Below are 52,333 nucleotides of genomic sequence, written 5' to 3'. Positions count from 1 at the left end.
AACAGATGCTCTTTTTGAAATCTACAAGCATTAGTGTCAGGCTCACTTGAATAATAAATTCGTAGTTTGGCATGCAACGTTCTGGTGATCTGTAGTGTCCTTAATTGTAGAACAAGCCTGGGATTAGTTTACTCTTAGATCTTTCATGGTGCAGACATTCAACTGATAGAGGCTTAGAGTAAAGCAATGTAGGCTCTACATTTAAGCATTTATTGTTGTATGAGTTATTTTGTAGCGGTGCTTTCAATAATTGCAGTTGCACAAACTTTATACGAAATAAATGTTTAACACATTGCAGGTGCTAATACAGAAAATATTTTTTTAACTATATTTTACTTGTGTAATTCATCATGCGATCAAATATTATTACTATAAACATATGATTGTTTGTTTATGTCATGGACCATGCATGGTTAATTAATTTATCCGATTAAATTATTTTGAGACATTCCCTGCATGAAAATATGTAAAAGTATAAAAAAACAATTCTACATGGATCTCAGTATATGCACACACTGGTCATATTAACTAATACGGTTTAGTATTGACTTTATGTTTTAATAACTTAGAAAGTCCAGAATAATTTTTTTGCGAACAAAGACTCAACTCTTGGTCATCCGGCTTCCACCAGTTTCATACTTTTCTATGTATTCATCCTACATATATTTGCAGATGCAGAAACATTCAGTGTCATATATGAGTCATGCTTGAATTCCAGTGGATATTTTATATCTTTATAAAAAGCACACATCAAACACAACTATTTCCCGTGTAGCCTTTAATAGACTGTTGGTGCAAGTGCTGTTAGCGAGCGCTGACAAAGGCCGGCACGGCACACAAGGGGGTGGGTGGCCAACACCACGCCCGGCCGCCTTTGTCTCCCAAAGGTAATGCTTTACACGCCGTACCAGGTACTCATTTGAGGCTGAGTCGACCTAGGGGAGGCAAAGGACCGGTTTAGATAATCGTCACCGTGTTGCCCGTGAGCGGGATTCGAACTCGGATCGCCGGGTTCGTAGCGCAGTGCACAAACCGCTACACGACCGCTCCGCACACATTTCGGTGTATATATTATATCTGTATTAAAAAAGCGCACATTACCCACACACATATACATTTACACAGAGCATACCAATGTTTAGTCTACAAAATGTGTGCAGGCAGACCACTTAGCACCGGATTGTTATGCCTTGCATTCTGCGAGATACACGGATTCCAAGCCCCAGAGGGGCAAGGCATGGGGGCTGGGCAGTGGATTCAACTCTACCTGCCGGCCCACACAGCACGGTAAGCACATCCACCCACGAGGTGCATCACCGTCCATAGGGGCTGTCCCTGTGGAAGCAAGTGTGCAACGTTTCCATCAGCACCCAGGATTTGATGAGGCGCCTTGCTCCTGCACTCTCGTTCGTGAGTGCCCTCTTTACAGCAGGGAGCAAAACAAACTCTTGCCACGATGGTGCACCCACTGGCTATCATTGGAGGCACTGCCATTGATAGCGACGCAAAGCTTACAATTGAAATTTCTGTCTCTTAAGTGCAGTGGTATACATTAGAGGTTCTCCGATCTGTGGATCGTGGATAACTGTTGGTCTGCAAGACCGTGCGAAATGGTCTTGCCAAACTGTTGTAGATGCTAAAATTTAGAGGAGTTAAAATTTTTAATTATAAGTTATTGATGAATGGCGGTCTGCAAAAAAAACTTTTTGACGGTGGTGCACGGGTCCAGAAATGTGTGGGAACCACTGCTCTGCGTTTTGGAGTCAAAATCGGCACGAGGTGCGTGCTCATTGAGGGTGTAATAATGCATCGAGTCTCCACTATTGATAATTAACCTCGTTACACTTCCCCGACAGTGGCCGAATGGTTAAGCACTAGACTTCGAGCCCAGTCACGTGAGGTGAATTCCCAGGCATGGCGAATATCAGTAATGAACGAGATCTGATCCAGTCCTGCCGCCTTGCCTTCATCAACCCGCATTGACCAGTGTGGTAAAGTATGGTCACACAACCACCTACAACATGAGGGTAACTTCATTCTTGACAAAGGGCTGTCATTTTACGATTATGAGCATGGGGAGGACACGTCATAAGAAAGGATGATCACTGATAGTCAGGAATATAATAGCACATAGGTTTCTTTTTTTCTAGCCAGGAGATTAAATAAGGCACGTGACAAAAGAGTGCCGCTTTTGAAAGGACGACCTGGGTTACATCAAAAACAACTTAAGGACACAATATATATATTTTTATAAATTCTAATTGCACAAAATGTGATCAAAGTAGTTGAAACAATGGTGCAAGTTAACCTCCAACCCATCTGTATGCATGGACACGCCACAGGTTGTGTGCGTTGGAAAACTGTGTAGGTACTCTCGTCTCTTCCAAGACGTTTGTCCAGTGTGAAGGAGTAGGCCACATACCCTCGACTGCTCTCTTTAAAGGGGCTCTCTAGCACTCTCTGTAGTGGGATGCCCTTCCACCTACAGTGATGTGAGCACGAAATTGCAGGGCTGCCCCTTTACATTTTACTGTATATATTCAATAAATCGGTTATACCAAATTCCTGTTTCATGATTTACATATCAGTGTGTTTCTGCTGTGCGCTGTTTGAAAAGGTGATTTAGTCTAAGTCTCAGCGCCTGAGCTCTTAACACAGAATTCTCAGAATCATAACACTCCCCAGCACAAGGCTTTCACTGTGATGTGAAATCCATATTGTTTATAACTCTGGCAAAGGTTCTTTGCTCGGTCTCAAATCTGCCAAAACACACGTGAATAATGACGACCTGTGGCAATCACTGGGATTAAACAAAGGAAGAAAACCTTGTTACACAACTGGACAACAAGAGTAACATTTTCACTGTGGAAGATGGATAAGTGCATGATTCATTTGCTTAAAATAAACCGCATGCCTATAAAATGGTACAAAAATAGAGATTTCCTAAATCGGTAGTGAACCCTTTCATTTTCAGAATTTGTGGGTAGCTTTCCTCATTCCAGGGTTTTAGGTGAAAGTTAAGGAATTGAACATCTATAGGGACGAGACTCATGTAATAACGATCGACCCAGGTGGCTACTGCCAATATCAATGAAGGCAACGGTGCAGCCCCCTGCCAATGCGTTGTCACATCACCGCTGGTGGAAAGGGATTCCACTCAATTGAGCTCAAAAGAGCTCCTCCAGTGGGGATCTGGTCTCCTTTTCTACGCTCGCCAGACAACTTGGAACAATTGGAAGTAACCACGCCTTACCGCACCGTACACAACCTGTCGATCAACTCACTGTGGTGTACCCATTTGTAATGCTGGGTAGACAGAGGAAGGTGGGGGGGGCATTTTATGAATCTTGCCTATCAGTTTCACTGCCATGGCAGGAGTACGAACCAACGGACCTGTGGATTTGTAATACAGCAATGTGTGGCTCAGTGGTCATCGCACTGCACCGTGCACCCTGAAGTCGATTCTTAACCACAGCCACCATCAGTAGTGGTCGCCAATGGAACCAGTCCTGGGTGTCCTCGCTCCACCAGCCTGCACTGGCCAGAATAGTGAAGTATGGTCAAAGCAACCCCCTTAGCCAACAAGGCGTGGGGGGCCTTTACCTGCCATTGTATTTATAAAGGGTTGTTCTCGACCAGTATTCATCATTTATGAGCCATAATGACAAGTCAATTAAGTTAATAATTTGCTGTAGAATCCTTAACAATGGCCATTTGAATGTTTTCAATTGGCACACTTTTTTAACTTACATACAGCTTTGTTTACAAGGAAAGTGTCATTAAGCTGCACAGGTTTTTTTTTACAAGAAAGAGGAACCCTGCTTCACCTTTTACCCTGCACTGCAGCTCTTCATTACTGGCGGTTAATTTGCCAGCAAACGACATGTTTACGGGTCACGCCATGGGTGCATGTGTTGGTGAATGTAAGCCACGAAGCCCGGCGACCCGAGTTCGATTCACGCTCACGGCCAACACCAGTGACGATTATCTAAACCGGTCCTGGGGCCTCCCCTAGCTCGACTCAGCCTCAAATGTGTTCTTGGTGTGGGTTGTAAATATCGCTACTAGGGAGACAAAGGCGGCCGGGCGTGGTGCTGACCACCCACTCCCTCGGGTGCCGTGCCATCCTCCGTAGGTGCTCGCGAACAGCACTTGCCCCAATAGTCTGTTAAGGCTATTCGGGTGATATTTGTTTTGTGCGTGTGTGTTTGTTATATTACTAACGCCTCATATCCATCTCACTTATATATGCTTTTTATTAACTATGCATTGCATTGGTTTCTTTTGCACTGAAGTGTATGCATGTGTGTGTGCGGTCCTTTGGGATGCTTCCCATGATGAAAAACCTACTCTTCGTGTGCACACATGCCCATCGGTGTGGGTCTCCCGGCCTTTGCAAAGCATAAACAAACGGTGGGATGTTGATGCTTTTGGCATAGCCAGAGAGGGCCTTTTGGCAGAAAGCATTCGGTCTGCAGGGAAGCGAGGTTACCAGGCAACATGACCTCGGCGCAGACAGAAAGAACTTGCTTCAGGCAACATTTCTGCGGTCCCTTGCTGGGGCTTCTACAGTGCATTGTTCATCAATGGAATGCACAAGTAGTGTAGACATAATCATGTATATATTCCAATATGCATGAACATCTGCATATCACCAATGATAGGTAAAGGATTGAGAGTGTTGTTGCCTAATAATGTGTTGATTCATAATGGACCTAAACAGGTGTATACCTCTAAAACTTTCAATGATATATGTTATGCCTGGCAGCACCACGTAAAATAATTTGACTATTTGGAATGTTTTAGGTTCATTATGCAATCTCACTGTCTTGGAATAGTGGCTTCTTTTTTCATCCATGGGCTCACATTTTTTTATTATATCCGGCGACTCAGATAACAGAATTAAAATTAATTCACAAAAAAAATGTGAAAAGATGTGAAACAGTGTTTTATAGCTGTCATTGTTAATAGGTTGACAACAGGCTGAGGGTAGTAGTACTTGAGAAGGCACTAGCTTGTGTTTGAGTCTCAGGACCCAAACAGTGAAAGGTTTACTAAGGTGTTGGCAACTGTTCACGATGCTATTGCCTGTTACAAGTTGATTTCACGAAGAGAAGAAGAAGAGAGCTACTTTGCAGACATCTCTTGGTACGTTTTTCAAGAGAGTAGAGAGGAAACACGAGCACCAAAGGGAATTAGCATCTACATCTATAGAACATAAAGACACCATGGCACATCTACATCTGCAGAACATGGATAACCAGTGGCATCTACAGTATATCTACAAAACATGAAAAACCAGTGGCATCTACATCTGCAGAGCATGAAGAACCAGTGGCATATATATACAGGAGATTATACAACTTTTACAGCCATTCCACGTGTTTAGTGTACACGCCGTACAACATGTTTGGAATTGACAGTAGTAAAGTTGTACTTACGAACAAATCGACATACGAACAGGCCTCTGGAACCTAACTCGTTCGTCAGTAGAGGAGTCCCTGTATAAACTATTACTTTCGCACCATATGTGGCGTATATCCAATCTCTCCAAATGGGCACAATTTTGTGCCTAGATAACGCTTTTGTGTGTGACCAACATGCACAAAAGACAAGTCAATTGAAATCGTTTTTTTGGGCAGCGCAACAAGTTCCACTGTTGTTCTTCATCCCCCCCCACCTCTATCAGCTTGCACTGACCAGCGTGGTGAGCGGAATGGTCAGATGTCGCTCTTGGCTCACAAACAGGAGGGAGTTCCTCATCCAGCAGTGGATTGACACACTGGCTGTACATGTACTGTAGATATGTTGTGTGTGGCCTCTGTCCATATATTTACGAGACCTGCTATTCAGAAAGGTTATATTGGGCGGTTTGGAATTGTGTACAATTATGCAGCGTGGGTGTCTTCAAGGCCGTGCCATACTGTCTTTTGAACTCGTCTTGTTATATCTGACAACAGTACGGGTTTTATGTCATTGTGAATGTGATATAATTATGCTAAGCTGGGTATAGAAACGGAGTGCTTCAAGTAATCCCTAGCTCAGTTACATTCGAATGAGAAAAAGATGGGTGGATGGAAAGATGTATGTGCTAAGGGTCACATGGATGGTTCGACAGAGGGGGGGGGGGTGGATTTGTTTAATGATTAAATGACGATACAGTATAAATACATGTATTGCTTATTAATAACAATCTAGGCACCAACAACACTTCCTCATGCTGACATCATGATTCCCATCCAGCGCTCGACATTAGTACTGTAACCATCTGATTCATTTTCGTTGCGATCTTTAAGTGATGTATTTGCATTGCTTATTTTCCTTTTAGCTATCTACTATATATATTTTCTCAGTGCATGAAAACCCCGGATTTTTTTTACTGCCGGACAGCGTCCATAATAAACTTTTGTAATAATTGTGTGCTCTATGAAAAGGCCATTTATTTGTGATAGTCCACAATGCACAGTGTCAGCCAGCTGTTCATGCACAATGGAATTTGATGATTTTCTTCGATTTAGTTTTATGGCTGAGGCAGTGTCCTCTAACTTGGTGAAAGTGCAATGGCCCCACCTTTATTTGGTAGCCGGGTCAGGGTTAGAGGTGGTGACTTTGGCTACGCGCTTTAGGCTCGTCTTTAATGGCTTGGTGTCGAGTTTGCATTGGTTACGTACGAGCAAGCAGCAAGCAGCAAGATCCGGCCACCCGCAATTATAATTAACATCAGAGCAGCTGGAGAGAATACCAGCAGTGTGTCCCGGTCAGCAACTCTAGCTCCTCGTGTGTAGGATTCACAGCATAGCAACACATATTCTAGTTGCAGGAATGTTGTATTACAACTTAGAGGCACGTCAGCTGGTTCCCTATACTGTATACTTAAATTACGATGATTATTTTGTGTTAAAGATTATACTTAAGCACATAATTATGCACCCCTCCTCCACCAAGGCAATTCGATTATCACCATTCAGAGTTGTGATCTGATTGAACTGTAGTGGCCTCTGGTGTCTGTCGGGGTCACATAAATCCGCTACAATATATACGAAGAAAATGTGATTCTTGCTTTTCCATACCTGTATCATGAGCTTAATAATACAGTAGATGAATCGACGCATTGTTTCACCCCCAGTGATAATCGTGAAAAGTAAACTCTTCATTATATATCTCCCTAGTTTATTAATGGCATTTGCTAAACAGCTTTATGCAGGATCCTCCTGAAAGAGTCATAAATATGTGCAAACAAAATATGCGCAACCTGAAATGCCTCTTCATGTGTGCAATGTGAATAAATGAGGTTACATTTTTTGTTAAAACACAGCAAGGGATAAAGGTGAATAATATGCAACATGTCATTGGGGATCTTATTGGCAATCAGCAACTGATAACGCAAATGAGTTCCGCACAAATAGCAATACATTTCCCGGACAATTGTAAGCATCTGATGATAATATATGTTGTCATGTGTTGTAATTACCACACTTTTTGCCTAACGTTAACTTGGACGACTAACCACTGTGCATGGAGCTGGGGGACCTCGGGGGCCTGTGATTGGCTCGTTGGGCCTTCTGTGACCCATGACCCTTTGAGGAAGCGGCGTTCGGGGCAGCACGGCGTGTGGGCCCTCCCTCGACTTTCACAACAAAAGCCCCTCAAGTCGTTTGCCTGTTTATTCAAATACTAAAAAAACATCATATACTGTGTGTATATATAACTATACATGCATTGCTGTACAAGTGGTTGCCTCTTTTTGTAAACATCCCCAACGGAGGGGATATGGTAATGCAGGCTCGTATTCGGCTGAAGACAGCGAAGCAAAGGTTTGTAATGACAACTCCACTGTGGACATTTGCATACACAAAAAATAATTTCACTACGTTGTTATTACTTAAAGACATTATTTTGTTTAAAGATTTTGCATACTGGTTTAAAAGGCGATTTTTGCATGTCCAGTTTAGACTTGCCTATACGTACTGGAATGATAATTATGGTAATGCAGAGACCGTTGTCAATCCACTGCTGGATGAGTCTCCTCCACACGTATCAGTCACGAGGATTGTTTGACCATACTTCACCACGCTGGTCAGTGCGGGTTGGTGATGGGGGTGGTTGGAGGGGTGGGAGATGTCTGGTTTGGATATCACTCGCCACTGGTGTTAGCCGTGCCCCGAAATTGGATTCCGTGTGTGAAGCAGTCACCCACCACTAAGAGATCGTAATTATCCCTAATTGTGTGTGTGGGTTGCAGACATTCTATGACATTGCGTGCACACGCAATAGGCGTTCGAGCACTGTGTGTGTGTTGCGTACAACGATGAGCGAGGCTTGCGGATCGAGCAGAACCGCCGAGGAAGCAGGAGCCCCTGCACAGATGCTTGATGATCCTGGGGGAGGAAAGGGCCCTGTGGATGTGGTGGGTGAAGGCCACTCTACTTGCATATCCGCCGTGTGTAAGGCTCATCGTAGCCTCAGGAGCAGTGGTTTTATTAACCTTCATTGCAGCCCTGCACCTCTCTGGTTCTTTCGGTAAAGTCACGTAGAAGGGAAATAATAGAATAATAAAAAGAAAACATTAAACCGCTGTGGTTTTCACACCTGATGATGATTGCTTGTGTTGCAATCGAAACGTCGTGAGAATGTTATTGTTTTATTTTTAGTATTTCCCTTCCACGTGACGTTACCTAAAGAACCAATAATATGAATCCCTGCAGTCACGAAAGCTTTAAATGCATAGTGTTTGATGAAACAAAGTAGTTGTAATTACGTGGCCGTACTTAATTTGTTTTCGATTATTTGCCTTCTAGAAAAATCTGGCCATGCCTCGCATCCGCCTGGCATCTGGCACCCCAGGTTAAGAACCACAGGTCTGAAGCTATGCACTTTTAAATCTAGATTGGAAACTAATTTCGTTAGAACTGCTTGTTGTGTGCGTTAGTTTGTCCTTCCCCCGCACATCGCCGATTCGCACGGTTGGCTACGTATGGTGCGAAAGAAGTTCAATATACAAAAGTATGTTTGATTCACCGCGTGCACGCATCCACATTACGCTGTGTAATCCCTCAACAGTCGTACTCCGAGTGTCCTTCAAGCGAATTCTGAACCACACAGGAGACGAGAATAATGTTTGTCGCAGGACAGTAAAACCGATATGTATTTCTCAGAGTCTATAATTGTATCGAATTCGAGTGCAGAAACAATCGTAATCTTTTGTGCAGTCTTTGCTTATTTTATTGAGAAATCGTATGACTATCGGATACTTTCATCAAGCCCTTTTCCTATTATCCACGACCACAAATAAAGCTTACGATCTATTTGAGAAACCGCATGCATCTCTCCGTGTTTCACTGTTCTTCATCAGTGTCCATGATACTGATCCATGTGTCATAGCTGGTAATACACATTAACATCTCCCTGTTGTTGACAAATGATTGAGTTCAGCGTCCCAAAAGCGATCCAATGCACTATAACGTGATCGTCTATTTTGCCCTCGCTGCCTTTTCAAGTTGTATCCTTCCGGAAAGTTATCTCCAATTGTTTGCCTAACTTGTTTTACACAAATATAGTTTTGCTCATCTTTACCTATATGTAATGTCGTAACTCGGCGGGAGACGACTTCACGGGTAACACACTCTTTATTTTATCAAACTCGTTCACAGGTGACTAACACCTACTTTGTATCTCGGGTGACAAACACCCACTTAGTATCTCGGGTGACAAACACCCACTTAGTATCTCGGGTGACAAACACCCACTTAGCTACTTGGCGACTAACGCCCACTGAGCTACTCGGATGACCAACATCCACTTAGTATCTCGGGTGACAAACACCCACTTAGCTACTCGGCGACTAACGCCACTGAGCTACTCGGATGACCAACATCCACTTAGCTACTCGGCGACTAACGCCACTGAGCTACTCGGATGACCAACATCCACTTAGCTACTCGGCGACTAACGCCACTGAGCTACTCGGGACACTCCCTGCCCGGGGTATCCGTCTCGACTGTGGGTCCCCAGCCCGACCCACGGGGGCGTCGGACCCCGGGTCCCACAGCCTCGCCTCCGAGCCACACAGGGCCCCGGTCCCCACAAGGACGGCGGGACTAGGGGTCTCGTGGCACTAGGTCTTCAGCTCCGTCTTCGGGTCTTCAACTGGGTAACTCTCCCCGAGTGCTCTCGCGCGTCCCCCTTTATACCCCACCTGCGGACGTCGCTGCGAGCACCCACTTATTCGACCAATCGCCGGGCGCTGGCTACGATCCTCTTTTCCCACATCTCATCGTGCCTCACCACTCACGCCGCGCCGCCCCGTCATCTGTCACTCCCGGCGCGCGCGTCCACACCACGCCCACAACGCGTGCCCAACCCCGCACCCCGCGCCGCCCCGTGATCCATCACTGTCACAGTCGGCGTACGTCAATACCACCACTACATCACCCCCTACCACATAGCTCGCAGCCGACCCGGCTGCTATAAAAATATACAAACCGCCCTGTGTGCCCCGTAACACAACACAACAACTAACGTAACAACACAACACGACACGAACACTACCATCCGCAACCATCAACCAATGCCACCGCGACAATAGAACAATATATACACACCGGCGAGTGACAATAGCAATGTGTATGCCGAAAGGAAAATAAATGGAAATTTTTTTTTTTTTCTTTCGACTCGTGCAGTGTCCCATCCTTTCCGAGCGTCCCTACAACGGGACATTACCCCGGCAGAGGGGAACACCGGGCGAGCTCGGTGTTGAGAAAAAAAACGTCTTCATGAAAATTGTTGTGCCCTAGCCCGAGTCCGCCTTGCCGGTCCGTCGTACGGCACCAGACGCGGTTGAACGTCCGGTGGTGCCAGCGGTTCAGAAAGACATCGGCCAGGCACCGAGGACCCGTGCGTGCCGCGGGGTTCAGGCTCCCGACGGTTAGCAGCCGTCAAGCCCGAGGCACCTGGGGGTGGGTCAGGTGGAAACACGTGAGGAGCAGCCTGCGACACCTCCCTCCCCGAGTCGACGGTCACATCACACGCCCGGTCGTTACGGCACAGAACGGGGTCACACGGTGCCGTATAGGGCTTCAGTCGGGAGGGGTGCACGTACCAACGGCGTTTTTCCCATTTAATCTGTATACTCTGGGGTCGTGCAACCCGCACAATTTCCACCGGTCCCCTCCAAGGTCTCAACAACTTGGGGGACGTAGCCAACGGTGCATGTGGACAATGCAGCCAGGCCTTATCGCCTGGTTTCCAATCATGCGTATGCACCCTCCGCTCATGCAATCTCTCGTTCGCAATTTGCCGCGACCGCGAATTCAACCTCGCCGCCTCCCGTGCTTCAGTCAATTTTGCGATATTAAATTTGATGTGGTCTGCCAATTTAGATTTTGCACGTGGCTGGGAAATCCCCAGTTGGACGTCCATGGCCGGATCGGCCTCCCGCCCATACATAAGAAAAAATGGGGAAAACCCCGTCGCCGCATGAGGGGCCATTCGATAGGCCGCGAGTACCCCCGGCACCTGTAAGTCCCAATCAACCTGATCGTCGCAGACCTGTTGGCACAACATAGACGTAATCGTCCTGTTCAGACGCTCAACCATCCCGTCAGTCTGCGGGTGGTAGGGGGAAGTACGCACTTTCATTGTACCCAACAGGTCGCACACCTCGAGTGGCTTCCTCAACCGACGGGGTACCAACATTTTCGATCCCGGGGGCACCCTTACAGTCTGAGTTGCCAGCGCCTGCACCGTCGCACAAACCGTGCGTATTTTGGTAGGGCTCGTCAAGAACGCAAGCCGCCGACCTGACGGAAGCTCAATGCAGGCCTGATCTATGAGAATTTTGATGGGCATTTTGGACAAAAAGTCCGTACCTAGCAAACAGGGAACGGCCAGCGATGATGATACAAAAATAGGGCCCGCCAATTTGATGTCACCAATGCAAATAGTCGCCCGAATCTGGCCGATGATCCCCAGGGATCCCCCATTCGCCGCATTAAATGGCACGTCTACTGGCAGAAGGGGTCTACTTTGGACGGGAAGAATGTTATAAATAAGGTCCGAGATGATGGTGGCCGACGCACCCGTGTCAACAAGCACCCGGACCTCAACCCCGTCAATGAAGCCCGTTACCACGGACGACCCGGCCGACGCAGCCACGATCCTGTGGGCCAATTCGGACCACTCGACTGCTTGCGGGCCGCGTACGGACCCCCCTCGCCGAAATGAACCCCCGGCACCCAGCCGCGAACCCCCCACCGCCAAGCGGCGACCCGAATGTGCCGTGTTTGTGGACCGAACGTGTGAGGTGCCGCGACTTGCCGGGTTTTGTTGGGATGACTTGTGGGCCTGGTCGTCGTCCCGACGTGGCCCTGTGGCGCGCTGACGCGGGGCCCGGCACCCGGCTGCGACGTGACCCCGAAGGCCGCAGTTGTAGCAGACGACGGACGTCGTTGGTTTCGGTTGCTCCAGCTTGCGGGGTGAACGTGTGGGCGAACGACCTCCCGTTCTCCACTCCCCCGGACGCGATGCAGCGAAGGCCTGCTCCTGATCCGCAGCTGGCTGAGGTTCGGCGATCGTGGCTGCCAGTACCGCGTTCCCCGCCAAATTGCAGACGACCCCCGGCCTGCGTTTGAGGACCTCGTACGCGTGAATGCTCGTGGCGATCGCCAGGGAGCAGATATCCATCTCGTCCGCCACGTTGATGGGGACCCCCAACTCGTGGGCCAACACCAGCAGCTGCTCCGTCACCATGGCGTCCTTCCCCTCCTTATCCATGCGGGGAAAAGCTGCGTCCGCCAAGGCGAGTAGTGCCGTGCGATAGGCGAGCGTCGTTTCTCCAGCCACCTTCCGCCGATCGTAGAACTGGTGGCGACACGTGGAGGGCGGCCCGAACACCTTCGCCATCAGGTGTAGTGCGGCCTGGAGCGTAGAGCGGGACGACCTTGCAGCAGATGTGAAGGCTGCAAGCGCGTCGTCGTCGAGCATCGCTGGCAACGCACGCAGGGCAGTGGTGTCGGACCACCCCGACATCTCCTGATGAGCGAGGAACCTTCGTTGGAAGGCTCCCCAGTCGCCCCCATCCGCCTTGAACGCCGACAGCGCGGGCAATCTTTGCTGGAGGACCCGATCGTCGTCGACGTCGGAGAGATTTTCCCGCGCTCCGCTGTAGTTGTGTAAAATGTCGGCTCGGTTGTCAGGCGCAAAATGGAGAGCTCCGGTGCGCGCTGATGATGTGGGCTGCGCTGAGCGGAGGTCTCCGGTCACGTGGTGTCCGTGTTTCCCGCCAATCAATGGCGGCCCCTCAAAAACGGCGGGAACTTCCAGACTTTTGGCGCGAAGCGCCTTTTGGCGGGATCCCGCCAGCCTCGCTCCTTCCTCCAACCCCGCAGCCGTTTTCTCGCCCGCTGGAACGGAGATCTCCGCCAAGATTGCAGCGGCGGCGAGCAGCAACTCCGCCAACCGGGAGTGTGCGTCTTGGAGGCTGGTGTTGGAGGCAAGCAGAGCGTCGGCCATCACCGCGAGGTGCTGCATCGGCGGCCACTCCTCGTCCTCTCCTCCCGAGGTTGGTGTCCCCGGTACGCCGTCGTCGTCCCGACCTCGCTCGTGGGTACGGGTAGTCTTCCTCGTGTCCATACTTCTTGAAGACAGGTTTACTTCTGACGCCAGTTGTAATGTAGTAACTCGGCGGGAGACGACTTCACGGGTAACACACTCTTTATTTTATCAAACTCGTTCACAGGTGACTAACACCTACTTTGTATCTCGGGTGACAAACACCCACTTAGTATCTCGGGTGACAAACACCCACTTAGTATCTCGGGTGACAAACACCCACTTAGCTACTTGGCGACTAACGCCCACTGAGCTACTCGGATGACCAACATCCACTTAGTATCTCGGGTGACAAACACCCACTTAGCTACTCGGCGACTAACGCCACTGAGCTACTCGGATGACCAACATCCACTTAGCTACTCGGCGACTAACGCCACTGAGCTACTCGGATGACCAACATCCACTTAGCTACTCGGCGACTAACGCCACTGAGCTACTCGGGACACTCCCTGCCCGGGGTATCCGTCTCGACTGTGGGTCCCCAGCCCGACCCACGGGGGCGTCGGACCCCGGGTCCCACAGCCTCGCCTCCGAGCCACACAGGGCCCCGGTCCCCACAAGGACGGCGGGACTAGGGGTCTCGTGGCACTAGGTCTTCAGCTCCGTCTTCGGGTCTTCAACTGGGTAACTCTCCCCGAGTGCTCTCGCGCGTCCCCCTTTATACCCCACCTGCGGACGTCGCTGCGAGCACCCACTTATTCGACCAATCGCCGGGCGCTGGCTACTATCCTCTTTTCCCACATCTCATCGTGCCTCACCACTCACGCCGCGCCGCCCCGTCATCTGTCACTCCCGGCGCGCGCGTCCACACCACGCCCACAACGCGTGCCCAACCCCGCACCCCGCGCCGCCCCGTGATCCATCACTGTCACAGTCGGCGTACGTCAATACCACCACTACATATACATCAGTACATTCTAACGTTTCCTGTAGTTAATTCCCTGTGGCAGTTATAATGACTGTTTTCAGGAAATCTGAGCTGGTTAAGGTTTATTTCCCATTTATATTTATGCAATTGTTTTTTCATTCCACCTTCTCAAACGTCTTCCATTTTGTTACTCTAAATAACTTTGGTCAAAGCGTGCCATCTTATCTAATTCCCAGTTTAAAATGCATTTTGGTACTTCTTTATAATTGACTTATAAGTATTGAAAATGCACAGTATTACGATGTAGATTAATTAATTGACAATGATAGTAACAAACGGATAAAAATTATTGTGGTTACAACAGCAGCAGGATTTGAGGCTTGTATCACTGTGGTGTGTTTGTGTTTGCAGTCGGTGATATTACCAGTGCATAATGCAGCTTGCTGGCTCGATGATTGTCTGCAAGGTCTAGTGGCCCAGGACTTTGAAGGAAGCATGGAGCTCTCCGCATTTGATGATGCCAGCACGGTGAAGTATTTTAATCCTTGGTTAAAACTCGGATCCCACATTTTTCTTGTAATGTACAGCAAATCCTTCCCTCTCGCGGGTTTAGCCATCACGTTTTTTGTGGTTTCCCGCCAAGTTTACTGAGGTACAGTTTGCCGATCTCGATCCTGTTGCTAGACCGTTTGCAGTTAACTGAGATTCCTGTACGCATTGTAACTACTGCTTGCGATGATGCTGGCGCGGAAGAACACACGCCATCTTTCCTCGATCTGGTCTCAGTCTCGTCTCCCAAGTGGGCCATTTCGGGTCCCAGGTCACGCGGTGTTCCCAGCCTCCAGTGGGGTTTAGCCACACGATTTTTCTTCCTGTAGTGTACCATACCGTACACATATCCATGTACAATGCCAAGCAGTATTTTTCATCCAATGCATTTACCCCACAAGTTTTATTTAACACTGGAAAATATGATATTTTGCATTCAAAATACTTCCTGTTTAATGTTTGGGTTGATGTAGGGTAACATAAAATAAAAGGAGGGGCTGTCATTATGAACCGTGAACCAATCCTCGAGTTTTCCCATGTACCTTGAGTTGCAGATCATGGATTTGCCAATTGCGGTGATTTTCAAGACTAACCCCCGCGATGGGCATGGGCTTGCTGTATATTCAATTGCACGTTATGTTGGCAAGTTCTTATTTGGTCCAGCAAGTAAATCAATGTAACAGTTTATTTGAACAATGTTTTTGCGTTATTCATAACAATCATGATTTGTATGTATATTATCAATTTCGTTCATATATATCAATGCAAATCAGAGTGCTTGTCTTTTGATGAAATGTGTAACATTGGTAGATTGAGTAATGAGATGACTTGATGTGTATGAAGAGGATCATGGTGGCAATTGTTTTCATATTAATTGTATTGACATTTAGTTTTGGCAAAAATGCCTTTGTTATTGCAAGCAACTGTCATTTCAGTTTAACAAATTTAACTCACTAAAAAGCCTTCATTCTTTTGCTCTCTCCTGTTAAACGAATCAGCACTGGAATACTGCTCACATGAATAGACATTGAAATTGATTTTTCTATTAAATAAAATGAAAAAATTTGATTTTTTTTAATATACTGTTTTGGTCAGACATATGCAATAAACAAAATAAAAATTTACACGATCAAACGGTCAGTAAATCAATTTATTGGCTTTTCATCTTTCCATTAACTCATTATACATTTTGCTGCAACTAATTTTCCTGTATATGCCAAGCAGTATTAAGTGGAAATATTGCAATGTGTACTTTATTATTATTTTAGACCGGCTGGTAATAATATCTTTCTTTTTTATGGCTGAAATTTAGGACATCTCTCTGTGTATTTTGGAAAGCTGGCGTGAAAAGCTAAAAAAGAGAGGCATATTGGTGGTGGTCAGAGGCCACAAATCTTCCCAACCAAAGGGCGGTAAGTGCTGTGCTTTGGCAAGAATCTTAGACTTTTCTGGAACAAAATAAACTCACTTATGTTACATGGTGGTAACCGGCAGCCTAGAGTGAGGATAACAACAAAACCAATCTGAACAAATATTGAGAAGCAAATGCAAGAAATACTGTCAAGGCCAAACTTTCTTGGATACACCAACTCGCCTAGATTTGCCAAAGCACCCTTGCATATTATTCTTGGCAGGTACATTTCAATATTGTCATCTTGAATGGTAGATAGATTCATGTCACGTGTCATTCATGTGGATGTCTTGCCACCACATTTTGCATTATCTGCTTGTGTGATGCTTTGGCCTTGGTAAAAATGTGGCATAACAAATCGCAAACGCCTTGTCCAACACTCCAAAAACATTCCAAAGGATATTTGACGGTGTTGTTAGGACACTGAAAGTTACTTTTCAAGCCGCAGCTTTGAAAATGTAATTATTAATATAGATTTTTAAAGTATCATGAATGTATCAGCAGTGTTCTGTCCCATTGTGCCAAACTAATGTGTCCCACAATTCCACACTGATGTGCATCGTTTAACATTGTGTGGCAACTGATCAATTGGCATGAATTCTATTTTTTTTAATTGCAAGGACTTTTATAATCAATGTTTTCATCTTTACTCATACAAAGTCACGCAATTTACTGTCATCAGCCATGATCAATCCACTTCTGAATGAAGGGTTACCTAAGTCCTTGCAATCTCTAATGGTTCTCTTATGTAACAATCCACCAAGCTCCTGCACATGATTTCATTGCTCCTAATTTTACATGGTTTTGTTAATCACTTTAAAATTACCTTTAAACTTTTTTTGGTTAATTTATTTTCAATGACTTTTGGTTCTTTCGGTAAAGTCACGTAGAAATAAAATAAAATAATTAATAGAATACGACGTTTCGATTGCAACACAAGCAATCGTCATCAGGTAGAACTAAATTTGAGAGAGACAAAACACAGACACGGAGACACACAGACAGACACACAAGCAGAGAGAGACAACACAGAGAGACCCAATGCCTCTGTGTCGAGGCCTTAAATAGAGAGAGAGGGGGGCTGGGCAGAGAGAGAGGTGAGTCTGCTGGGGCAGCTGCTGGGGCAGAGAAATTAGCATGTCAATGAAAGACCCAACAAGATTGGTACATTTTAGATAAGAGTTGTGTGGAAATCCACCCCGAAGCGACCGAAGGAAAGAAAGATCGAATGGCCCTATGAGAGCCTGGTAAATTTTAGAGAGAGAAATAGGCAGTTTGAGAAAACAAAATGTAGCAATTTTTTTGGGAAATGTAATGCAATGTTACACAGAGAGTCGGCTAACACAGTTAACGCAACAACAAAAAGGTATTTTATTTTCAATTGTTTCTCACATTCTTCAGTGGGATTTTCCAAGAACCAGGCCATTGCACAGAGTTCGGGCTGTCATCTGTGCTTTCAGGATGCAGTAAGTTTTGCAATGACACCATTGCACACACGGAGCAATAGAATGCAAATATTCAGTAGAAATGTATGGGTGCGACAGAAAGAAATGGTTGTGCATTGTTTGTGCAGTCTCGGGTCATGCTTAGAATGTGGAGTTTTAATTTAGACCCTGAGCTTTGGCGCACGCTGAAGAGACTGCCCTTCAGCTTGACTGTGTTACATGAGCAACCAACTGATGATTTTGAAGTCTCATTGTGGTGATGGGAAACAACCACCCAATGTGTATCTTTATGGATCAGCACAGAGGCCCTTTATTCATTTTTCCTTACTCAACCAAAACTGTAAACTGTAAAAATAAATGGATCACATGTGCACATCTTTATTTGAATTATCCTGGAGAACACATGAAATGCAACAACAACAGGCATTTTTATTACACGCTTTTTATTAACTCACTCTGTTGTATCCTCAAATCTTGTAACTCAAATTTTACCCACTTCCCAACGTGGTATCGACTGCAAACTTGGTATACTTATGTCATACTGATGACAATACTATATTCTATCATTAAAAATTTAAGATATATATTTTTAAACATTATTTTTTATATGTTATGTTTCGGTTTGGGTCTAATTGTCCACGCTCAACTAGCGTTGGCTGTAAATCACCACGGTCCCTTATGTTATGGCAAGCTTCTGGGCCACTTCCTGGAGTCGTGGAGTTCTTCCATTACTAGTACGGCACATTTCAATAAAGCGTGTTTTTTAAAAAAGTTAAAAAAAAATATTACTTATTATTTTTGCCTAATTTAGAAAATCGTAATTATATGAAAATGTAACCATCTTCCTGTATGATAGTTCATTGACATTAGCCATGGTCAGTCCACTGCTGGATTAAGGTCTCCCCAAACTCGTGATCCTGTGATATAAGGAATCCACCTGGCACCTGCACACCAGCTGATTTGGTGGTTATTTGGTTATGTGGCTAAAAGCTGCATTCCTACCTGTATATGTGGCTCACCTTGAAGCAAATTAAATGTATTTGTCAGGCAAAACAATTGTATTTATATATATTTACAGGAAAATGTATATATATATTGTTCAAGTAAGAAATATATTTTCAACTTCTGTAATGATCTCTTAAGTTTTAGACTTGACCACCAGTTCCTGGGGGCAGTAATTGTAAGAAGTTGAATATTACATACTATAGAGTTATATATTACATATCCATTTAATTAATGGTCAAATAAAACAGGTAATATATTGTTTTGCTTTTTCGATTTACATCCATATTAGGTTCATTATGCGTGTAAGCAAGGAGCGGAATTTAAGGGGACTCATAATTATTTTGTCCTCTGACTCACCCCGCAGTCAATTATTAGCAGGAGTTCAAGAGTGGCAATTTTCACACGGCTTACATGCATGCCGCGCCATTAATTGTTCATATTTCCAGAAAGAGCCAGCCAGCTTGTAATCGTGTGTGCACAACATCCTTGCCCTGTTTAACTGGCGCGTTTTATTTGGAAAGTCTTGAGTAAATGCTATAAAAGTCGTGCTATGGCAAATTATTTTACAACACAAATTATTCATCTTTTCCACAACACGGGTACGAATGGAGCTTTGTGCGGTGACGATTACCAGTAGGAATAGAACTGGATCCTTGGATTTGAGGGTTTGGCGGAATTGAGAAAGTACAGGCGAAGGGAGTGATTAAGTGGAGCACATTAGGAGAGAACAATGCACTCTTGTCAGTATTGTATACATAAGCAGTGCAGAACAGAGGTGCAAAGCAGTAATTATAGCATTTACGCTTACATAATACATGGCGTGGGGTGGGGCAGTGGCGTATTGGTTAGCGCACTGGTATTAACCCAGCATCAATGGTAAGTGATGTTGAACTGGTTATTGAGCCCCATAACATCAACCCACACTGACCAGTTTGGTGCGGTATGGTCAAGTGACCCCGTGACCGAAATGGTGTGGGCAAGCTTTCATCCAGCAGTGGATTGAAAAAGTCCTTTAAATACACTTGTTTTAATATTATTGCTTACACGAACGTTACTATAACCAAATGAGAGTTCATTGAGACTCAACAATTTTTTTTAATGAAGACATGGGGTACAGAGTTATATTTAGATTATTTTTGTTTAATATACGTGTTTATAAACTCATCATAACGGTGTAAAAATTAAACCGTGTACATTTTTTGAAACGCGTAAAATCTCTGTTGTTTTTTGGCTTAATTTTCGACTTCACTTCTGTGCTTCAACTGTCTATTTTAAAATGCGTGCATTTTTTACTTTAGGATGACGTCATGATGCCAGAAAGGATAAGACTCCAGTACGAGGCTGCTCAAAATCACCCCGGGGCAGTGAGTGTTCTGTGTGTGCACCCAGCTTTCATAGCTTTGTATATCCGTTAGCTAAATATTTAAAGCGAAGCACTAATGCACTCTTGCAGAAGGTCAACATTTAAGTTAAAATGCCTGACTCACATTTAGAAAGTTGTGGGTTCAATTCCCTGAGTCGACTCGATCATCATCTCTACATGGTTGATAAAAAAAAATACGACAATTTTTACATTAAATTAATAATGATTATCCTGTGACTAAATATATCCCTGAATTGGCAATGTGGAATTTTGACAGCTGGCTAAGGCCAGCACTGAAGGTGATTGGCATACCAGCAACCGCTGGGAGATGCTATGACTTGATTTTTCACGATGAAATTTGTACGAGGTTGGGTTGGAGTAATGATTTTATTATCGTCTGTTTTCTAAATTATTGTTATGTTATGATAATTATCGTTGCTCGTTTTATATAAAAAAATATTTTATCTCATGACAAAATATTAATAAAGTTAAATTAAAAGGTGTTAATCAATGTTGTAGCCATTGTCATTTCAATTAGTGCTTTACAAACAAAACGTGTTTCAGAGTTGTTGAAGTCTTGGCGTTCATACTATTCCATAATAGTCCTTGAACATTTTATAAATTAAATCTTGACTTAACGCTTTCGTGACTGCAGGAATTCATACTCTTTGGGTCTTTCGGTAAAGTCGCATAGATAGAAGAAAAATAAAATAAAAATCACGATGTTTCGATCGCAACACAAGCAATCACCTTCAGGTGAAAAAATACAGCAGTCAGTCTGCTGTTGTGATTTTTTATTATTTTATTATTTTTCTTTCTACATGACTTTACCCAACCCAAAGACCCAAAGAGTATTTTATGAATTAGTTACATAGCGTGTGACTACATTTGCTTTGATCAGAAAATGCATGGCAGGTTTATATTGAGTGAACTGCAGTTGGAGGATCTTTCAGCGAGCTTATTTTTCCTGGAGATAAAGAAAAGTGCAGAGCAAGGCCATAATAATACAAATACATACTCTTTGGTTCTTTCGGTAAAGTCACGTAGAAAATAATAATAAATCACGACGTTTCGGGAGCAACACAAGCGGCCGTCCTCTTTCCCACCTGAGTACGACCGCTTGTGTGGCGATAGAAACGTCGTGATTTATTATTTTTTTTTTCTACTTGACTTTACCGAAAGAACCAATGAGTATGGATTCCTGCAGTCACGAAAGCTTCAAATCAAGAATGCAAAATACAATTACAGAGTTATGGGAAAGTGATAATGCCATAAATTGTCATGTCGCGAAAAAAATCCAATTAAATCAGTATCGCATCGTATCATGAAAAATACTATTGCGGCAACCCTACCATGAGCGTACGGTTTATTCGAAGGTTGTTTTTTGCCCAGGTGATAGGCTGCCAAGTAAGGAGGGAGCCAGAAGACTCGACAGAGCGGTACACGCGGTGGATTAACGGCCTCTCTCAAGAACAGCTGCTCACTCAGGTAAGGGCACGGTCCACTACGTGCTGACACCACCCACCCATTGTCCTACCAACAGGCCTTTGGAGAAACATTCATTATTTTCCAATCATAAAATATTACATTTTTTGCACGTGCACGTTTATGGCTGTGCTTTATTTTGGCTTGAGCACAATAAAATTAAGGCAGGTGCCGCCGGAGGCAGGGATGTAAAATTTGCGGTCGCATGTGCACACACGTACACGCTTATACATACCTTGGCAAGTGACTCAATAAACTTACACAACTTTGCTTACTCTCTTAATGTACATGCAAATATACACACATAATTGTCCAGGGCAATGGTGCTGTGGTGTAATGGTTGAAGTCTAATCATTTAGCAAGGTCCTTAAATCCTACCAACTATGTTCACCTCGCAGTATAGATGCATAAACCGCAGTCGAATGGTAGCTTACGTATTGTGGGGGTAAAGTGTGTGGAAGAGTAGGCCAAAATATAATCTAGAGGCGCTTTCTAGGGCCCCCTCTAATTGAGACACTTCCGCCAGTACTAACACGTGCAAGCACACACACTAATGTTTGCGGGGTGGTAGCTTCAGTGGGAAGTTCTACTCAGCCACAATTTGAGGGAAACATGAGAAACCTGTCCCACTCTAATGTCTGCTGTGTTTAACACTGTATACCGAACTGCAGAAGGAATTCATTTTGAATGTGCGTGCTGCCAGCACCGCACGTTTTCCCCCCTTTCCTTTCACAATTGCAGTGTATACATACAAAGGGCGCTGTGCTCTTAATGTGTTTGCATTCAAGAGTTAAAAAATAACTCTTTTGAATTACGGTGATAAATAGGCACTTTGAGGTGTGTTACTGAAGCATTGAAAACAGGATCCAAACAGTGCCTGGAGTGTGTGTTTTGAAGAGGTCATGGGGCAGTGATTTTCCCTGCTTTCCTCAATCAATGGAAGCAGTTCTCGGGAATTCTTACAAATCGTCATGACGAGCCGGTTGTTTTTGATTATATGTTTATTGAAAATTATATTTCCAAATACTTCAAAAGGCATCCTTGTTTTTTGGTGCTTGTGCTGTGCATAGGTTATTCATAGAACACGTAACTATATGCTTGTGAATGCAATTTAGTACCACTACATTTTAGAGGTGGAGATACGATGCAGTGGTTAGTGCACTGTGCTATGAACTTGGTGACCTGACTTCGATTCCTGGTCACAGCTAGCATCAGTAGTGACTGTTATCTAATCCGCTCCTGGGCCTTCCTCCGTCCAGCAACCAGCAGTGACCAGCATGGCCAAGTAGGGTTTAACCAACCCCGGGACTGACGTGATGAAATGGTAATGCCTTCATCCAGCAGTGGATTGACAGCAGGCTGTAAATTATGAATACTTTTAATGTCCACGTAAATAGGTCAATACATCTTCCTGGTTTTTTCGGTAAAGTCACGTAGAAGGGAAGTAATAAAATAATTGTTTAATTTTATTATGTTTTATTTTTATTATTTTATTACTTCCCTTCTACGTGACTTTACCGAAAAAACCAAGAAGATGAATCCCTGCAGTCACGAAAGCTTTAAATCGAAATTTAGGTCAATACAGTCAAAAATAAATCAGCATTTTTCTTTTTTTAAAAATGTGTTATTGGCATTCAAATCCACAAACTGCATAAACAAAGTACTTGTTTACAAATTGTAGCAGTGACTGCATTATATATTCTTGAACCAAGATGACCTGCTTGGGCACAGTGAAACCAATTTGGTGTGTGAAGCAGCTCGGCAGCTGCCCTGTGGTTTGTTTCGGGAAACTGAAGTCAGAACCTGCCGTAATGTATTTATTGTATCTGTGTGGTAACACATTAAATTATTGCAATACATACACCCGTGTGCGATTTGCAGGCATTCACCTCACATGGCCCGACCGTTATCATGCCCACTTGGTTCTGTCACAGAGACCTCTTCAATGCCATCGGCAATTTCGACGAAGGGGGAAAGGTAAGGTCTTGTTGCTTGCCGGTTTATCTATTTAATGTTTAAAAAAAAAGGATCCACTGTTAAAATTCTAGTTTCCGAAATGGTGATGTTGGAACCTTTTGTTGCGATAAAAAAATGAACGGACGGCTCACTCCGTGTCGGTTGTGTCTACTGCAAACAAGCCAGATAATGTGGTACGCTGTTTATTCAGGAGAATTCATTTACCCCCCGCAGTGTGATTTTAGCCCTGAATTGGAACCGTTGCATTGCCTGGCAGAAGAGGATGTGGCCCACTGATTTGTAATGGCATTGTCGGCTTATGGACTGCCGGACTGAAGCGAGTGGGCTGAAACATTTAGCGTGGCGAGGCCTCAAAGGGAGTTTGGGTGCTTGAGCGCGGCTACTTGTTTGCGTCTAGGGCGTTCCCGAGGACCTGCTGTTTTTCTACCAGCTCCTCCGCCTCGGGAACCGACCCCTTCGCGTGGACCAGTGCCTTCTCACGTACCGTTACCACCGGACGGCCGCCACCCACTCGGTCCTCGAGTGAGTTGGGGCAACCAAACAACACCCTTCTCGAGTGAAATGACGGGTCGCTGTCATCATCACGAGCAACGGCGGGGGCATCGTCATCATCGTCGTCATCATAATTACGATCCAGAAACACGATTACAATTACACACGTCACAAGCCAGTGATGTTCCACTTTACAAGACAAAGGCGTAAAACAATTGAAAGTAAATACTGTAAAACTATGAAAAGAGAGAATATAAAAGTGATATATTTATATAAGAATATTTCAATCTTCAGTTGCTGCAGAAACAGCAGCAGCAATAAAATTATCACCATCATGGGACCTCCTGTGCCAGTACCAAAATATGAGAATAGGTTTTCCCCTTTTATCTGGCAACACAACAGGTGTTAAGTTGTTAAAACACCAAACTGAAACCTTTTACAAGGAATCATGTCTGCATTAACCACGGTGGCGAGATGTTAAGTACCTCGCCTCGTATGCAGGTCGTGGGTTCCAACCCAACATTGACGCCTGTTGTATTTTTTGCCGTTTTCATGTTCTCCCCGTGGTCATGTGGATTTTTCTCCTAGTCTCTGGTTTTTCCCTCCACATTTAGAAACATGCATTTCGAGTATTTGGATGCTATACATTTCCACACGATAAGCCATTTTGTTGAGCTATCATTTCTGAAAAAAAGCTATGTAGCTCAGTGAGCCTTACCCGGTTAAATAAAATAAATAGTTTAGTTTAAAGTATTACACATTGCTGTTGGTGTAATGTATAGAGGTGCATTCTGTGTTGTGATGATGCAGTATGCCGTACTCCCAGGGGCACCATATGGGATCTGCGTGTGCGCTTCCTGGAGGAGCGTGTGCTGGCGCAGTGGCAGCGTTTCACCATCTGGAATGCGGGCAAGCAGGGCAGGAAGCTGTACAGGAGCCTCGGCGTCCACAGCCGGCACAAGGTGCTGCGAGGCATCGCGCACAGCTTAACAGTGCTAATGTATAGGGGTAAAACGACGATGCATCTATAAATCCATGAAACTCATCACCCATCATCAGCCATGAGCAATCCAATGCTGGAGGAAGGTTTGCTACAGCCGTAAACATCTTTCAAGGGCTTGCGGTGCAATAAGGGGTCAAGACAGTCGGTTTGAGGAGGCTTTTTTGCTGCGAGTGGACTCATTCTGGCTGAAGATGATTTGTTGTACATAACACCTTCACGTCACACTTGTAGCCGCTACAAGGGTGAGACTGAAAGCAATGTGTAAAACATAAGAATAGATTATTTCTATGCCGTGCGGATCATGGGTGTTGCTTTGCCGTACTTCACTACGCTGGTCTGTGCGTGTTGGTGAAGCGTATACATGGGAGCGTGGCATGAGATAGCCAAACATCTAAACATAGGCCCATAGAGCTTGGGCAATTGTTGGCAAAGCTTCTGGCTACCTTCTGTTTGCCTGTGCATGCCTCTGAATCATTCTCTGAGAGTGGACACCAACTGCGTGTTACAGATTTGTAACTACGACACTATTGCATTACAACAGATATTTCTGCACTGCTCTGTCACTCACAATGTAGCCCCAAGCACTATCTAGGTTTGCATCGTTGAGATTCTGAGATCTGATAGCACTGAGCAAATTATGGGTGAGGTGGCCATTGGCACACTGATGTATGGTTCATTCTACAGACTGTAACTACATTATACATTAAGAAAGCATGTGATGTGTGAGTGATGTTAGCAACCGACTCCATGCTTTGCCCACTCTCTGATCAATGTTAGTGTCACGTGGCATGGGAGGCAAATTACTTGGTTCACTAATTATTAGGATTCTATATTTTACATTGCTTTAAATATTATGTCTCACAAATAAACAACGTAGCATTTTAGGATGACCCTGCCTATGATTAGAACCAATCCATTTCTTGGGGGAAGATACATTAAAAGTATATCTGAGTTACGGCCACTACGTCTGCAAATTTGCGCGCGTTACAAATTGAACTATTATTATAATTATATATTTATTTAGTTATAAAAACAGACTAAAAGCATATTTGTGGAAAATTTCAGCTTTCTGGTGCTTTTAGAGAATCATTAAAATATACCTCAGTGGGTTATAGTCGTCTGAATATATGATAAGTGTGTGTGTTTTATTAGTGTATTATTGATATATGATAAGTGTGTGTGTTTTATTAGTGTATTATTTACATATGGATATGAATGCTCTCACATAAAGTCCAAAGTAGGAGCTCAGGGAATGCAAGTGAATAATTACCACGTCCTGGCTTTTACGTTCCTAACGCTGATATGTTTTTATACCATATTTAGCTCTGCTTAAATATGAACATATGTAAATAAAGTTTGCCAAACTACTTTTTTTTTATTTGCAGGTGGAGGCATTTTGTGATGTGGACATTAAGAAAATAAAGAAAGGGTTTTATACATATGAAGAATCGCAGGTAAATATAACTAATTTTGGAATGTTCTTATGGAAACTTTATTCAAATAACATTTCTATCCACGCCCAAAGTGCGGAGAACAGTCTCCATCGATTACCCACTCAATCTGTCTGGCCTCTTTTCTCTGCTGTTAAGAAGGGCCATTGCTCAAATTGTTGCATATCATTTCTTTATTTTTCTTTCTTTCTTTTAGAGCACTGCTATTGACTGATGTATGGAGTTTTCGTTAATAGTGGAATGCCGTCTTTTTCTGTGCTCAGCGCTCCCCACAACACATGTGGAATCTGACCAAGTCCCATATAATACCTGCATTCCTTCCTGTGCAGCTAAGCTATCTATGATCTCCAATAATCCTCTTTCTAATGTGTATAATCATGCAGAGGGGTAGGGGGCTGGGGAGCAGTGGTACAGTCAGGAGCACACTGTGCTAAGAACCCACACATTTCTGTTTGATTAATGTCCATGGCTAGCATGGGGCGGTGATGTGGTTGTTAACATGGGGTGGTGATGTGCCCTGCGCGGTAGTGTGTTTTCCCGCTCGTTTTTGAGGTTCCATGGTTTGATTCTGGTTACGTATGCATGTTGAACTTCTTTTGCGCCGTACGTAGCTAACAGTGCTAATCGGAGGTACACATGGTGGTGGGTGGGGGGTTAATCCTTGCACGACCCCGGTCTCTCGTTACAAACGGATAGACAAACAAAGGATCATTTTTCACTCATGATGACAAAAACAAGGATCTTCAAATACATGAATGGTGGTATGATTTATTTAAAGTGCAGTACTCTATTGCATTTCAGCAATCCATCAGGAGCAAATGATCATAGCCAATCAGTCATCCAATTACATTTGTTTTGCCCACTCTCCATATTAGGTTTCTCCCAATCTGTTGTGTCCCGAGTATAGAGACGGAAGCGTAGACGACATGAATGTTTTTAATACTCGCAATAAGTCACATCATGTATGAGGAAGCCTCCTCTAGCAGGAACCCTTAATTCGCATACCTGATCATGTGACCATCTTAATAAGCTAATGCACACATATGCATGGCAATACACCTTGCACTACTTTTGGTTCATGATAGTAATATGATGTATGTGCGTATGAAGCTGGATGTTGCAGAATTAAAATATTAATAAAGGTTATTTTTTTCTTTAGGAACTCAAGAAACCAAATATTCCAATAAAGCATTTTTCAGCAGCAACTCCACCATTCATAATCTGCGTGAAAATGGTAAGCTTATTGCTGTATGGAGTGTCAGAAACCTCACGTATTTGCTTATGTATCAATCTTGCTTCATTCTTTTAGATTACTGGACAACTTAGAAGTCGCGATTCGTTTAATGCTGCAAGGTCGATCTCTATGACTGTGCTGCTTTGGGCTCTCCCGTTGTGTAGCTTTCAATGGTTTGTATATGCAATTCCAAGTTAAAAAAACACAGAGTCCTTTGAAGTAGTTCAAATAAATGCTGGTGGTTGTGTGTGTGTTTTTACGAGAGCTTGTGCTGACCATTTAATTTTTCAGCTCGCAAAGAAAGTATTTTGGAATGCAACTTATTTAGTGCAAAGAGTCTGGCCTCTGGGCATTGTTGCCCATTGCAGGTGGCCAGGAGTGAGGTCTGGTGGAGAAGCCGACCGGGGTCAGGGCAGATTGCTATCGCTTTAACAAACAGCCCAGAGCTGGCAAGTGGGGTCGTGTGTTTATTCTTTGAATCTCTGACTTTACGAAGCCATAGCCGAGGTGATTTTATTATAGAGATGGGCATAATTATTTTAGGTTCAGCATTTGTCAAGGTCAGATTTACAACTGCATGCACAATGGAGTTTTTGGTTACCTTTTAATTGTAATATACGGGATAACTAGTGAATTCGCAGGCTCATTTTTTTAAACTAGTCATGGGTTCAAAAACATCTGTAGTTGTATTTATTAACTCGTCATTCTATGGTGTAGATTAACTGAATCAGCAGCTTGATAACCCAAACAAAATGTTTAATTTTGGTGAAAATATCGAGCCTCTTAAGGTTTTTGCTGCAGGTAAAGTTCCATGTAAAACGTTATAATGAGTAGTCCGTAATGCTGCAGTAGGTCGTTGTACACATTTACTTTATGCAACACTGGCTACTGGGCAGTTGCAAAAGGCTTTAATTAAAGAATATATATTAGCCTGCCTTCCTCTGTATGAATGTATACAATCAAAGTCATCGTCATGACCCCATTGTTAATTCACGTAGCCATGCTGGTCTATAGAATTAATAATGATTGTGTTTTTGAAATTTAGTAATGATTTTTTGTTCCTTTTTACAGGATCTCACAAGTGGGGCGTTTGAGAAAAACTTGGAGTCATTACATTTGACCGAAGGAGTCCATTTCTACCACTTCAATTGAATTAAAAGGGAACCTCATCAAGAGCTTTGTAGCGGGAAAACATCACGTCGAACACAACATCACGCTGCTCTGATTATTTGCGACTTCTCTCTCTTTGTATACCAAGAGTATGTTTGCCATTGCCACTTGCACGTTAGATGCTATTTAACCACCAAAGTACAACATTTTGTTATACTTTGAATATTTGTTGCAGTTCATTTTTGCTTGACAATCAATTATCCCTTGTTTAGTCTATTTGGTGAGCGCTTAGTAACATGTGAGCAATGTTAATTTTAGAACTTTCCTGACTGCAGGAATTATTATTTGGTTCTTTCGGTTAAGTCACGTCTAAAGATAAAATAATAAATTAAATTAAATAATAGAATAATTTAATTTATTATTTTATCTTTAGACGTGACTTAACCGAAAGAACCAAATAATAATGTGAGCAATGCTTTGTTTTCCCGTGGGCGCAAGCCACGACTCCACACGGATGCTAATGCACACGTGATATGTTTAAATTATAATTTTTGACCACTACAAACAGCCGTGGAATACCCCGTGGACTTTGTGAGGCGAGCAAATGTTTCTCATTTCTGAATTTTCGTCCTGCCTAATCCTCGTGCAAAATACTGGAGTAAGGTTTCGAGATCTTGGCATGAAGACCTCAACGCCTGAGCGATGGCAGGATTCTAATAAAGAAAGGATTTTCTTAACTTCAGTGAATGCTAAGCTTCTTAACGCAACGCTACAATCTCAGCCCCACGACTTCTCTTTCATAACAGATTGTGCAGCCCAAATGAGATCCGTCAGGTGGAAACCGGAACTTCACCCACCGTGAAGTGCGGTCAGCGCAATTGGTGCTGGTGTCTTGGTAATGTTCAGGCCTCGGGAAGCGGTCTTCCGTCCTCGTTTTCCTGAAGCGACGTCCTTTGTGTAGTTTTAAGGAAGTTCCCCCTGCCCCGTGGGTCACTCATCACACCAGCGGAGATCACGGTTGCCCACTGATCCGCCCCAACCAACCCTCACGAAACCCGTCTTGTTAAACAGGCTTTTAATGCTCCACGTGCGTGTGTCCACTCAGTGGCCTGTAACGTTATCCCTTTTAAGGAACAAAGCGCAACATGAGTGTTGATGAACCATGAAACGGTGACTTTAAAGGCATATTATACTCATATCAATGTCTTTCTGTCCTCGCAAAACGTGGGAGTAGTGGCGCACGCATGTGGTCCTGTACTTTGGAGGTAGGCTTGGTGGATCATACCGGTGTTATGTTTGCATAACACCCACCAGCAGGACTGGAGATGCCTGGTTGAAGGCAGTCCAGAAACGAGGTTGTTGACTTATCAACGATACTTTTTCGAGTGTACATTTTTCTTCAGTGAATGTTGTACCTTTTTATTTTTCCCGCATGTGCTCACACGTTTGTCACATGCAACATTTTTTTCAAGAATGACAAGTTTACAATAAAAAAAGTCACCACTCACCCGACTAAAAGTATTTTTTATACTCATTGAAGCTTTCCTGGACAAATTCAATGTAAGGATTCTTTTTGTTGAACAATCCACTGTTGGATTAAGGCCTCATCCCATGTTTGTAGTGATTGACCATACTTCACCATGCAAGTCAGTGCAGGTTGGTGATTATTAGCAATCATTGCATAGCTGAAATGGGCATGTCGAATAGTAACATTCTTTTTTTCAGTTATTTTTACTGTCGTAAAAATGTATTGAGAACTATGAACAGCATCCTGCACCGTTGTGATTATATTTGTTCAAAGCGGTAAAAATATCAGATTCCAAAGATTCTACAAAAGTGTGATTGAACCGCCATTTTTTAAAGCATCTTTTTTTTCTATCCACATGCTACCCTTAGCTTTGTTGTCAAGCGAATGATAGGGCATTCATTATTATTTCAAGCAGAGCCAGGTTTTAGTGAAGCAGTGCGCACCGCGTGGCATGCATTCGAGAGCAGACCCGTGCTCGTGCACGGCTGCCATTAACCCCATCCAGCCCATTTGCCACGGACCTCCCCTGTGGAGCCCTGTGATTGATGTGCATTCATTCAGGGCGGACACCTGTGGTTCCAAATGAGTGTATAGGCAGATTGATTTGGATACAATAACCTCCGCCCGCCTTCTTTGTTCAGAGGGAATAAATGAAGGCGACGCTCGTTGGGTTTGTAACCCGTGTCAAATAAGTAACGTGTAACAATTTATTATTCATCATCGTTAACAACAACAACATCGCCTATTGTGAGGACAGTTAACTATTGCCATACAAAAGCTTTGGTCGAAATTAATTATGCATTACTTGACAGGTCTTCTGCTTTTCCGCAACTGGCATTCAAAAACGGTGAACCTAGAAATGTCGTGTGTAGTGAGTGATTCTATATATTTGGTCCCGGTGCCTGTAAAATGACCGTCCCTTGTGAGCAATGTCTTGTAATTTAATGACTGCTGATTATCAGGCAGTGTGCACGTTTGATAATAATTACACTTCGTTTCAGAGGGTTGGATTACATCTCACGCCTCCTGGACTTGGCCAATTTAATTCTCTACGAGGTAATTCAAGCACCACAATATCATAAATCTATCGGAAACATGTACAGTACAAATCAAATAATCACTGCATTTAGAAGGTGCGCCGTTCTTATTGGGCGATGCTGTCAAAAAGTCGCGCTCCATAAATTAGTGTATCCAATCGGGTAATTTGCAAGTACATTTTAAATGACAAGTTTGAACCATGATGCCAGTAACACCTGCCTTACTCTCGAATACAGTTGTGTCACGGGACATGTAATGTCCGCTGTGAAGCAGACTCCGCATTCGTCGTTGGTCCACCCGCAGCATTAATCAGGTCAGCCGCTGAGTTCCAATCGCGAACCCACTGCAACAAGCGGCCAAACGCGTGGCCGCAGTCGGAGTGGATTGATTGGAGATCGCACATCAGGTCCATTAAAACAGAGGGGAGACGTGATATTGAGTGGAGTTATCACACACCAGGTACATTGAAAGAGGGTAGATGTGATATGGAGTGGAGTAAGTCTCTCAAACTTCATATCTTTTAACGATTAATCTTGTGCACAACTTATAAATGCTCGTATTTTGTATATAGTGCCATCTGCTGGCCCTTCGGAGTTTTCGCGTAATTCATGATTATGTGTTAAGAACTCACTCTGGTACATTATTGGAAATCGTAATACTTAAAGTGCGGATATTGAGAGCGAGTCTTATTTGGGTGTCACTTGAATCTGTTCGTAAAATACTCTACCCCTTTGCAATGTAATTTATGTTTCAATGTAGGATTGTGGAGATTGTCTCCATCCATATGTATTAGCTGAATGGCAATATCTGTTTATGATTGCTTCTATTCCCAGCGCTCTTTAAAAAAATTGTGAATTTACAATCAGTTTCTGCTAGAGTGATCAGATTGCTAGCAATAAGCATCAGGCCAATTTGCTTTAATTAAATGTCTCATATTCTTGGTTCTTTCGGTAAAGTCACGTAGAAGGGAAATCATAAAATAATACAAATTTAACAATTCAATTCTCACGACGTTTCGGCCACAACGCAAGCAGCCGTCCTCAGGTGAAGAACAGAGCTTTAGGAAAGATAGCATCTTGTTCTTCACCTGAGGACGGCTGCTTGCGTTGTGGCCGTAACGTCGTGAGAATTTTGTTTTATTTTTATGATTTTATTATTTCCCTTCTACGTGACTTTACCGAAAGAACCAAGAATATGAATCCCTGCAGTCACGAAAGCTATAAATCTAAATTTAAATGTCTTTGTTGCCATTGTTTTTTTTTTCACAGCTTTAATTGTCAGTAATTGTTTCTAGCAAATACACAATAATGCCCCGTTTCTTTCTCTATTGCCGGTTCACACGTGACTCACCCACAAGCCAGCTGTGACTTTTTAGACAGCGCATGTCAGAGACGCGTCCAATACAGTTAGCGATGGGCTCGTGCGGGGAACTTTGATTTAATTAACTGTATTGCCTGCCTCTGATATGGATCATATAAGCCGGGCAGGCTTTCCTATTTGGTTTCACAGTAATGTAAACCTTCATATTGCACACCGTGCCCTGGCCAACTGGATATCGGACTGGAGGTTCTTTGTGGTTGTAAGGTGAAACCATATCACCGCCGTCATGTTTTGAATTACACTCAAGAGATCGAGTCCGTTGATAAAATAGCGTCTCGCGGTCAGGTAAGTCAATATTTTATTTGTTCAGCGATACATTGCCAATGTTTTGTTGATGCTACACTGTATTGGTTGCGATGCGGCCACGGGGTAATGATGATCACGCTGGACTTGAAATCAATCCACGGGTCACCGGTTCGCGAATTTATCTCCCGTGCCGCGCAGTAGGTGAAACAACGGTGAAAGTTGTATGAAGTCTCCCCCCAACCTCTGTCCACCCAGCAGTAAACATTGCAGTCGATTGATTGGCAGGTCGTATGTGGTGGTGGTGGTGGGTAAAGTCTGGGTAGCCCCATCGAATTGGAAGATCGCCACAGTTAGGTTGCCAGCAGTGGCATCAGAAAGTAATTTCATGGCTGCATCGTCACCTCATTTACTGTATTTGTCGTCATCTCTTTGTCATCAAGTTAAAAAAACAAGCCTCCACCAACATATATTTTGTTAGCGTGTGTCATTGCTCCTGCTGCGTTCTGCGAATGCATTTCCTCTTCAGATGTGTTTGGATACAATAAAAAAGCAAGCTTCCTTCTCGAAGCCAAGGCAAGTGTCATTGCATAGCTTGCATCATCGCACGAGGCGATCAGTCTCCCATTAAACAAAAGGAATCATCTCTGTGGGATCTTTGAACTTCTTGATGCAGACATTTCATTGGAAGCGCGACATGAGACGAATGCGTTGACGACGATTAAAAGCTGGCACGTCGGCTTTAAAGCGATATTACTCATCTCTTCAATCTCAGGATACCCCCAACTCGCATGGGAAGCTTTCACTTGAGAATGGCCACAACCCAAATCACATACAGCTGTGAAGGGCACATGAGGGGCAAGCACTATTTCAGACTGCTATATCAATGTTTGGAAACTGGCGATGTCGAGACGACATGTTGGGCCTTCAGCCGGAAAATTAGCTGTGCATTCCCTCTTTTTCGTGTGCTACGGCTTGAGCACTCCACTCGCAACCAGAAGGGGACAAGTTGTAATCCTGGCCAGGGGTCAACTAGCCCCATTTTTCCTTCTGGTGTATGAGAGCCACTTTGTAGGCAGTCACATTATAATCTACTGACCTCAGTCATGGGAATGTGGAATTTCCACCGTTGGCTCAGTGCTTCCAATGGAGTAGAGTGCTGCCACTCTACTCCAGGCACTGATACCTTTTTTCATTATCTCCTGAGAGGGGTGTTCCTTCGTAACGTGAAAACTCGCCTGCAGGCTCTCGACGACGGGAATTCTCCATATCCATGCTAATGCGTTATCTTGCCGGTTGTGCAAATTCATTCTCAAGAGCTTTGGTCAGACTTGATCACAATATATTTCGGGAAACTGTTGCTTAATGCATGAAATATTTTTAGCCTGAAACGACATTCGGGTCTACAATGTCAATTATTTGATCGGTGAACATCATTTAGGTGGGAATTTGTACTTTTGGCTTAAGGAAATCCTCACGGTGTTACTGGTCATATGCTACTGCAGGAACTCCTGCAGACTCTCTTACAGGGTTGTTATTAAATAATTCAGCGATGCATTATGGGTTTTTTTTCATTTCCTCATATATTTCCCTGGACGACAGAGCTAAATTTGGTGAATTGTAAATACTTCTTAGATGGCAACTGGCACTGCGTTGTTTTATTCCTGTGTGCTAATGCAGTACTCCTAATCCTCGTGTGTGTGTGTACATACATTGTTTAACATCTATTTTTTATAGATTCTCGCATAAAAATAAAATATCCCAGCTTGGCAGTTGAAACAATGGTGCAAGTTTGTTTAAATCCCCCCCGCCTCCGTCTACCCTTAAGGATAAATGTGTACACCAGTTAGTCGATCGACTGGTCGCGTGCGGCAGGATAAAGTCCGGCTACTGCTACCTCTTGGAAGAGTAGCCCAAATAACCTTCAGAGCTGGCTCTCTAATGGAGGCCCTTCTACGAGGAGTGGCGTGAGCGAATCATTTCAGGGCTTCACCTTTGGGGCCGTCCATAAATGACAGACCCCCCCTCAAATATGACGTCACAAAGCTCTGCACCCCCCCCCCCAAAACCATATTTCCATTTTGAAAATAAAACATGCTTCAAATCGCTTTCAACTATTGTCATTGTAGTGCGCATTTAATGTGGCGCTGCACTCTGATGTTGTAGGAGTGTTGTTATAACAAGTAGTGTTGTTATAACAATTTGTGTTGTTATAACAATTCTATATTTATTTAAATTTGCGCATTTTTACGTGACGTCACATTTCTTAACCCCCCCATCCTCGTCACACATCGTCACAAATCTCTGACCCCCCCCCAGGTGCGTGACGTCATTTATGGACGGCCCCTTTACGTTTTAAGTGAGACACGAGGGTAAAATGTACCTTGGTCCACTGACGCCTGCCCGCTGGTCCCTTGCGATGGCTCCCGCTGACCAATTAAGAGTCGCACGTGCCATGCGGAGAAGAAAGAGATCATTAGGAATCAGAGGGGCTTCTGTATTATTCATAGGCTTGTTTACCCAGGACATCCTCACTGAGTCAATAGGGGTCTTGCCAAGTGTATGCAATTAAGGGCAATGTTGCTGTGTGTAATCCCAATTGAGTAGTTATGCAGGTGCTAGAATTTGTATCATTGGAATGTTCTACCCGCGCCAGTTACACTGTGTGTGTGGTTTTAGCTCTGGGAAGAAAGTGGAGCACCTCGAGGAAACCCACGCAGAGCAGGGGGGGAACGTAGAAAGGCACACACAGAAAGGCACCCCAGTCAAGAATCGGACCCACGTCCTTCTCGCTGTGAGGCACACGTGTTACCATTGATATCCTACAAATGGATCACCCCGTAGAGTATAATCATGCTGCTTTACACAAATACCTATTCATTTATTTTACTTATAATGCTCTTTTTGATGAGCTATTTATTTCTGCTCTGAAAGTGTACAGTAGAAGCTGCACATTGAAACAGGAGCTTGGCACTAAAACATATAAATGTAAAACATGTGAACTGTACACAATTCCGTGTTACCAGACACACGCGCGCGCTGAGCCTTACACAACAAATTACATTTGTGGTGTGCGCCTGTTGTCCTTGGGGTCTGGTCGTTGGGATGCTGCAACGACAAGGGATGGTTCCTGCAGAGACCAAACTGTCCTCTTAAATATTTGAGCACCTGCAAGCTGTACATATCCAGCTTATGAAATGTTAACATTTCCATGACTTATTTTTTTATACGTAGCAGATGCAACTCCCAGATGATTTATCTGCTTGGCCAGATTGAATTTTTTTTTCAAATGCATAAAACCCACAATATACTGAACCGTTTTGTTGTTGTGTTCTTTTGAAGAGTGGTGACAAATGCTGTCATTGAAAGATAACGTTCGTATGAACTTTGCATGTGGAATGGTTAGCTGTGAAACGTCTGAGTTATTTGAGGCTTTTATAAATACATTCATCGATAATTTAATTATGTGCCTTTACAATACTTGCTCACCTTCAGGTTTAATATATATATATTTACCTACGTGACTTTACCGAAAAAACCTAAGAATATGAATCCTTGCAGTCACGAAAGCTTCAAATCTAGAAATAATTTACACTCTGTGCCTCTGTTACTGCCTGTGGTGTAATGTACGGAGTATCGGCACTTTGGCAACATTCGTTTCTATATTTGCACGTTGCTGCATTCCAATCAATGCATGTCCACACTACTTCCCTATTTCACAAAGATTAATCATTCATTACAATGTTGCCATTTAAATAACAGACACCATCACAAGACAGCCTTGTGATGAAACTCATTATCTCATATGCTCCGTGAATTAGGATCAGTTTTCGGAGTATTATTTAGCCATTTTGATACATGTAGAGTATTGTGCGCTGCTCTTGTGTGTGGATCCGTGACTACGCATGCTTGGCTTAAATTAACCATAATGACTGCTGTTTTGCTGTGGTGATGGTCTCGCAATCCTGATAAGTGGCCAGTTAAGTTAATACGAGGGCCTTGTTTGAACTCTGGGAGCTATTTTTTCTCAAAGTGGCGTTTGCACATGCCACGATTCCGTGGTGTATGGGTGAGCACACTGGACTGATGGAGGGATGTTCACTACCTCGCTTGGTATGCAGGAGGCCGTGGGTTCGATCCTGACCCTGACTTCTGCATATTTTGAGTTTGCATGTTCTCCCCGTGGCCACGTGGATTTTTCTCCGGGTCTTCTGGTTGCTCCCCTCCACATTTAGAAAAAATGCGTTTCGAGTATTTGGCTGATGCAAATACCCACGTGATGAGCCATTGAGTGGAGCTATCATTTGTGGCCAGGTCGCTTCTAAAAAAAAATTGCTGTTTGGCTCAGTGGGCCTTACCTGGTAAAGTAAAAAAAATTGTGTAGTTTAGTCTCCTCGCGCGGCAGTTGAAACAATGGACAAGCTTAGCAGTGTATATATCGATACAGGTTGTGTGTGGTGAGGTAAAGTGTGGGTACTCCCAATGCTGCCAATGTGGAATTTTAAATTGTCTCCATAACATTCATAGTCTAAATACACGTTTCATAATACAGTACAATGTAATCATTAACAATTTGCACGTTTCATAATGAAGCAATGCATTGCATTGTCTATGTTGAAGTGTTGAAATTTCTTTCAAGAATCACGATGTATTACATTTAGTTTGAGCCTTCAGATTGAGCTACCGTGATTTTGGACAGCCCGGGCGATTTCCGCTCTTGGCACAGCAGAAGTGAAACAAATGGCTCATTGTCTTTGGCATGCATTCACTGCCGACCTGTGAATGTAATCGCGCTCACTTACTTGGAGGTGACTTGAGGAACAAATATTTACCTTTAGCAAACTCAACCCAAAACAGCATACAATCTGGTGATGCAAGTGTGAGTTTTGTGGCAGGGGCTTTTGGAGATGCCCAGTGGGGCCACTCTGCCTGGTGTGCTGTTGGGTCTGGTTGGCAGAATGTGCGATGTGTGGAATAAGTAAGTGTCTTTACCCAACGTTAATAAATGTGCACTCATCTTCATGATAATGAAACACCCCTTACCGCCTCCCACAATCTATTCTGCTCACAACATCAAGTAATAATTTCACTGTAAATAACTTAATGGTGGAATTACTTCGGAGTTTCGGGTTCAGTAATGCAATATTCAAGGTGACAAGTCGTTTGCAAGTGGTTACATGGGACATGGCGTCTATGTGGAGGCTCTGATCCAAATGGTGGTATTTTTTTTCTCGTATGGAATTTAGAGATCAAATGTGTAGTTGCTCTTCTGTCTGAGCTATTAAAGCCCATCAATGTCATATTGTCGAGTCAATGTCGTCTTGTCTAGCGTCTCCTTTCAGGCTGTTGTAGACTTCCACCCAATAAGTGTTATACAATACGTACGTCAACCCATCACTCCCATATGCTTGCTGTATCCTACAACCTAATTTAAATGTGTATTATCGACGGGGTTATCTCATTATTGGTCTTCCAGGACATAATCGAGTTATGTGCAATTTATATAAAAACATATATATATACTACAGTCACACACAAGCGGACATCCACCACGCAGGTCGACCGAGGCAATCAGCTCTTGTGCACAAGCCAGATCGATTGTTTAGACCTCGAGAGATAGGTGTCAGTTCAGAGACAGGCCTTCATCCAGCAGTGTAGTCATCATGGCTGTTAAACTATGTTCACAAAAATCTACTTCACATGTGCACCCCTGCGAGAGGAGTGAGAGAGCGCGCATCGAATTTAAAACTAGCTTTCCGTGTTTCAGACACGCTCCCCCCCCCCGCTGCATGCCGTACCCATATAAAAATTAAATAAGCGCGAACAAAAAAAAATCAATTAAGGATGAAATCAAAGCGATCCGTCTCGTAACGGCGGGCGCTGCACGCACGCGTTTCTCGTCCGGTGCGCTGTGCCCTGGGCCCCCTCTTGGCAGTAAACGACCCCCCCCCCCCACCGCGTGCGCTTTGGCCGCTTCGTATCGCCTCTCGGTCGGTCCCGTCCATTTGGCAAAGAACGCGACGACGGCCTCTTTCTGCTACCGACTTCGCCTCGTAGCCCTCCCTGGACTGCGAGCGCCTACAATGCCACCCTGTGAGTAAGTGCCACGACTGCATTTGCAGTCTCTCCGCACATGTTCGTACACACGGCGCAAACAAGCTGCGGTGATCGAGTGAAGGGACAGAATGTGTGTTTGCTTGTTCCCATTTGCGATGCTGTATTGAAACAGGCAAAAAAAAACACGTTTCGTTTAAAGAAAACAACTATGTGCTGTGTTGAGTGGTATTCGATTTTGTGCCAAATATATCGATTATTATATATTTATAAATCGGCGTGTGCTCATAATGAAATTGGCGAAAATGAAATTTTACTAAAAAATATTTAATTCTCTGTTGGATTTTCAGTGTACCGCTGTGCGAATGAAGAACACGCTGAGCTGTACGTCCATGCTCAAATTATTTCTCATTCACTCTATACGCATCAGTAACGTTGGGGAAAAAAATTATGTGCTTATCTTCAAAGTGCCAGGGATAAAAATGATGATTTAAATAATGCACTGTATACAAAACACCCACTGCTGTATAGGGATGCTCAAATAATCGCCCTTCCAGACTTCTTTTTAACCACTGATTAATTTAATTATACGTTAGATTCCATTCTATTTCATGGTATGCTCTCATGAATCTCAAACATTATCACAGTCCTGCGGTTTGGCCCTTTTTCTTTTATAAATGTAAAAATACCCACCACCAGTGGAAAACCCACATAGACATCCCACGACAGTCAGTTCCCACCCACTGATGTTAATATTGGGAGGATTCTGCATGTGTGGACGAACCCGGTACACAATGTGCGCCATGAAAAATGTTAAGTGTGAGGTCGGCCAGCTCGTGCAGTGGTGTGCCGGCCTTTCAGATGAGGTCAGAATGCAATCGTGACTTGGAGGGCTCTGGCTTCCAACACAGGCTGCAGATGCGTACTTGTGGTGAATACTTTGCGCGCCGGCAGCCGGAGGCAAGTGCTGTCCACCTGGTTGATATCCACGGTGCCGATTGTTTCCGCGCTGATTGTTTCACTGGGGGTAAGCTTGACACGTTGATTTTCACCTTGACCGCATGCTATTTATTTGTGCTTGCATACAAGGGTTATTGTCGAATATTGCTACGAGATGTTGTGCGGAGAGAGAGAGTTTCAACTCAATTGTATTGTGGAGCCTATGCAATGTTATTGTGGTGTGTTTATCGTGTCGCTGCATTTGGTAAATGTTCAACTGTGAAATACCACTCGTTACACACGCATTTGTAGTTTAGTGTGAAGTTTTTCACGTGCAAATGGAAGTCTTAATGGATGTATGCATTTTTTGAAAGACATAAATGCATACAGCTTCACTTAACTAATGAGGCTGTTTTTGAAGGAATGGCCATATCCATGATTGTCGTATGACGCTCTCTTGATGCAGCTTCGGACAATTCAGTCGCCACCTGCACTCGTTTCCAAACAAGCATGTCGTTGGAGTGCTCTGAAATGCCACACTTATTGAACAACAGAGGCACGCAAATGTATACAATTATGAGTCGCAGTACATCACTAAACTAATCTGTGCCTTCAAGTGGCCATTCCCTAAATCTGTTTTTAAATACGGCACACGCTCCAGTGCTTGGCCTTCAGATGTTATATTTATACGCTCGTCTATTCATTCTAAATGGGAGTTTCCGTTAATTGTGTAAGCATGCGTATGGAAATTGGAGCCTACCTGTATCCCACTAATTGCATAATTTGACGTTCATGATTGGGTTATTTTTTGGTGTGAAATTTAATGCACATTTTCCCGCACTACAATATAACTCTTATCCGTGGTGATGTGGCGAACAAGCATTGCTTATCCTAGAATGTAATCTGTAAATTTACTTCCACATCCTCTAAAACAATGCGAGGATAGTACAGACTGACTGGAAGAATAGGGCCGCGGATAATAGTGCATTGAATGGACCCTACAGCTGGTGAAGGTGTAATAGGAGTCCTGAGTAATAGGGTCACAGATGAGAGGAGTTATCCTGTAATCCGAGTACCGTGTGTTTGAAGATGTTGTATTGTGGCACTGGGTTTCATGTCTCAGGACAGAACTGCTCATCTTAAGTACATTTGACCAAACATGCGTCATCAGCTTTAATTGACGCTGGTACAATTTCAACGTGATTTGTGGGTCCTGGTGCAAAGACCTGGTGGCTGGCTCTCATGTTCATCACAACAACTGTCCCTTTCTCTCAATGGCTCTTCAGGCGGGCACAGCAATGTATTAAACTCACAAGGGGTAGGTCTCTACTGTTGTTGTTGCTACTCGATATGCAGAGCTGACATTTACTTTTAACGACTGAGATACGACATACGATGACATTGACATGACTGTTAATGATGCAGAATATGGACATCCAGGGTGGCTTTTGTAAATCGACTGGAATCAAAATGATGGAATAAGAAAGTCTTCGAAGCGCAAGTTGGAGTGCTTTTGGGAAACTGAACTTGATCTAATCAAAAGCAACATGCCAAGAACACAAGCTGAAGAGTGCACGTAGAAGCGTGGAGAGTTGCTTGCTTGCAATTATGTCGAGGGACATGATGGGGGGCACGTGGAATAAGGAACATCGGCAGGTTAAATGCATCACGAGAGGGTAAATAACCGACGGTCAGGAATCATGACGGAGTGGCAGCGAAGTGGTGGAACATCCCAGCGTGTCCACCGAGGAGAATGAGAGACGGCATCAGCCCGTGTGCAGGTGCCACGTGGCGAAAGCTTGGAGAGGCCTGATCCAGCAGTGAGACCCATCATGGCTTATAATGTACTGTACGTATGTTGAACTTATTTCGCACCGTACGTAGCCAACCGTGCTAATGCTGACGATGGTGACATAGTCACTATAACAACCGATCGTAATGAAGTACGGGAAATTAATAAATAACTTGACAAACAAAACTGCAAAGTGGTGGGAGCTAAGGATAAATACGGGAAAGAACTAAATGTATGTATTCTGAACAACAGGAAATCATTGTTTGAAGGGCACACCTGGAAAACACAACAGTGTATTATATACCTAACCCAGTTACTAAAGGCGTATCACGATCAACATTATAAAATAAAAAGAGGCAATTGAGAGCAGGATAAAGTGTATTTAAAATAATAATTTGATGATTAAAAATCTTAATATCACTGTATCCAGAGAAGAAAGTGTTTTAAATCAGTGCATATGAATGAAAACATCAACATTGAACAAAAGCTGAAAAGTGCACGGAGAAGCGTGGAGAGGTCCATGCTCGGAATTAAACTTAGAGACAGGCAGGGGGACACGTGCATCAGATAATTAAGCTGAGAGAGAGGAACACGTGGATCAGAGGCCACATGAACGCGATATACCTCGCCTTGACTTCAAAAAGTATATGGGCTTGGGCAAGACACACCACGTGAAGGCATAATATCTGGCGGAAGAGATTGGTGATGGAATGAAGCCAGAGGATAAAACGCGCACAGGAGGATGACCACCACGGAGATGGATCAATGAGATCAGCTCACGAACAGCGGTGGGATGGATTGTAACATTGCAGGACGATAAGGGATGGTGATGGAGTGGGGAGACCTTAATCCACCAAGTGAATAGAACATGCTATTGATTAATAACATTTGCAGTTGCTGTGGTATTAATATGGGCCACAGCGTTTTTTTTATTTCACAATTCATAAGTAATCAGGAGGGTGTAACATTTCAATGAGCATGGTTTTTTTCTTTGGAGTGCTGCTAGGGAACGTAATAATGTTTTGGCAATGCAAGTGAAATTCTGGGAGGTTCAAATGTCGGGGTTAATGGGTGACTTATGGATGGACAGTCTGGGACAGCTCGATTGAATGTGTCACGAGGCAGACCCCGGCGTTGCCGTCTGCGTGGGCTGGCGAGCGTTGGTGTGAAACCAAATGCTCGCCATGCACCCGCTAGCACACGTGTGCGCATCATATGCATGCGGTATTATTGAAGTGCCTTGAATCCGTTTAAAATTCCATATTTTACCCTGTTGTTCTGTAAGGGATCAATACCGTAAATTAGAGGCATTATTCAAATTATTGCCGCATGAATTAGGTTGCATACTTTTCCATATGTTTGTTGGTTGGTCAATGCTGGAAGCTGTAGCTTTGACACCTGGGTGGGGCATTGGAAACCACGAATCGAGACAGAGCGAGCACAACACCTCTCGATGCTGAAAGCAGATGCTCTGAGAGGTCATTCTGCTGGCTGGCAGAGCAATGAACACCACATTAAACCATCAACCTGACGCATCTGTGTAGAATTGGTGGAAATGTGGTGAATAAGCAAGCGTTTAAAAATACAAGTGCTAGTTTGCATCTCTGCTTACAACCATGATGATTACACATGACTGAATGTACTTGTGCTTTCATATATTATATTTTGTACGTGTTGCATTTATTTCTAATACAGAAACATTTATTATTTTAAAGCTCAATATAACACTATTTCCTAAGAAGCTATCTTACCATCTGCAAAACGGATGTCATTATCTCCCTACTCACGCAAGAATAGGGCAGTGCTTACAGCAAAACCTTGACTTTCGTCCACTTGACTTTCGTTGCTTCACTTTTTCGGCCGTTTTTCATTATAAACACATTTCAAATGTCGCCTACGCCTGTTCCTCTTTTGTCTGATTTCATGCAACCTTCCATGACGTTCGCGCCACGCGCCATCTTTTTCGTTCAGTCTTTGAATTGAAGTCGTTCAATGAGCATTACGACTATAATGAGTCAAGAATGTCTGTTTGTGTGTAACGCGCGTGACGTCACTCCACATGCCGCACCCCCCGTCATTAATATTCATGAGCGGGTGGATTTTTACACTCATGCAGAAGGTCGAGCGAAAATATTTTTTTTCCCAAATTCGCTTTAAGTTTGACATTTCTTTATGGAAAGTGAATCTAATAAATAATTATACGCAGCAACAAAGTGGATTTGGTGTCTTTTATTTATTTCTTCAGCACTTGAGACACAAGGTTAGTCTAATTTATACTTTTATATTATGGTAAAATAGACATTTCTCGGTGATTTTCCAGATATTCTATCGAATTCCAATTTAATTCAACCCCAGCGACCGAAAGCAGAAGAGAATAAAGTATCAGAGCAATGAATTTTAACAAATTGAAGGACAGTTATATACAGTGCTACAGTGAACTGCAGTGAAGTGCAGTGAAGTGTTTTATGACTTCGTTTTGTGCAAGATTCACTGCCATTAAATTTACACAAGATACAATGAAACTCTGCAAAAGAAATTCGTAAATATTACAGCTTCCGTCCTAGGATGGGCAAACCAGCTAGTCTTATATTTGTGTTTATTCATCTATTATTAATACTGTACTCATTTCTGTGATTATACTGTAAACAATTCATAGTTATTTTATGACAACATAATACTACAGTGTTCATAGTTAGTTTCGTGATTATTAAACACGTGTAGAGTATTCATATTGTGCTTATTTTTGTGATTAAAGTAAAATATTTATTTTTGTGCTTTAATATATTCAAAATGGGTCCTAAGTGTGGTGATGGTAAAGCTAAAAGAACACATGAGGTTCTCAATTTGCAACAAAAGCTTGACATAGTCAAACGTAATGAGCAAGGCTAAATAAAGGCTCTGCTGTGACATTGGTCCATGCTCTGGCCCACCAACCAGAAGAAAGTGTGAGGTGTTCCTGTGTCTGCATTGGAGGCTCTGAGGCAGTGGGGACAATTGCCACTTTCCAATACTGTAAGACGGGGTCGGTTCATCCGTAGAAAGACCACTGTAGGTTTCCAACAAAGTGCGACTGATTTTACTGACATTGGAGCAATACTCGGCTGAAGTGGAGTTTCTGGTTGTCCTGGTTTGCTCCCAGGATCGTCCTTTTGTGCGTGGTTTTTTTTGGAGGCAGCTGTCCAAACCTGTAAGTTTTCCAGGACATTTAAAGCTGTAGTTTTTGTCAGTTGAGTAATAATACATTGATCAAGGCAGTTACATGTAGTTCTCTGCTGATATTGTGAGATATTCTTCTTCCCATGATATATATTTTCATTTAACCACAGAGGTGGCAACCGTAGGCTGAACGGACCCTTGAACAGGATATACATTTGCAACCCTCCAATTGTGAGTTGAGAACTGTAACCACAGCACGATCTGTCAAGGTTTATCATACTGACTTCACTTTCATCGTGTATCTTATTCAACCGTTTCTGGAAGTTGCTTCTGATTTTTTTGATGTAACCTTTGCAAATGCTTAGCTGTTAGTGCCCTCTTGTGGCTCAGATACGTATCAGGCGATCTAATTAGCAGAGGAAATGTAATTTAAATAACCTGCATTTAATATATCCTCATTTGCATGCAGTGCTGTGTATTCCAGTCTAAACAGCAATACATAATTTTTTCTACCAAAATGTTTTAATTATTTCTAAGAAAACAGTTTTTAGCTTTTTTATTAATGTTTAAATAATTCAGGCTTATTTGGTAATGAATGTTATATCTTTGTTGTTAGGTGTAGGGTTTAAGAATTTGGAATAGGCATCAATATGAATATGGGTCCGTGTAAGCCTACCTTCCATAATAGAGGTTTTTTTTGTTGGGTTAGATCGCGTAAATATATAAATGTGTCGTTAAAACCCGCCACCACCCGACACAGCCAACTAGTAAGGGTTGTCACGCAAACAGAACGTGCCAATTCGTCACTAGTACAGCACACCGGTGTGTTGGAGAGCCAAGCCACAACATTTACAATCTGAGTACGACATTTCGCCAGTAATTACAACTATCTTTATCGCCTGATGAAGCTGTCGCCTGATGAAGCTAGTTGTAATTACTGGCGAAACGTCGTACTCGGATTGTAAATGTTGTGGCTTAGCTCTCCAACACACCGGTGTGCTGTACTAGTGACGAATTGGCCACGTTCTGTTTACGTGACAACCCTTACTAGTTGGCTGTGTCGGGTGGTGGCGGGTTTGACGACACATTTATATATTTATGCGATTTCACCCCATAAAAACCTCTTATGGATGATATTGGTCGCGAAAGTCTGCCACGTGTTAAGCCTACCTTGTAGGTTCTACACCACTTTTATTTGTATAACCAATGGAACATTATATATTGTACGTTTATAACATCAATTATTCAAATAGAGCACTGTGGCTACATTGTTGTTTTAGAAATGCTGCTGAATAAAAATAACGAACCAATTACATTTGATGTCATCAATTAAATAATGTCCATGGAAGACCAGGAACAGAGCTTTTCTAAGGAATCTTTCCCATGAATAAATAATGCAAACTTAAGAATGCCCCTTCACCCAAGGGTATTGAGCAGTGATATTGCTTTGCTCAGCGTGGAACAGAAAGCATACACACATTCATTTCATCACCAGAGGACGCGTTCCTGCTCTACATCAGATCATCAGGGCAAGGGTAGCTCTTGTTATTGGGAGACAAATTTACACCACTCCAATCAGAATGTGAAGATTGGCGTGAGGGTCAAAATAATCTCGTCACTAATATATATACTTGTATATGAATCACAACACTTCATCACCGCACGTCATGTCTAATAGAGAAACAAGACGATGTGTCAGACGTAGGTGTTAAGGGTTAGAGTGAGTGACGAAAGCTTATCTTGTCATTGTTTCATTATGGACATCAGGTTCCTTAATATCCACGCTTCATGCGGCTGGGATGGTTTTCGTCTGTTCGTGAAATTGCGCGCATTGCGAACAGTCTTATTATTCATACTTTAAGTATTTCTGTGCTGCTGCTGTTAGATAAACATAATTATACGTCAAATAATTTGATGGCATGCGTAGATAATATGAAACATTGCAGTTTAAAGATTATGCACATAGTAACACACACAAATAGATATTTTTTAGGATAATTATAACACATTTGAAGCCTTATCTTTATACGTGGGATGCTGCCGTGGTGTAATGATTATCACATTGTGTCAATGCACACTCTTTTATCGGTTATTGTTCTGGAATATAAAGTGAATGATTTCTGTCAACATTTTTGCATACATTGTATACAGCATAGACATGTTTATTAGGTTTACACGGAAAAAAAATATCTCACGGGACCTTTTTAATTGGAGCAGATGATGGAAAGATATGACAGTGCGGTGTGCCTAATCTCAACAGATAAAACAACAACAGCAACAACAAAACAAAGTCCCAGTTGTTTAAGTTGTTACAAGCTACATCAACAGGGGCTGTCATCTGCCAGGGGTGCGTGCAGAAGAGGGGGGCGGGAGGGTGGCTTAATGACATTTGAAAACCACAAGAGGTTGGACCTTTATCTATAATTGTACCATGATCAGTAAAGGTAAAAGCGCTGCCCTGCAATTCCTTGCTCATGCCACTGCTGACGGAAGTGCCCCCCACTAGAGGGAGCCCCTCTGAAAAGGGATATTTGGCCTACTCCTCCACGCTGACCAGATGCCTTTGGTTGAGGCGGGAATTACAACACATTACCCCACAACATGTCCCCTGCCGATAGACTAACTGGCAAACTCATTTTTAATGCTGGGTGGACAGAGGTGACGGGGGGGGTGAACATAAAATGTATATTGAACGGAACATTCTGGAAGGCAAGTCCTGTGTGCTAACCATCACACACCGCAGCAGCGTCTGTGGCATAAAACTATATTCCATAGTATTTGCACACAGCGTATGCATTTGTGTTCATGTATTATGTGTAATTATTATACGTCGCACCTCCGATTAGCGTGGTCGGCTACGTACGGTGTAAAATAAACACATAATACGTTTGTGCCGAAGTAAAAACGTACGTGTTTTCGCATGTGGTTGTGTACACAATACACAAAACACACATAGACACATGTAAGTTCATACTGGATGTGTGTGGATTGCATACAGTGCGACACAGGTGTTGTGTTTGTGGTGCAGCAGGCTGTGTATGAGTGTATTTGTCGTCCGGCAAAAGCAACTCCCTACCTCCTCGTGGTGCCGGACGGCAGCGCTGTGGTGGGCAGTGCCGTTGGGGGAGAGCCAATTTAGATTGACCATTCCCCTCATGGCGCTTGTAACCACCACAGTGGCTAAATGGAGGCTCTGGACGGGTGTGAGGGGCTGGTAACCCCTCCACCTTCAATTAATTACCACAAAACCACGTATAAAATATCTAGTTAATAAGCTTGTGCCGGAGGCCCCGGGGGGACAGGTGTCTATGACGTCTTGTGGCTAAACTCCATTTGGCAGAGCCAGGAGAATGAATCTTTACCCTCGGGGCTCCTCCAGAAACAACAAAAAACCACTACGAATGGCGACGTGGAATGTTCGAACGCTCACTGCGGAGGAGAGGCTGCCACTCCTCTGTCGGGAGCTTGACCGGTACCGCCTGGATCTCTGTGGTATTCAGGAGGTCCGGTGGACCGGCTCTGGCTCCTGCCAACATGAGGGGTGGATAGTCCTCTACTCGGGGCAAGAGACTGCCAAACAACAGGGAGTGGCTCTTCTGAACAAAAGAAGCCTTCCCATCAACCGGAGGCGAGGAGTGGTGGTCGTGGTTACTTATGCCCCCACCAAAGATGAACATCCGTGGAGGGATGCAGGCAAGGCCGATGAGTCCAATGGCTTCTATAACCTCCTGTCACAGGTGCGAGCTAAAGTGGCCCCTCGGGATAGAGTCATCTTGTTGCGCTTACTTCAATGCCCGAGTTGGTCATGATGCTTGCATCTGGTCTCGAGTGATTGGAAGGCATTGGCCAGATCAGCTCAATAACAATGGTAGGAGGCTGCTAAAGTTTTTGTGCAGCCCATGGGCTTGTAATTACCAACACGCTGTTTTGACATCGGCGCATCCTCACAACATCATGGATGCATGCCGGGTCCAAGCCCGAACATCTGCTGAACTACGTAGTGATGGAAAAGCGGATGCTGGCCCATGTCCTTGACACCAGGACCTACCGTGGAGCTGATCTGCCCACTGACCATCGCCTTGTCATCTGTAAGATGTGCCTGCCATTCTTCCACTCAGGTGGTGGGTGTACAACTAGGACCCCATTCAAACCCAAGGTGGCCTGGTCTCAGCTAGCTGATGAAAGTTGCAAGCAAGATTTTAATCATAGCTTGCAGCTGGGGTTGGCATCGTCCCCCACTCCTCCAGATGTCGAGGGGAAATGGGCGAGGTTTAGGACTGTGGCTCAAGCAGCTGCAATTGCTGCTTTTGGTATACGGTCCAGACCTCCCCAGAGACCCTGGCTGACAGAGGAGGTGTTCAGGCAGGCTGAAAAAGCGACAGGCTCACTCATCGTCTACAGCATCCCACGTCAGAGAATGGGGAGGCTTACCGCAGCCTTCGCTCGAAGGTTCGGAGAGCCTTGAGGTGCTGCAAGAATGGGTGGTGGTCGCGGGTTGCTGAGGAGATGGAGTCTGCCTCAATGGCCCGCGATCACAAATCACTATTTAACTCCATCAAAAAAGTAACCTGCAGTGCCACACCTATTACCATCATTAGGGAAAAAAACGGTGATCCAATCTCCGACCCCCAGGAACATGTTTGCAGATTTGCTGAGCATTTCTGTGAAGTCCTGGGGGAGGAGAAATCCCTAGGCATAAAAAAAAACATTTTGGGACAAAGTGTGGATGACCCTGATGAGGCTGCGGTGTCTCAAATATTGGAAGAGGTCACTCCCTGTGAGTGGCTGGCTGAGGTGCCATCTGTTCGAGGAAGAAAAAAAGGAAATCCAGAGTCTGAGACCAGGAAAGGCACCAGGCAGAGATGATCTCCCAAGCGAAATGCTGAAGGAGGGTGGCATTTGTGCACAGACTGCCCTACATGACATCATAACAACAGTCTGGACCACTGGACGGGTTCCGCAGGATTGGGAGGATGCTCTGGTGGTCCCCCTTTTTAAGAAGGGGGACCGCACAGACTGTAATAACCACAGGGGCATCTCACTCTTCAGTGTGCCAGGAAAAGGTCCTGGCAAGGATTATCCAACATCGCCTGAGGAGAGGCTTGCGGAGCCCCAATGCGGTTTCAGGAAAGGGTGGTCCTGCACGGATGCCATATTTTCTGTCCGTCTGCTACAGCAGAGGTGTAAGGAATTCCAACAAGACCTACATCTCTGCTTTATTGACCTGGTCAAGGCCTATGACATCATCAGTAGGCCTGGGCTCTGGGTTATTCTTCATGCTTTCGGAGTCCCTGACCCTCTGCTCATGATCATTAAGGACCTTCATGATTTTACATATTTTTCGACCACGTAGTTCGTGAAGCCTTTTATGGCTGTACCGGATGAATTTCCATCTGGTACAAATACAATGGGAGGCTGATCGATGCCCGGGTGTGGTCAAGGGATGGCTCCCTATTGGTCAACCACATTATGTATGCCGATGCTCTGGTGATTGCTGCTCACTGCTGCTGAACCTGGAGCTTGCCACTAAGAGGTGGGGCCTTACCATCAACCTCACCAAAACTAAGCACCTGCCTGTGTATGTTGTACCATCGGACACTCTATCCCCACAACTCCCAATTGGTGATGGGGCAGTTGTGGAGAAAGTGGAGCGTTTCCCATACCTGGGCAGCGTGCTCATGACCGGCTCCGGTTTAACAGCAAAGGTCTCACTCCAAATCAGTCAAGCGTCATTATCTTTTCATCGGTTGCGTAACGCTGTGTGGAAGCTACCTGATCTGTCGCTCCGCATGAAGCTTCAGGTCTTCTAGGCCACAGTTATTCCCTCCCTTCTCTATGCTTGCGAAACGTGGACCCCCCTAATGGAACATCTTTGCCGGTTAAAAACATTTAGGCTGGCCTGCCTACGATCCATCCTGGGTTTAACCAGGCTGGATTGTGTGAGGAGCTCACAAATCCTTGAAAGATCTGGGCAAAGTCCCATCGATGAGCTCCTCCGGCAGGCAAGGCTGCGTTGGCTGGGTCATGTATCCCGCATGCCCAATCACCACATGTCTAAACAGCTTTTGTTCGGCCAGATAGAGGGGGCTAAACGGGCATGGCATAGACTAGAGAAAAGATGGAGTGATGTGGAATAGGAGGATGTATACTGAGTGGACTTGCCAATGACTGGTACCAGCGGTGTCAAGATCGGCCTCTGTGGAGGAGGCTCGTGAAGGACGCTGCTGGGTAGTTGGAGGCAGTCGCCCTCCAACAACAACGTTAAGCGGAGGAGCAACGCTCACAACAACAAGCGGACCACCAGGTGGCTAAAGCACAGCAAGTTGGCACAGTAGGGAGCACAGGTGGTGCATCAGCCAGTTATCTCAGTCAGTCAACCCGTGGCACCTGGGTCTGCCCCGTGACCTCCTGTCAGCGGCGTTCGACACTTCACGTGGCCTCAAGGTGCACATATCCTGGCACAAGCATCGTGGTGATGTCACCGTCACTTAGTGGCGAATGGCGGGTATTCGTATTGCATATATATGTGTGTTTATTCTACACATTCTATATATAAACCCATAAATGCAGACGTGTGTGTTTTGCCTACGAATAATTGTGAGGCTTTTTTTGGATAACGTGCCTCCTTTGCCGTGCTGGGAACCCAGTTTAACTATGTTAGGCTGCCCAGATTCAATCCCGGGATATCAATGGTGGTGCCGCTGGCTCGATGCTCCTGACTGCTGAGCCAACTGGCCACCTCCAACTCAAAACTGTTGTAACATGAATAATAATACTGATGATACATCAAGAAGAATCCAACAATAACATTTGCCATCCTAATATTTTGGTCTGGAGAGCCAGGAGGCCGATGATTAAATGTACGCGATGACAAATTATGAAAAAGACCAATAAATTCCAGCTACCATTGTGCTTCGGCCTCGATAGACTGTGAAAGGGAATTTAGACTTAAAAACTTAGAAATAGATTCAGTCATCTAGGCTCTCAAAAAGGCGCAAAGTAAGAAATATTTAGAAACGGCAAAATATGTTGACAAAAATTGACCAGCCGTACTACCACGAGCAAAGTATCAATATGCAAATTGGAATGGGAGTCAGACAAGGTGACATGCTGTCGCCAAGCTGGATTTGAGAAACAAAGCTTACATATTAATAGGAGCAACACAAACATTGATGGTATACGGAGACAAGAGGGGAGTT

At 44.0% G+C, this 52,333-nt stretch overlaps 2 protein-coding genes across 6 annotated transcripts in view; both read left to right on the top strand.

The window, feature by feature from the left end:
• The first annotated feature begins 7,572 nt into the window (after positions 1-7,572).
• Positions 7,573-29,361, top strand: QTGAL (queuosine-tRNA galactosyltransferase). 5 transcript variants are annotated; one of them, XR_013637178.1, is made up of 13 exons: positions 7,573-7,814; positions 8,243-8,407; positions 14,891-15,007; positions 16,341-16,440; positions 17,841-17,905; positions 20,188-20,253; positions 21,645-21,740; positions 23,619-23,714; positions 24,112-24,236; positions 25,017-25,168; positions 26,595-26,663; positions 27,820-27,894; positions 28,966-29,006. XR_013637178.1 is itself a non-coding variant. In XM_078860556.1 (13 exons), the coding sequence occupies exons 2-13, from the start codon at positions 8,309-8,311 to the stop codon at positions 29,044-29,046; spliced, it is 1,125 nt and encodes a 374-aa protein (XP_078716682.1). In that variant the 5' UTR covers positions 7,573-7,814; positions 8,243-8,308; the 3' UTR covers positions 29,047-29,357. The 5 variants fall into 5 exon arrangements, 4 of the variants coding, with proteins under 4 accessions (XP_078716682.1, XP_078716701.1, XP_078716691.1 ...); XM_078860556.1 differs by having other exon boundaries at positions 25,033-25,168; positions 28,966-29,357; XM_078860575.1 differs by lacking the exon at positions 26,595-26,663 and having other exon boundaries at positions 28,966-29,361.
• A 9,702-nt stretch (positions 29,362-39,063) lies between these two features.
• LOC144938510 (uncharacterized) overlaps positions 39,064-52,333 on the top strand; it is a 71,490-nt gene continuing 58,220 nt past the window's right edge. The window contains exon 1 of the mRNA XM_078866652.1: positions 39,064-39,290. The gene's annotated coding sequence lies outside the window, so the exon portion shown is untranslated. The remainder of the gene's footprint in view (positions 39,291-52,333) is intronic.

This window comes from Lampetra fluviatilis, chromosome 1 (genome assembly GCF_964198595.1).
Source record: "Lampetra fluviatilis chromosome 1, kcLamFluv1.1, whole genome shotgun sequence".
NCBI classification, from domain to species: Eukaryota; Metazoa; Chordata; class Hyperoartia; order Petromyzontiformes; family Petromyzontidae; genus Lampetra; species Lampetra fluviatilis.
Note: the sequence above shows the minus strand (reverse complement) of the source record. Positions and strands in the feature narration are given on the sequence as shown.

What these genes read in the sequence shown, in the direction of transcription:
- QTGAL (XM_078860556.1), top strand. Translation starts at nt 8,309, where the DNA reads ATGAGCGAGGCTTGCGGATCGAGCAGAACCGCCGAGGAAGCAGGAGCC. An exon ending in GAAAGGGCCCTGTGGATGTG is followed by an intron (nt 8,408 to 14,890) that starts GTGGGTGAAGGC and finishes TTGTGTTTGCAG; the next exon opens with TCGGTGATATTACCAGTGCA. An exon ending in TCATAATCTGCGTGAAAATG is followed by an intron (nt 27,895 to 28,965) that starts GTAAGCTTATTG and finishes TCCTTTTTACAG; the next exon opens with GATCTCACAAGTGGGGCGTT.